The sequence below is a fragment of the Coffea arabica genome, chromosome 11e (assembly GCF_036785885.1).
Source record: "Coffea arabica cultivar ET-39 chromosome 11e, Coffea Arabica ET-39 HiFi, whole genome shotgun sequence".
Taxonomy (NCBI): domain Eukaryota; kingdom Viridiplantae; phylum Streptophyta; class Magnoliopsida; order Gentianales; family Rubiaceae; genus Coffea; species Coffea arabica.
Genome location: NC_092331.1, coordinates 46,590,481 through 46,662,569, shown reverse-complemented (window position 1 = coordinate 46,662,569; position 72,089 = coordinate 46,590,481). Strand labels below are relative to the sequence as shown.

Below are 72,089 nucleotides of genomic sequence, written 5' to 3'. Positions count from 1 at the left end.
GAGAAGAGAACTTGTTCCTTCTCTTGTCGTGTGGTGTGCGGTTTTTCTTCAAAGAGTCTACGGAGACTCAAAGTTTCATTCTAAATTATTAGTGAGTTATTTATGCCTTTGAATTCAGTTGAATTACGTGAAAATTTTCTTATGAGGCGTGGCTAATTTTCTCATCTAGTCAAGAATCAACGTGAAAACGCAGTCCCAAATATATGTGAGATCTAATTAATTTTACGTGTTCCTTAATTTGTTAATATTTGCATGTTTTCTATTTTAATTTTCATGAGATTATTTTGTTAATTGGATATCAAGGGTCCGATGTGCAATTTGACTTATCAATCTCCTATCAAATTAATCAATTAAATCCGTAATTGTTGAATTGGTTAATATTAGTGGCAACTAGTATTTTCACATACTAGGGAAACGTGCAATCTGATTTAAATAACCCTCGTAGCGTGTTATTAATTTGAGTTAGGCTTTTCTAGTTTTTAAGGCAATTAGGAAATTAATTCCTACGGTCGTACCTAGGAGTATTTCCTGGTTAGGGGTAATCAACGGTCGTACCTTGGTTATCAATAAATTAAGGAAAAGCTGGTCGTCAGAGTTTATCGGGGACTATAACTAACCTGTTAATAAAATTAAGTGAACTTTCTTTGCATCAATGATCGGATGAATGGACTGTGTCTGCGTAATTGTATTCTTGACTAGAATTTATTTATTATTTATTTAATTGCTATTTACATTCGTATTAATTAATTGTTTATTTTTGGTTAAATTGTTTAATTATTTCTATTTTATTTCTAATAAAAATCCCCCGTGTCCCGAACTTGAAAAGAATCAAATTTTTCTCAATCTCTGTGGATTCGACCCTGCTCACTACTATAGACAGAAAATTTATTTTTCTTCAGCAGATATTTATTATTGCACAGACTCGACACCTGTCATTAACCAATGTTTTGATAGCCTTTACGGATCTGATGAATCGTGTATTCAAACTGCAACTAAACCGTTTTGTGGTGGTGTTTATTGATGACACTTTAGTGTACTTTCCAAATGAAAAAATTCATGCTGTCCACCTTAAAGAAGTCCTAGAGATACTAAGAAGAGAGAAATTGTACACTAAATTTAGTAAATGTGAATTTTGGTTGAAGAGTGTGGCCTTCTTAGGACATGTGATATCAGCTCAAGAGGTGTCCGTTGATCCAAAGAAGGTGGAAGCAATTGTAGACTGGCCAAGGCCCACTAATGTAACCGAAGTGAGGAGTTTCTTAAGGTTGGCCGGCTATTATCAAAATTTGTAGAAGGATTCTCTACCATTGCTATGCCTCTTACTAGGTTGACTCAAAAAAGAGCAAAATTTGAATGGACAGATAAATGTGAAACGAGTTTCTAGAGGTTAAAGGAGAAACTAGTGTCAGTTCCAGTACTTACCCTACCCTCTGGAATGGAAGGATTTGTGATTTATAGTGATGCCTCTAAAAATGATTTAGAATGCGTTTTGATGCAAAATGGGAGAGTAATTGCTTATACTTCCCGCCAACTAAAACCGTACGCACAGAATTATCCCACGCATGATTTGGAATTGACGGCAATAGTATTTGCGTTGAAAATATAGAAACATTACTTATATGGTGTGCAATGTGAGATTTTCACCGATCACAAGAGTCTCAAATATCTCTTTACTCAAAGGGAATTAAACATGATGCAGAGAAAGTGATTAGAATTAATTAAAGATTATGATTTGACAATCAATTACCATCCGAGTAAGGTAAATAAGGTAGCAGACGCCCTCAGTAGGAAGTCAAGGGTATTAAGAGAACCCACGGTAAAGGATCAAATGGAGAATTTTGAAGTGGAAATGGTGGACTCTACGATTCAAATGCTAGCTGTCTTAGTGGTCACGCCTATTTTAATAGATAGGATTAAAGAAGCACGACATTTTGATGACGGGTTTGCAAAGATTAAAGAAAAACTTAGAGTGGAACCCTTCGATAGGAAATTGAAAAACGATGGGAGTTTATGGAAAGATGGTAGATTATGTGTGCCAAGGAATGAAGGATTGAAACAGAAATTGCTAAAGGAGACACACAATTCGAGATTCTCAATTCACCCTGGTGGGACTAAAATGTATCAAGACTCGAAAAGGTTATTGGTGGAATGGGATGAAACGATAAATAGCGAAATATGTAGCGAGGTATCTGGTATGCCAACAAGTAAAGGCCGAGTATCAAAGACCTGCCGACTTATTGCAACTCTTGAAAATTCCCCAATGGAAGTGGGAACATGTGGCAATGGATTTTGTGGTGGGATTGCCTCGAACGATTAGGAATAACGATGCCATTTGGGTTATAGTCGATCGACTAACCAAATTTGTCCACTTTCTACCAATGTCGAGTGGGGTAACAATGGAGAGGTTGGTAGAGATGTATGTGGAGGAAATCGTATGTCTTCATAGTGTTCCAATAAGTATAGTGTCTAATCGAGACTCTAGATTCATGTCTAGATTTTTGTCGACCTATCAAGAAGTTATAGGGACTGACCTGAGATTAAGTACCGCCTTCCACCCTCAAACGGATGGACAATCGGAAAGGACCATACAAACACTGAAAAACATGCTTAGAGCTTGTGCTCTAGACTTCTCGAATAATTGGGCTAGGTTGGTGAAACTAATGGAGTTCTCGTACAATAATAGCTATCATAGCAGTATAGGTATGTCACCGTTTGAAACGTTGTATGGATGAAAGTGTAGATCCCCCTTATAGTGGGATGAAATAAATGAGAAGCTGATCACTGGCTCTGATTTGGTAGAAAGAACTTTGAAAAAAATTAACATTATTCGAGAAAAATTAAAAGTAGTTTAGGACCGAAACAAGAGTTGGGCGGATTCCAAGAGGAGACCTTTAGCGTTTCAACCGGCAGAAAAGGTATATTTGAAAGTATCCCCTACCAAGGGAGTGATGAGATTTGGAAGAAGTGGCAAGTTAAGTCCGAGGTATGTAGGGCCTTACGAAATACTGGATAGAGTTAGACCTCTAGCGTATCGACTGGCTCTCCTGCCTACTTTGTCAATGATACATAATGTTTTTCATGTCTCCCAACTGAAAAAGTATGTATCGGATCCGAGCTATATTTTGGAGGATCAACCCATCAAAGTGAGGGAGAACTTATCAGTGAAGGAAGTTCCTTTAAGAATCGTGGACCGGAATGACCAAGTTTTAAGAAGAAGGACCATACCCTATGTCAAGGTGCAATGGACGAATCATACACTGCGAGAGGCAACGTGGGAGTTGGAGAAGGACATGCGGAATAGATACCTCTATCTTTTTTATCAAGATATGTAAGTTTCAAGGACGAAACTTTTTGTGAGGGGGGTAGAATGTAAAAACCCATGTCCTTGCCCATTTTTTTAGTTTATTTTGCTCAATTAATTAAAAAGGCAAAATTACTCTAGGTGAAAAAAAATAATAATATAAATTTATTAGTAGGATAGGGTAGAGGAGTAATTAGGGTTAGTAAGGAGATAAGGTAGGATAAGAGTTCATAATAAACTAAGATTCTTATCTAAACCACCTACTAGTGGGAAGTGCTAGGGTTTAGGATTTTTATCAAAACAATAGAGAGAAAAATAACACTATTCCAACCTTTCCCTTGTCTGCCTCCCTTATAGCAAGAATCGATTAAGAATAGAGGAGAAGGAGAAGACGTCGTCGTCGAACAAGCAGACAATTAAGCGCCTAGACCTGTACGACACCAGTTTAGAAGGTCTAAGGTAGTTCCACTTGAGCAACCAGACAAAGGTAGGTGATACTTACCCTTCTGAGATTTCAAAAGTTTAAAGTAAAATTTTTGTCATCAATTATATTTTTACGTGTTAATCTAAATTGTTTTTTATTAAATGATTTACTTGACTGTTTAAGCAAGTTCTATTTTGACTATACAGAAAAATGGACCATGTGACTTATTTGAAACTTTTTAATATGTTATTATATACCAAATGAACTGTATCTTTTATGAAATCCAGAACTATGCATGTGACATGTGAAATGAATTTATGTCAAGAAAAACTCAAAACAGTCATGGAATAGACGGTAGGGGCTATAGTCCTGTCTAATGGTCATGGTAGTCTGGTATAGAGTCCGGCCGATTGATAAGGTCATGGTAGTCTGATATAAAGTCCGGCCGATTGAACATGTATGTAATGAGACCAATCGGTAGTCATGAAACCTATTGGTCGCCCACCTAGAAGGGGTTTAATCTCTAGGCTGAATACTCAATAACCGGTCATTATATGTACTTGTTATGAGCTGATATGAAATGATTTATGAACTGATATGAAGAGACTTATGAATTAATATGAAATGATTATGACTTTATGATTTTTCATATATAGTTATCAATAAGATGCTTTTAAATTACTTGTCACTCGTTACTACTGATTGTTTTATAAACAACATTACTTTCATGATTATGGATGTGAACAGTGTGCAAATGAATTGATTTATATCTATATATGTACCTATAACGTTATGAATGCATGGTCCAACAGAAGAGTAGATATTACTTACTGAGCGACTTGTCGCTCAACCCACTTTTTACCATCTTTGCAGATTCTAAAAAGTATGAGTTGATTTACGTAGAAGACCCTGAGGACGACTTTTATTAGTTTCGAAGTGAATAGAAGTTAGCAAACTAGCTACTTCTAGTTGTTAGTTTTATTTACTTTTGTTTCCGCTGTTTCAACCAGAGAATAAATGTACGAACTTATTGGATATTCGTAGACTATCCTTCATACGAGATTTGTACCGCACTTTATCTAGTTGTATTATTTAATACTTTTAAAGTTTAGTATATTCTGATATTGCCAAGTATTCTTGAGCGAGACTTGAGGATACGGGAATGTCACGTGACTAGCACGTGCGGGCTCAGGGCGTGACAAGGGGAGTAAATAATTTCAAGATTTTTACGTCCATTGTCGAATAGCATCACATATAACTCTCAAACCAAGTAAAGCAACAAAAAAAAATTCATAAAACCTTAGCTAAGTGGTTAAGAAAGAAGTGTAGTACGTGATGTTCAGGATAGACAATCAGTTTTTAATCTTCCCAATGCTTTAACGTCTTGAGAAAATACTTCAATCGCAAAAGCCACTCAATTGAATGTCCTCTAAAGATTAAACTAAAGTTAATCTCAAGTTTATTCGAGGCATTGCAAGGAAGAAAAGGTTTATCGCAGTTGTTGAATTCAAGCAACTCTAACTTTGGAGCATCAAGTTGAGTAGCTGACATGTGACTGCAATCTCTCAAGATCAATTTCTTAAGAGTTTGGTTTGAGATCTTGAAACCCGCATAACTTTTGCAGCCGTGTATATCCAATGTTTCAAGAAAGAGAAGCTGAGATATCGGTGTCTCTAACATATCAATGTCAGCGGCACCATTCACATATATTTTCAACTACTCCAGTGCTGTACCACAGGCTGTCCAGTCAATGGTCATTGGCCAAAGTTGTTTGACTTCTTTCAATGTCGCAAATGAGAAAGTACGAAGCTTAGCTGCATTAATTTGAATCATATCAACCATATCGCAGAACAAACACTCAAAATGCTTCAATTCAGGTAAGTTTGGGACAGAGAGAAGTTTGTCCATCCAATTGCAGCATGATATCTTCACATACTCAACCAGTGGGCATCCAAGGAGAAACCTTTCCAATAGAGACTTATCATCAAAGCAGGAATGACATAATGAAAGGCTCTGTAGCTGGGGAAGTTTGATGTCCAAACCAGTCGCAAATCTACAACCACTCAAGCCCAAAATTTTTAGCCACCTAGCTTCAATAGCAAATTGAGGTATAGCATAATGGAGCCTTTGACGACTTGATGAAGTGTTAATGCGATGACCAACTTTTGTATCACTGGTTAAGCAGTCAATGCTCTGGCACAGCCCTCATCATTGCATAATCAATCCATATATTCAATCTTTGAGCCAGTGAGCCCATCTTAGGAAAGTCAATGTACAATTGGAATCTCTGTATATTTAAGTTTTCTATAAAACGTCGTCTGATGAATTTTCCTGCCATTGACAGGAAATCGTCTTTTCTGCTGCTGCCGCCAGTACACTCAAACGTTGGACCAGGAACCTCTCTACCACATTCTTGAACCCATCCTACTCCTTTTTCTTCTTGTTCTTTGTCTTGGTCCCACATGGTGCAGATAAAATGGTAGACAACAAATGAATAAAGGGTCCAAATACGATACCAGGATTTGGACAGGATGGCGGTACAAGCAACATCTCGGGTGGGTAAAAACGAATAGATGTGATAAATGATTGAATCAGACAGCCGAGAGAAGTGATTAAGGTTCGCATCCTTCCGACTTGTCTTAGGTTGCACCTTGTTCCTTGTCAATGACCAACAAAATGAAATTAATGAGAGTTAATTAGACGTCCGTGTCTAAGGGTAATGAACCGGTACTGATTAAAGAACTCAGTGAATTCGTAAAGACTACCTTGTTCCATGATGGACAAATATCAAAAGAAACCTTAGTAACACTTCCTGCATTAGTAAGAATAACGTTAAATAAGATCTTCAAAATTCAAGTTTACATATCCTTTTTTTCTTCAAAAAAAAAAAAGCAAAGTTGAAATCAAAGCGAGAAAAATGTTCTAAAAAATAAAATTATCCACATCTATTCGGAATAGTAGTGTAGAATGGCGCAATCACGACTTGGAAAATCATGTAAACGCCGAAAATCTATCTATACTATATATTATATATAAAGGGAGAGCATTGAATTTGCTGTAAACTTTTTTGGTCACTTTTTAGATTTTTAACTTTTCACAATCATTAAATTATAACTTTACCATCTAATTACATATTATTCATATTACCAACCAATGTAATCACACTAATTTTCACCCATAACCATTTACAAATATTGTAACCACCAAATTAATTAAAATTCCATTCAAAAAACTTTTAAAAGATCAAAGTCTTTTTTTTGTTTATGAAAATTTTATATTAAATTCCTTCATATAAAAAATGATTGTTACTAAATTATACACATCAGTTGCGCCCTTATCACTAGTCATTTTTCAAGAATGTAAACTGATTTTTTACAATTATTTATGATCATTCAAAAATTAGAAAAACTACGTCATTAGATGTCAATCTATACCACTATTCATTTGTTGGTTTTGTCAATTGTTCATTTCCCCTTCCCATCTAATCAAAATTCATCTATTTGGGAGCTTAGGTCCTTTAGGATAGAGAACAAATTCAAGTTCCTTTCGTTATTTTGCCTGTGAAAAGAAAAGAAGTTACTCGTTTTTCCCTTTATTTTGCACCATATTCCAATAGTTCCGCAAGGGCAAAGTTGGGAAATCCGCAAATTTAAACTAACGATCTTTTTTCCCGCATTTTTCAAAGGCTCGACAAAATAAACAAATAAAATATTTATTCTCCGACAAAGGATCTTTAGAAATCCCTCTATTTCTCCTCTTCAATTCTTCTGTGGTGAAACTCCCAAAACAACACCAAGATTTATACTAGTACAGGTACAATTTACAGATTACAGCATGAAACAGGAGGGAAGAATAATGAACAAGTAAAACTTGGCTTAAAAAATGTGTTTGAAGAAATGAAACAGGAGTCTTAATTTAGCAAAACCAAGATTCTCTGCCACAATGATCAACATAACAAACATCAACATAACAGATGAAGATAAATAGATCCTATAAGAAATCATGTGCAGAAACAATCACAAACAGATGAAGATAAATAGATCCTATGAAAAAATCATGCGCAGAAATGTATTTCAAACAGTGGGAATTGGATTTCAATCGAAATCCAATACATGCACAACTTATCTGAATTAGGATTTTGTCATATAAGTCTGTAACCCCTAAACAATCAAGATAAAATCCTAAAAATCAATTCTAATCTTACCAAATGGGAATGGCATGCAGGCAACCTAAGCACAATCGAGGTGGAATCTCAAAAAATCAAGAAATTCAACTACAACATTTAAATAAAACTGAGACATTCGCACCAATTCAATGCCAGACTGGATATTTCTTTTTTGTGATTAATCTCTTTCCTTAAGAAAAATTCCCATGTAGAAGAGGATGAATACCTGCAGACTTATGACCAGCGGCGGCGTGGGGTGGGCTCAGGGAGATGTGAATTGTTTGGGAATGGGAGAAAGAGTAAATGGTGCATGAGTGGATCCCTTAATATACTTGAAAGTCAAGACCAAATTTAATTAGTCATGCTATTTATATAAATTTTTTAGGGAGAGGTTTCTGACTATTTCACTTAGTTCCCTTGAAGTTTTTATAATTACACTTACCTCCATTGATTTGACACTTCGGTAACCAAACCTTAAAATAAGGTCAAAAATTTAATAAATATCCTAAAATGCCTTTATCTTATAAAGTTCAATTCATTCTTCTAAACAATTGTGAAGTAATTTGACACAATTATATAAAAAATAAGAGTCACAAGTTTGTCATGCCAATATTTGTTATTTAATAATTAACTATAACAATAAATCTTTTGCTATGATAAATTATTTTTTATAGTGCTTTATTGAGAATATAGATTCTTTTTAAGATAGAGAAGAAAGTATTACCTTGTGTTTTTTAAATTTATGGACTTTTTTTAATAAAAGTTTATGGACTAGTTTAGTGATGGAACTACCATAGTTTGGTAGTGATTTTGAGCCATTTGTTTTTAATTATTGTTGATTTATTCTTCATTTTGATATAAAAAAAAGAGCTATAAAAGAATTGGATAATATTAAAAGTCATAAAAAATACTAGTTTAACGTTTGACCTGAATAGATATTAGTGACAATATCAATAGTTCTTTTATACTTCTAATGAAATATAAGAGAAATGAATAAGAAGGAAAAAGAAAAAACTATAAAAATCCATCCTTTGTATAGACATGGAAACAAGAGAGTTTTATTAAAATATTAAGGTTAGTATTGTCATTTTAAATGGGTAAGGGAGGTAGGTGTAATTTTTGAAACCTTAAGGGAGCCACATGAAATTATCAAAAAACTCAGGGGAGGTTTCTGAAATTATCCCATTTTTTTATTTTTTGGCCCTAACCTGATACAAGTTAAGAGTGGAAGAAATTGATGAAAAATATTTCTAATTCATGATTTCTAATTCAGAGATCCCGCAAAAATGCCAGCACAGGCTCACAAATGTGTTACATTGTGAAAATTTTGAATTCCTATATTGAGACCTTAACGGCTACTTCCCGACAAAAATTTTTTTTTTTTAAAGAATGAGTCATATTAGTTTATCCAGTAGGCAATGATAACTAAAAATTCTTTATCCGTTTAATGAATTTTTTTTCTTTTGGCATTTGGCCTTGTCACTTTCATGTAAATTGCTTGTTGAATGTAAGCAATGATTAAAACTCTTAATTATGCTTGAATTCTAAATTCTAGTCCTGGCTTTTCATTTTTTTCTCTTGTTGAATGTAAGCAATGATTAAAACTCTTAATTATGTTTGAATTCTAAATTCTAATCCTGGTTTTACATTTTTTTCTCTTGAAAAGAAAAAAAAATGCATAAGATTTTTTTTCTTTTTTGGCATAAGCTATCATTTGTTAACTTATAAATGAGAGAGTTACAATGTTACATGATGAATATTGCTTTTGGGGCCTTTCTGGATTTGAGGTTTTCGGTGACAATCTTTGACCTCCAACAACAATCTGATTTTGTTGAGCAACATCTATTCTTTTTCACCATATTACACTTGCCCACCATTTTTCCCATTTTTTATTTTAAAACGGAGATGGATTGTTGGCATAAATCTTTTTTGGGTGTTTTCCCCATGCACATACGTTGTACATGAAAAAATGCTTGTGGTCAGTTTAGGTGGAGCTGAAAATTTGGTAAGTGGAATTTTAGGGGCCATTTGGATTGTTATTTTCTGGAGTTTTGTAAAAAAAAAAATTGTATTATAGTGATTTGATATACGTAAAATAAAAAGATAATTGAAAAATGTAATTCATGAAAAACTAAAATTTTTTTGGACAAAAATGTCTTTTACAGGCTGTTCCCTTTCCCTTGGAGTTCTGAACCTGCCTTCAAATCTAATGGTGGCCTCTTTTTGGCTCATACTTTGTCTTTCATTTTCTTTTATCAAAATTGCTGAACAGCTTAGAGTTTGAGAGAAATTTGATTCTGATTGGAAGAAAATTACTTGGGTTTTGAAGAAAAGGACAATGGAAGGTAACAAGAAATCTTCAAGCTTGTATATGCTGCATCCCAGGTTTATTTCGACAAAAAGCAGGTTGAGTTACATTCGACTGCCGTTCCTAGGTTTATGCAATTGAGCCGAATCATCCTTTTCTCTGCATTATTTCGCACTAAACAGAAATTGTAATAGCATAATAGTCAGCAGGCACTCACAAGTTCATGAGTATGCTTTCTGGTTAGACTTTGAAAGTTTAAAGTTATATTTCGAAACATTAACTGCTGCTATCAAATTGATTTTTCTTACTCTTTTCAAGTTTTAAAAAAAAAAGTTTTATTCTTTTGGTTAATAACTAAAAATTCTTGACCAGTTCAATGAATTTTTATGTTTTCGCCTTTTCAATTTGATGTAAATTGCATGTTGAATTGAAGGAATGCTCAGCGGATTTAATAGTGTTTGAATCCCTAATTCTTGTTCTTGTTTCAGTTTTTCTCAAAGTTCATAATTATATCCATTGTTTTTGTGTGATGGTATATATGTGTGGAGACGAGAGTGTTTTTTTTTTGCAACTTTTGTTGTTGCTGAAACTCTAATTTCAATTTAATATGATTTGTCTATTAATGCTCCTCCTAAGTGCATAACATGAACACATAATGTCAAAAAAGATGCAACAACACACTAATTATATAATTGCGAGTGCCTTAATGTGGTGGCACTGGATTTAGAATTGAATTTTTGTTGGACTTTACTTAGTTTTTAGCGGAATTAATTAGCGTTGTTGTTAGTTTAATTTTCAGGCAAACACGTTGAAATCCTATTAATTAGAGTTGGATTTAACTTTCTTGAGAGGTTATTTTCATGATTAATTTATGAAATTGAAGAGAACTCTGAGTCTCAAAATGACAGTGATGCGTGGATTTAGATTCAAAGAACAATCTGACTTCAAAATTAGGGCAGCAATGCGTGGATTTAGATTCAAAGAACAATCTGACTTCATCATGCTATGACTAAGAATTACTAACATATAGATATGTTATATTGATTGATTTTACTTCTATATGTATCTGTGTCATGTTTGTTTAATATATTTTCTACTATTAGTGTAGGTTTGTTTGAATGAAATGACCTTTCTTATAAAAAAAAAAGAATTACTAGCGCCATATGTTCCTTAGTTTCCCACACTAAGGCAGAGAAATTATAAGGGAAGCCGAAGAGGAGGATATCATTATCAGAGAAGTCATTCCCATTTTACTATAAACAGGAATGGTTACCACCAATCTTATAAGCGCTTCAAAGCACCTAAAGATAGTCCTTCTTTAATCATCATCACTCATCAAGTTATCAGTAGTACAACTTTATAGATTAATCTTTTACAAAAAGAAAAAAAGAAAAGTTTAATCATCAGTGTATTGCAGAACACACATTTAATAGTACAACACACATCAATGCTGTAAATCATGCAATACTACTCAAGCCTACAATGTAACGCTATGTTTGTAGAGTGTGCTTGTATGAAGTATTCCGTGGCAGGATCACTTGGATGCTTTGCATCTTTAGACAAAATCACCTAAAACCAACTAATTTGCGGAGCAAAGTTGAGTCTTTTCTAAGATCCTTCCATCTTCTGTGACAATATCTGAGATGCACGTAAGACAATAATCAACAAACATGATGCAAGTGTTTGCCAATATTCGGAATGATTTCACAATAATTAATCACAATTTTATTAGTTGTCTCCACTCTTTTAAAAAGGTGAAGATAATATATGAATTTTGACTTTACAATTGTTTAATAAAACAAAGCAACTTTTTACCATACTTTGATAGTCTGTGGATCTTTCAATTATTTTCTTTGAAGTGCTAAACCAATTTTGGCGTATATTCATATTTGTTCGCAAAATGCTCGTGTTATGAACTATAAGGTGCACAGCCAAGATGTTAACATATTGGAAGATTGGATTTACAAATGTTCAATACATTTTATTTTAGATGTTGCTAGTTATGAAATATTTCCAAGCTACTTGTACAAGAAATTAACGACTTAGAAACTTAGAGGTGTTATCTAATTCATATCCAAACTTTGATTGTAACGCTTTCTTATCTCCTTGAGGTTTTGAGTGTTAATATTAAAGTCTATTTGCAGACTTATATGTCGTTTTCATTCTTAGCATAATTAAGACATCTAGAGTGTGAGATTTTAATTATGTTTTCTCTATACTTGTGATCTCATAGGTGGATGAGTTTAGAACAAGCAAAGTGGTTGATGAAGCAAGACTATGAATTAGCTTTCATAAAATAAACAGAAAAGAATTCACCATTTCATGTATTTACTGGGAAAGGGTTTTTTTATGGTACTAAAAAGTATGTCCAACAATTCATGAAGCAAGTCATGGAGTCAAATATATAGTGTATTCAATTTCCAACTATTTAAAGTTTGTCCAAGTACTTTATTCTTGATCATTTTTATTTTAGAATCCTCCCCAATCTATCCCTCATTATTAAGCTTACATTCTCAATAAAATCACATAACCTGGGCAGCAGTCTAGGCAAGCTTATGCACTGCCTAAGCCAAAAAACTAGTATATATAAAATGTAAACTTGTTAAATCTAAATTAGTCCAATATCAACCCGAACTCGATATTAACAAATAGATTGAGATCGAGCCCTTACATATGTGAGCTTTGTGCAGTTTAGGCTAAAGCCAACATGCAAATTTTTTTTTATTTTGGACCGGGTTCAAACTCACCAAATCTCTAGTTCACAAGTCTTAATTTATATGTCTACCTTTTTATAAACCAAAATTGATTAGGAAAATATGGTTATATAATTAATTAGTAGGAGTAAACTAGTCCAAACTCGTGTTTTGCTTTAGCCCCGTTTGGAGTTGCGGTGTTTTTGATAAAAAAAAAAAACACTTTTAGGTGGTAAAAGTACTTTTGAGATGTTTGATAAATATCGTTTCATAAAATTAGGAATAGAGCTTTTGCTATTGAAAGTACTTTTAGTGAAAGCTCAAACTTGGTGCTTTTAGAATAGCTTTTGTATTTTAAAATATAAAAGATTAAATTTAATAATTTTATCCTATATTATGAGCTAAATAGAGGGACAAATACATTTAAAATTTTCAAATTATATATTATCCAATACAATAAGTACTCATTGAACTGTGTATCTAAATAATATATTTAAAAACACTTAAGCACTTAATAAGTACTTTTATTAAAAGCTTTTTTGGTGAAGCACTTTTTAGTAAACTACCGTAACCCTAAACGATCCTTTCTCTAGTTTTGCTTTTTAAATAGGGGCAAATTAGTCCAATAGCTATCTTATTAATAAGGACAAATTAATCAAAAATTTAGTTATGTTATTTGGAGGGACAAATTGAAACTTTTGATTCCTACAGGTCTGGCTTTGGTGTTTGGTATGTTATTAGAGGTGTTTCCTATGTTTTCAACAACGCGTGTCATGTGCCAATACTTTTCCTATTGTTGCCTACTATTTACGCTTTTTTTAAGCAAAATTTTTCACTAATTGTTAATCACCATTGCCATATTAATTACCATGATTTGGCTTACTTAGTAAATCATATTGTCCCATTTTAGATTTTTTTTTTTTGTCGAACGTGAATAATCTACTCCACTCCTTTACTGTGAGAGGAGGGAGGAGTCCAAATGAACTTCTATGAGGTTGAAGGTGAGCATCAGACCCAAAAGATGCACCACTGCACTCTTTGAACTTTTTAATGAAAAGAAGCATCATGTTTCCCTCAATCAGCGGGCAGGATTACTCCACTTTAGATGCTCTTAATACTTTGTTGAATGAGCTCCATTGATGCCATATTCTGCTTTTGACTGGACTAAACTTATTATTTCAGCCCAACCGATGATTGTTTCTCTCTTCATGTTTTACCATGACTAGCTACTTGAACTTGAAATTGGGATTAGTTTTTTGTAAAATGTATAATGCCTAAAACTTTTAATAGTGTGTTAAAATCGTCTTCTTTTTGCTTAGGAAACTTATAATGCATTTTTTCACATTATGTTCACTTCTACCTTAGAAAGATGCATATTACCCTTTTATATTGACAATGCATGCACTAGCAAATATTGATGTATGTCACATATGTAAAAATTGAAGATTAAATTCAAATTGAGATTACATAACACGTGTTTATACTCACTAATATGTATACAAGATAAAAATCCTATATTTTTTACAAAGTAAGATTTATTTCTTTTAGTATGATTTCTCTAAATATAATTTTTTTCAAAATTTACCATTGAGCAAAGTGATGCACAAATACTACTCAAAGAAGACATTGAAGGGATTTCAATCCCACATTTTTCACATGGATGGACATGATTAGTGTGATACCCTAAATCCGGATCCCTAGACCAATTTTATAATGTGGCACACCATATCTATGAAATCCTACTCTCACAAATACTATGCATTTTAATTATAACTTATAAAATTCACTAAAATTTAAAACTTACAGTTACTCCATTGATAACCGCGCCAATATTAAAACCAATAAAAATTCACATCATCTATAGTAATCGGTATGATTATAACATGAGAATTTCAAACTCTTAAATTAAGTATGAGCACTTCATTTAATACGCATGCTAAACACTTTACTTTATAATTCCTTGAGTTGATTGTCAGTTTATTTATCTCTCTCTAATCTGCTAAACTTAATCGTTCTTCACTTCTTGATCTGCAAGAAGAGTAAAGATAATGTAGGTTGAATGACGTATGCATTCTTCTATGGATCATGTAATTATATACATACTACATATTTACAAATTTAGTCACGCAATTCCATATGCATATATCAACATGAAAACCTTTAGCATTGTTTCATATATTACATATACATATTTTATTGAAAAGTTGGTGGCATACATATAAGTGACCTCCATTCAATATGGCACTTAATTCCTAGGTTCTAGAGGTGGCCTCCATCGAATACGACATAGAAACAAGTAACATGATATGATCATATTTGTAGAAAATTCTTGTAAATCATATAACATGCGGTTCACGTCATTTCCTTTCGCAAGGCATAACTCATAAACAAGTACACATAATATCCGACTTTTGAGTACTAAATCTAGAAATCAAACGCCTTCCAGGAGGGCAATCAAAAGGTTTCTAGATTACCGTTTGACCACATAATATAACATGAGTCCATCGGTCTAGCACAACAGTTACCATGACTATCATAACATATCACAACTATAGTTCCTACCGTTTATTTCATGACGGTTTACAATTTTTCTCAATATAAATTCATTTCACATATTACATGCATATTTCTTTCATTTCATACTTGATAATATAGAAAAGAATTTCAAATAAGCCTACATGATCCATTTTACATATAACAAGTAAGTCTTTCATTTGAAAAAATATGTATATAGCATTTTAAAAATATAGAAGGACAAGCACCACCTACTTCAACTACTCACTGGAAGTGATTCTTAACATGGCCTCAAACTTGCTTCAAACCTATAATCAATAATATATATATATATATATATATGTTTGGACATTTTCTAAAATGTACTTGAATAGTTTATGAAGATAAATTTTCCTATTTTGGAAAGTTTCTTAATTTAGAAAGTTTCCTTTTCAAAATGTTTTCCAATTTGAAAAGCTTCCCATTTTTGAAAGTATTCTAATTTAGAAAGTTTTTAATTTTTAGGAGGTTCCCTGATTTGAAAATTTTTCCTTTTAGAAAATGTCTAAATTCATATATTCATAAAGAAACTTCCTATTTTAGTGTAAACGGGCCTACATTAGTTCAAAATGTATTTGAGTTTAGACTTGACGGACACTTAAAAGAGTCTTCGAGTTCATTTATTCACAACTGGGTCTTTATAACAACACTGGACTTTTAAAATAAATTCTTTAAGGTGTCTAATTAATATTGGGTCATTGCTACAAATTTGGGCTTTTAAAATAATCCAATTTATGAAAACGAAATTTCACTATATTATTATATTTCGCGGGTTTAATTTCAAAACACTTTGAACTCAATTTAACCAATAGGATTAGTTAATTCAAAACCAGTCCAATATCAAATCTTTTGGGCTGTAAAGGAATTTTCTAAATACTTTAATTCTTAGAAATTCAGGAGTTAGTTTGCCTTAATAACATATTTTGAAACCAAATCTGAAAATCAAGCGTGTCTTTTAGGGGGGAATTAATTACCATCAAACTGTCAAATCGTCACTAGTATTCAAGAAACCGTCTGCATTGACCTCTTTTGCACCATTTCTCTTACTCTAATAATATTGGTTCATCTTGCTTTTCTTATCAAAACTGACAAAACTTGTACCTCATATTTCAGACATCTTTTAGGGCTCCTAAGAATGAAAATCTTTGATTAGCGAAAGAGGAAACTAAGGAATATTTGAAGAAGAGTTCACAGCCTTACGCATTCATTGTTGGAAGAGTCGAATTCTTGTATTCTCTCCCTTTGCTCAATCTTTTGATGTCAACTTTTATTCAATTGAAATTCTTATTCTCTGTTTTTATGGTTTTCTTCTTGAAACGTAGAAATTCAACTGCTATTAGACTCCTGATAGTTGGAGTTAGTTCACATGAAGCCCCCCTTCTTCCTAAAATAACTCTACCACTCAAATTAACTTCCATCTTTTACTTTATCTCCTATAATATCAACTTGTTCACGTCCATCCCCACTTTCTTTCCCATGATATCTATTAAATTTGCACGTTAAGTCACTCATTTAGTTAGTTTTCAACTTCCACTATCCCTTAGTGATTGAGATAGGATAGGACCTTAACATCAACGATTAAAAAAATAAATTAACCAAGTAAACTACTAGTAAAATAATTAATAACTAGTGGTTAAGGTACATCCAGTGTGAGTACTACTAATGAAAAGATATTAAAAATAATTAGTATAATTTTTGGTTGGAAAATAGTAATTTAAAATAATTAAACTATTCTAGTATTTTCAAACAGTGGTAGTTTTTTTTTTTTGTTAGAAGAGTGGTAATTAATTCAATAGATATGGAGTCGTTGTAAGGAGGTAAGTAGTCAAAATAATGTAATTCTCTTTAGAAGTAAGGGTAGATTGGACAACACGGTAATAATATTAATTAATTAAATGGCTTTAAGTAAGAGAGGCCGAAAATTCGGCCTTTTACAATTAGTTAATATATTTCTTGCTTTCACCAAAAAAAAAAAAAATTCTTACATTTGAGCAAATCATTCAAGGTCCGGTCAGACCAGCAAAGCTGAAATCCGGTCAGACCATCAATCCAAAAAACCGGTCCTTCATTCCTCGCTCCTCTTTCATAAACTCCAGCATCTCATCCAAACCCATTCCCCACTCCTTTACAATTTCACTCCACAAAACCTCTAAAATCTTTCCCCCCAAAACACAGAGAAAAAAACAATAAAATTTTTCATCAATGGGTTCAACTTTGACCATGGCATCATCACCATCACCATCTTCCTTCCTCCACAGTAATCTAACCTCAAAGTTATATCACCCCATTTTCAATTTCAAACATCCTTCTTTTAGGCCTCTGAACAGTAGAAACTTCACCATTATCAAAGCTACTTCAGATGTAATTCGAGTTCAAATATAGTTCTAATTCCTCCAATCCAAATCCTTTAATTTCCAGTCTGAAAACGACCACTGCAGCCATAGTTTTTGCCGCCGCAGTTTTTGGAAAGTTCCACCAGTTGCCGGCCAGGGCCTGCCCTCCAGCACCACCACCAACTCAAGCAAATTCATCATTGACCGTAGTTTGGAATCGCATCCTGACATTGTTGATGTCTTCCAAGGCTCTCTCATGCTGATGCTCAAGAACGGTGAGTATGCGGACGTGTTGAAGACGTTGAGGAATCCCATCCTGACATTGTTTATGAATTAATTTCTGTAATTAAATACGAGTTTCCAATCCGAATCAAGAGGATCAACATATAGTTAGCTGCAAACTACGTTATGACCTTAGAAGCCGTGACCGGCAAGGACTCGTATCCAGATGAAGAAGAGAATACCTGCAAGGACTGATGCGTTGACCAGAAGAAGCCGTGGGTGGCCCAAGAGAGGAGGTGTGAATTGTCTGTCTGATCAGATGGGAGAAATTAGAGAAGGAGAGAATATGTAGTGAGAGTGAAAGCTTTAGAAATATACTTGAAAGTTTACAAATTACATTCTGGGTTTGATTGATTGATCACGACAACTATTTATTTCTTTGGCAAAAATCTGAGAGGAGTGCAGAGCAGCAGAAATTGAAGAAAAATTGTGCTAACTTTTTCTTTGTATTCAGGGTGTAAAAGGTTGATGGCTTTGGACTTTTCTTTCACTATGCAGTAATGCACACCCAGCTTTCTTAAAAGTCCTATCTATAAACTTTAACAGTTACTTACTGCAAATATTTTTTGAGTCCTGATTTCTAGTTTTCTTCTTTTGTTTCCCCGTTCTTTTTTTTGGTCACCTATTCTTTTTCCTTATAAATTAGAAATGGTTTGTGAAAAAAGAAAATTTCTTGGTCCACTAATTTTTTTTTTTTACAATTTCACGTAAATTGCTTCTTAAGAAGGAGCCATGCCCAAAGAACTAAAAAGGTAATTTGTGTGGATGTTTTGTGTGATTGTGAGTGCTTTTATCTGGTGGTGTTCGATGGTTACTCTAGTCAGATTATGCTAGATTATGCTGAGAGTCAAATTAGTTTCATGAAGGTAAAGAGAAAAGTAAACTCTTAAAAAGACAGTTTATCCATTGAAACTATCTGTATCCAATCTAATCTTTAGAACTATAGTTTCTTCTCTTTTCAAGTGATAGCATCATTTGGCTCTTAGTATTTTGTTATTTCCATGGTACCCTCACCTCTCATGCATATCCAACTTCAAATGTTTTAATTGGGATGATAATTACTAAAATGAAACTTTTCCTCTTCTAAAGTTCACTGTACTATATTACAAGACAAAAATGAAAAAGGAGAAAGGGAAAAGGTCATTGCAATTAGACATCTTAAAACACTTAAAGATAGATTGTAAAAAATCCTATGATACCTTTTGAATACCATTCCTTCAGTTTGTATCTCTCCTTAAATATAATAGTTTAAATATTAAATATGTAATTATATTTAATTTAATGGTCCATAACACTTCTATTGCTTGTGAGTGTGATACCTGAAAGGGGCCATAGAATCTCCATAAAATTGCAACTTATGTATATTTATTGACTATTAATTTGATTTTCTTTTTATCTTGTTAGTTGTTACTAGCTAGGAGTTAGGACCCACAATAAAGAATAGAAAGAATGACAAAAGCATTGAAGAAAGCATTATCCCACATCGGGACAGACAGGAGACGGCAAGCCTTGTAATGCATATTTAAATATCCATGGAAACTACTTGGAAACATACTTACCTGGACGGGGTCAATGGGTGATCAAGAAGCCCCATAGCCTAAGTTGGTGACCTCCATTGCACTTGGGAGGGGTGCCCGCCTAAGGTCAGCCCAAGTTGGTTGAGCCTACGTCATAATTTGTAGTAGAGGGGGCCTGCGTCCGCGCGGCCCCTGCCCAATTCTTAATTCTAAAATATTTTCTTGTAACTTTGTGGGCTTTGAGGCTCTTAATTGCCTGGTACAGCCTATGGCTCCAAATCATGAGAGTTAATTACTTCCTCTTCAAAATATCCTTCCATTAAATGGAGTATGAGCCCCCCGGGTACTGGTTGGCTGGCTGTGGAATCACCTCAATGTATCCGGATACCCACTGAAGGAAAAAGAAAAAATGGAGTATGACTAAATACATTAAAAGAGCATGATTAGTGATTAATTAGCTTTACAGTAAATAAATTACATTAAATGGAGTATAACTATTTAGCTTTATAGTAAATAAATTAGGTTATATTCAACAATAACCTACATTAAATAAGGGTATCTTAGAGAAATTATAAATTAACTACATATATATTCATCAATTGAAAAATGGACTACAATTTAAGATGGATAAAGAAGGAAAACAAGTTTATCAAAGAAGGAAAACAAGTCTAGGGCATTTTAGAGAAATTACAAATTAACTACATCAACATTTTTCAATTGAAGATTGGATTATAATTTGAGATGAATGTAAAAAGAAAAGAAATCTACAAAATGGGATGGAGGGAGTATAGATATCAATTTCTTGTTGGAAGAAATTATGTGAGTTTAGATGTCGGAGAGCACACATGGAAGGCAGCTTTAACAAGAAAAAACCAATAATATCATTATTCTATTTTGTCAATTATTTAACCAAGTAACAATCTATATGCCATAACTTATTCAATATGATTTCATCAAGGCAATGATATATTAAATAACAAAAATCAAAATATCCTGGTAATCTAAGGACCTTTTGCTTCTTTGCATAGTAGAGTTAAAGTTTAGGAATAATCAATCCCCTTTTGATGCTTACTAGAGATCCCAAGGGAAATACCAGGGAATGCATGTGGTCTGGAGGTCTACCTTTTTAACACTCAGATCACGTCACGATGAGACAACATATGGTAAAGGTTTGAAATCCATAGGTCCTTAATACAAACTACAAGAAACCCAAGTCCCATTTAAAATTGAATAGCTACAAATGTAGAAATAATCACGCCCGTGACATCCATCCCTAATAAAGGTCTCGGTGGCTCTGGTGGATTCTCAAATCTTTCATATAAGTTATGAAGGAATTGGCGGATGGAATCACGACTAAGATCAAGAAGGAACTGTTCATAAATGAAGAGGGTATGCATCGTAGTCCATCATTTGGTCCAGTTCCAGCCTTCACATTCAATTTGTAGGCAATCAGGCACTCATCATTAATCAATACAACTCCAAACTAAAATAGGATCAAAAGGCATTCGCAACTCGGAATTAACTTAATTCATACTTACCTCTAAATATGTCAATCGATCGACGAATCTTACCCAGATCCAATATATTTTGGATAGGATCTGGGTTTAATTTCTCAAACTTAGATTTCACTCGGAGTCAAATTCTATCTGTAGGTAAGAAAGTTTTGGATTTGGATTCGGTCTAATATTCTGTGATCCAAATCCAAATCAGACCTTATCTAGAGGCACATACATATATATATATATATGGGTTAAAAACAAAAAAAAATCCTGTGGTATACCTAATACACAGAAAAGTCCCATGTGGTTTCAAAACATACAAAACGGTACCTCATGTTTTGAATTAAATTATAAACTAACAAAATTCGTTAAATTTAACAGAATCCGGTAAATTTAACGGACAACTTAATAGAATCCAGTAAATTTAACGGAATCCGGTAAGTTTAACGACCGAGACTGTCATTTTCATTAAATTTAACGAATTTTGTTAGTTTACAATTTAATTCAAAACATAAGGTGTCGTTTTGTATGTTTTAAAACCACCAAAGGTTTTTCTGTGTATTAGATATATCACAGGGGACTTTTTTGTTTTCAACCCTATATATATATATATATATATTTATAAAATAATCTAATATCCTATGACTATTGGATCGAATATAGTAATACTTCATGACTATTAGATTAAATAATATGCTCTTAATCTAAGAAAAAACCATCTAATCTCACCTATCTATTGCTCGCCTCCGTTTCCTCTGTCTCCCTCTCTATTTCATTTCAATTTCTTGAATGTTAATTTTATTACTTGAAAACAAAATTAGATGACACTTATGTTATTTTTGAACTCTATATATTTTAAAATATTTTTACTTTAATTCTTCACTGTAAGTATAGAAAAATACCTACGAATACCCATTAGATACCTAAACTCACGAGGATCTAGGTTCAGATTTATTTTTCAAACCCATAAGGGTTTCAAAATCTAGGTTTGGGTGTAACTAAATTTAATGGGTTTGGATTTAGATCAAAAGATCCAATTCAAATCCTACTCATTAACATGCCTACCCACCTCCTTGTGTTTGTGCTGACATAATGGCTTAATATCTTGAACTTTTTTTGACTAATTTTCTGACATTTAATTACGTAAAAGTGGCCAATATTTTGTGAACCAAGACCCGATTTAGCCAGGCTCGTCTACTCCAGCAAGTTGAATATCCACTGAAAATCAATAGCATTTGACAGCAAAAGGGAAATCAACTGGAAAGCAAGTCGATGGAAAGGGATACAAGTTCACAATAGCCAGGTTGTGCATTAATTATAACCACCATTACTCTACATGCAAGTTGCCACCCAGATAAAATGACGAGAATGGTTCCAAAATGATCAAGAATCCATATAACATCTCATCACAACACAAGAAAATGACTCCTAAACTGAAAACTATATGGTTATGGTTGTTCCAGAACTTTCACCTATTGGTGGTAGCTATGGATTGCAGTCTTGTTTTGAATAATCTAAATAGAGATCAAAATATATAGTGTAATCCTTGAGAAACAGATATTGTGATGTAGGCCAAAGACAGTGTCTGTTACATTCTTGTTCGGTCTATTAAGCTATAGTGATTATCAAATCAACAATTACTTTTTGTGCCGATGGAACATGCATGAAAAGGTTGCAGAAAAGAATCAATAACTTGGTAAGTCGCAATCGCTTATACAAGGGAGATAAAATCCACATATTTCTTCCCTTCAGTAATCGTTAGAAATTTGTTCCAAGGATTGATGAGATCGAGGTTACCTATTACGTACGTTTGAAAGTTCTAAACTTACACTTTATTATTATTTTTTTTTTTGGAAGAACTTTGATGGTTTAATCTTTATTACATCAACAGTACATGTAGTAGGTTAATTAATGTATACATGAGATTCACTAGTGTACAATTTATCAGTATATCAAAAATTAGTACAATTATCATTTGCAAAAAATTAGTTATCACAAATCTTTCATAATTTTAAACCTTTCTTTTAAATACTGTGCATTGTCGTGTTGACATTCCCTTGCTAATTTGACAAAAATAAGGACTGGATCTAAGCTCTTTAACGTTTTGAATATCACTCTTAATCTACTCTAATATAAATGTACAATTTATATAAATAATAGAATCCAAGTTATTTAAGATTCTAGTTTTATTAGAATTAAATCCTAATTGAATTTTCATTTTAATAAACAGCTATATATAGCCTTCGCATGTATCCGGGCTGAAACCAACTAGTTTCTTGGCCAAATCATAACTGATGCACGTCTCTTGCTGCTGTATATTACCAATGATGGAAATTGAGTCTGAAGGAGCGAAAGCGCAGCATAACTTACCCTTGGAATCAACTGGGATTAGGCAATTTTTCGACTTCGATGACCACATTTTCCCACCAGAAAAATGAAACGACACGGTTGGAACCTCCACTTCATCAGGGCTAGAGGACAAATCATGACATGTATCAAATAGAGAATAACCACTCGTGGGATGTAGGTTCTTAATTAGCATGCTTAGCAAATGTGTCACGCAGGGACTCATACGCCCGAGTCACTACTATTCCCGAGTCAACCATAACTCCCCCGGTTCCGTCACTTCCAACCTGAAAAACCAAGGGTTGAATCGGTAATTTTTCTCTCCCAACACCAATTCCAACAAGATCTACAAAAAAGTATATATCGAATTTCGAGTTATGAATCATTGAAATAATAATTGAGCCACTAGGTGGAGTTGAATTGAACTCAAGAGTTGAAGATGAATGGGAGTTCATGTCCACTAGACAATACAAAAACAACGTCGCTTTAATTTGTGAACGAAATGATGGCGATTGAATTCCTAACCCAATTAAGCCAACTGAGCCAGAAAATAATCCCTCATTATCATGCCTGCATCCGACAGCAACATTGCTAATCGAACCGGACCTCCCAAACATCACCGTTTCCGTGCCAAAGTCCCGTATGTAAATGACCCATCCCCATAAAACACATAATAATGACACGTGTCATCACCGTAACCGTTGATTTTAAGGGAATTACACTGCCGGGAAGAGAACGATAGGGTAGTAAAAGTGGATGATCCGGGCAGGTTAAAAATCGGGTCGGACTGTTGGTAACAAAAGTCACAAGGTTGGCACGGGAGCCAGCAAACGTCGCTTCCAGTATCTATGGACATGAAGAATTCTTTAACGGGTCAGCCCAACCGGACCCGGGCTAAGTACTCAAAGGTTCCCTAGCTTTCCCCTGAGGTTACTGGGGATTACAGGTCTCAGGTTGGATGAGCCTTTGATGAACAGTTTGAGAAATAGAGAGTTGAAGCTTGTAGTTGATGGAGTTGACTCGAGTTGAGTCAGAGGCGAGTCGGGATATTGTGAGTGCAGAATAGTTTTGGTGGTGGGGTTTCACCACAGAAATGCGTGGATGAAGAGAAAATGAGAACACGGATGAATTGGCAGTAGTGGCGGTGTTGGCAGCAATGGTGGGGGACGGAGGAGTTGTTATTTAGAAGAGTTGAAGAGTTTGATGAATGGAGGCAGCCACGTTAAGGACTTGAAACTGTTGGTTTTTTTTGTTGTTTTTGAGGAAAAGAATAAACAAGAAACGAGTGGCGGATGGAGAAGAAGAGGAAGGAGGAGGAGGCATTGAAAGTGGAGGATGTTTTCGTTGGAGCCATGGGGGAAGTTTTCTTGTTTTCTTGGGACAGAATGCACAGGAGGGAAGCAATGAGAAATGGACTTGCTTTATAGGCAACTAGACATGCATGTATGATAATTCATAATATGCAAGTAAAGCACAAGAATAATAAGGCACTGGCCTCTGGAACAAACATTATTGCATGGCTCCGCTCCTTAAATTTCCATCCTGATAGTGATCGTAGTAAAATTCTTGTATGATATGTCAAAATATCCTTAGACAGACATAAGCAGCAAATGCAAAACGATTTACATGTCGCAGACATCCAACCTAAAAGTAACCTGATTAGGGGCAATTAGGTATCATGGAATTGGAGCCAATGAACAAAGTTGGTGAGGTACAAAGCAAAATTTAGAGTGGTGCCTCATCTAAGGTCCATGCCACAACTTGTGTATTATTAGGCACCAACTTAGAGTTGATTGTAAAAGTCCGTAGCACAATAACTGTTAGGATGGACAAAATATATGACAATTACATGCACTTATGGAGCAAACCATGCCTTACTGTTGCTAATCCCCAAATGTTAAACTATTTCTTTTCAACCATCAATACCAACACATACAACTTTGAAATGAAGAATTGTAAGTGCTTATATTTAGAAGTGGCAAAATGGATATATGAATCATAATTGGTTTCATATAAATGGATCATGGATTAAATGGTCCAATCCGTTTGAATCCATATAATAAATGGTTGTATATGGATTGGATCCAAATGGATGGTGGATATCCAATTTTCCATTTAAAATTCATTTAACTAACACAACTAATTTCTTTAACTAACACGCAGCTTAAAATGACACTCCTAAGTTAATTAATAGGATGAGTTTTGATAACTAAGAAGAATAAAAACAGAAAAAATGGAAAAAGAAAATAAATAAAGCATGTAAAAATTTGGAATACGCGGATTGAGAAGAAACCTTTGACCGCATGAGATGGAAGAGCTGAATAGCGTCTTTGGACTTGGAGTATTTACTCAGCATCATAAAAAACAGTAGTACTACCAAAACATGCTGGGTTTGCTCGTTGCCTTCCTAAATGGATTTAGATGGATTGCATGGATTATCCACTTAAAACCATCAAACCAATTGGTTTTATTTGGATGTCCATTAATGTCCATCTAATTTTTTTTAGTAATCCAAAACCATTTAAGTGAGATGGATATGGATGGAAATTGGTCCCTCGACTTATGTCTAAATATACAAGTCAAATATGAAACATCAAAAGAAAGATATGAAAAGTGATGTACCAACCCAAAAAACTTAAATACACAAGTTAAAGATGAAACATCAAAACAAGATGAAAAATGAAGTTCAAATCCCAGAAATTCTAAGCCAAAGTTTTGAGTGCCAGTCGTCAACGATTGATCAAAAATTACTAATGAGCAACTTTTGATCAAACTTTTATTTCAGGCTATTATTCTTACGTCAATTGCTATCACCATGGAGAAATGGTATTTGGACTATAGGATAAACCTCTGTTGGGACGCATCATACTTCCACATGAATGTTATTTTAGAAGCCTTACTGCTAGGACTTGAGTGTTTCACATTAAAGATTTCTGCGCCTAGATCCAGTGGATAGTCAACTGCTTCAGAGGTATCCAGCTCGCAACTAATTAGCCTCTGGTCTTTGCCCAGACTATTGCTAAGTTCCCTGGCCTTTTCTAGTACAAACTGACATATATAGGTAAGAAAATGATCAGCAAAGGAAGGTTAGTACATTGGTCGAGTTAATCTGTGTAAATATGCTATGCAATCAAACAATATTTTTAATGTGCACAAAAGTTATTTAATTTGCATGCTACAAATCATACGTCCACATGATTGCAGTTTGAATACATCGATAAAGAGGGTATCACTAAATTTATATATTAATAGGTAAGAACAGCTTACCTTACTCAGTCTGTCATGAATAGCCATGTCTTGCACAAGAATAATTCCATTAGGAGGTATAGTTTGAAAAGAAAAATTAAAGGGGAGATTATAGATTCAAAAGAATATTTAATGAACTAGATGATGGACCGAAGACCAAACCTTGACCGGTAGCTCATCCGTAATCTTCGTCTGCAAAAGAATTGAAACTCAGAAACGCATGCACAGAGAATAGAGAAAAGGGTAGGGTGTAAAAACCCACGTCCTTGCTCATTTTTTTAGTTTATTTTGCTCAATTAATTAAAAAGACAAAATTTCTATGGGTGAAAAAATAATAATAATAATAATATAAATTTATTAGTAGGATAGGGTAGAGGAGTAATTAGGGTTAGTAAGGAGATGAGGCAGGATAAGAATTCATAATAAACTAAAACTCTTATCTAAACCACCTGCTAGTGGGAAGTGCTAGGGTTTTATCAAAACAATAGAAAGAAAAAAAACACCATTCCTACCTTTCCCTTGTCTACCTCCCTTGGAGCAAGAATCGACTAAGAATAGAGGAGAAGGAGAAAACGTCGTCATCGAACAAGCGGACAACTAAGCGCCTAGACCTGTACGACACAAGTTTAGAAGGCCTAAGGTAGTTCCACTCGAGCAGCCAAACAAAGGTAGGTGGTACTTAACCTTCTGAGATTTCAAAAGTTTAAAGTGAAATTTTTGTCATCAATATATTTTTACGTGTTAATCTGAATTGTTTTTTATTAAATGATTTACTTGACTGTTTAAACAAGTTCTATTTTGACTATACAAAAAAATGGACCATGTGACTTATTTGAAACTTTTTGATATGTTATAAAATACCAAATGAGTTGTATCTTTTATGAAATCAAGAACTATGCATGTGATGTGTGAAATGAATTTATGTCAAAGAAAACTCAAAACAGTTATGGAATAGACGGTAGATACTATAGTCCTGTCTAATGGTCATGGTAGTCTAGTATAGAGTCCGGCCAATTGACAAGGTCATGATAGTCTAGTATAAAATCCGGCTGATTGACCATGTATGTAATGAGACCAATTGGTAGTCATGAAACCTATTGGTTGCCTACCTAGACGAGGTTTAATGTCTAGGCTGAGTACTCAGTAGCCGGTCATTACATGTACTTGTTATGAACTAATATGAAATAATTTATGAACTGATATGAAGAGACTTATAAATTGATATGAAATGATTATGACTTTATGATTTTTCACATATAGTCATCAATAAGATACTTTTAAATTGCTTGTCACTCGTTACTACTGATTGTTTTATAAACAACATTACTTTCATGATTATGGATGTGAATGGTGTGCAAATTATTTGATTTATATCTACATATATACCTATAAAGTTATGAATGCATGGTTTAACAGATGGGTAGATATTACCTACTGAGCGACTTGTCGTTCAATCCACTTTTTTACTATCTTGCAGATTTTGAAGAGTATGAGTTGATTTACGAGAAGACCCTGAGGACGACTTTTATTAGTTTTCTAAGTGAACAGAAGTTAGCAAGTTAGCTACTTCTAGTTGTTAGTTTTATTTACTTTTGTTTTCACTGTTTAAACCAGAGAATAAATGTACGAACTTATTGGATATTCGTAGACTATCCTTCATATGAGACTTGTACCGTACTTTATCTAGTTATATTATTTAGTATTTTTAAAGTTTAGTATAGTATGATGTTGCCTTGAATTCTTGAGCGAGACTTGAGAATACGACGGATGTCACGTGACTGGCACGTGCGGGCTCAGGGCATGATATTTTTAGTGGTATCAAAACCTAGGTTCGAAATAACACCATAAGATAGAATAGTTTAAGAAACGAATGGTAGTAATTAGTAAATTAAGCTTGAAAAGATCTGTGTACCTTAGAGAGAAAGAAATTAGGACTAATAGTGTTCCATCTGGCATTGTAAGAGATGGCCGAACCGGTACACGGTGAGCATCAGGATTGCGACTGCCCAGTTCATGTGACAGGATGCGATGTTGCCCGTCTTAGGAAGAGACAGAGATTCTATAGGGATAGATACCTTGAGGAGTTAGAGAGAGCCATGGACAGAACTAGGAAGGCTCATGCGTTGGCCGATCGAGTAGCTGACCAAACGCACGAGATCTCGACGTTAATAGTGTTGAGGGAACACATGAGACAGAACATGGAAGGTTGGCGTGGGGAGACCCTCCATCTACGGGAGGAGGTCAATAAATTGAAAGTAGAAATAGAAGTACAGAAGAGACTAGCTGATATGTATATATAATGAAGGATTTAAAGAAATAATTTCCTTACTTCAGAATCGAGATGCGGAGTACCAAACTTTAGCGGTGAAATACGAAGAGAGGAGGCAGCGCGTGATGAACTGGATAGATGACCACCAACCACTTGCCCCCCAAATGCCTGGGTGGAATCACTTGTGGCCTGATAATGACGTGGAACTAGATGACGACCCCGAGGAGAATCCTGAGAACATGCCCGTAACAAATCATCAGGGGGAAAATGGAGTTAAGAACCAGAACGGTGCTGAGGGAGGTGTAGGAGACGGAGCAATTATGGATGCAGACCCACCAGCGGATGAGTAGTAGAGTTGGTCTAAAAGAGATTCTATTTAATGATTCATTTATTTTATTAGTTTTAGGGGATACTATTTCAAGAACACTAGTAGGTTGGTGAGTGATTGTTCGCAATGATTAGTTTTTCTATCCAATCGTAGATTATAATTAGACGGTTTAGACACTAAATTCGTTAGATGTTTCTAGAATAAGTTAGGATATTGACTTCGATGTGTAAGAAGTCGACTGTTCTTTTCATCTTGAGTTAATGAATAAAATCTCTATTTTAAATTTTTTTAATTTATTTATTCACCTATTTTATTTTATGAGGTAGTATGCATAAAATATACAAGTAGATAACTTTAGTTGTGTCATCTTAAAAATATATATTCATATATATATATATCATAATAATAATAATAATAATAATAATAATAAATAAGAATAGAATACTTATTTTCGTGTGGAACTTATCTGTTTGATTTAGGAAATGGCACCAAACACTAGACGTGGCGGAAATCACAATGGCAACCCTAATGGTGAGAACGACCACGGTAATCATAACCAAGAACCATATCAACGAAATAATAATCAGAATATGGGTTACCAAGAGGTTGGATCAAGTGGGCATCAACCCTACATGATGTTACCTGCAGAATTAGTGACTGCACTAATCGAGGTAGCCCAAGGATTACAAGCTTAGTCACAATTAGCACAGTTTCAGGCTATTCAAACCCAGAATCATGAATAAGAGAGAATTCAATCATATTATAAGAAAATGAAAAGGGTTCATGTACCGACTTTTGATGGAATTCCTGACCCGAATTTGGCAGAAAAGTGGTTAGATGAAATAGAAAATAATTTTGCACTTTTGCAAGTGCCGAAGGAGATAAAACACCTATTCATCAAACTTGTTTTTGGTAAGAGAAGCCAATAAGTAGTGGGCAACTCTGGAACCTACCGTCGCCCCACCAGTAAGTTGGACAAAATTTAGAGAACAGTTCCTCAAATACTTTTTCCCACCGGTTGTAAAGGTGCAGAAGATAGATCAGTTTGAAAATTTGAAACAAACTCTAGGAATGTCTGTGGTGCAGTATTCGAATAAATTCACAGCATTAAAAAAGTTTGTCCCATCAATAATGGCAGATGGGGAGTTGAAAAAGTATAAGTTTATCAGGGGGTTGTCGAGTAGAATTCAAACTAGGGTGAACATCTCTTATACCCCTACGCTTAATGATGTGTTGGACGCTAGCGTTAAAGTTGAGACTGATTGCAAAAGATTAGATGAAGAGGGTAGGTATAAAAGGCCTAGACTAAGGAATGAACTTGCAGTGGCGGGAGCACTGAAACCTGGCGGACGGTTCCGCTTAATTAAGAAAAGTCGTGGACCACCACAAAAGATAACTAGAGGAAACATCTTTCCTGTGTGCAAAACTTGTAGAAAGATGCATCGGGGAGAATGCCGGTTTAAGACAACTTTTCCCACGTGTAAAACTTTTGGGAAGATACACCGAGGAGAATGTCGAGTTGGAACAGGAGCATATTTTGAATGTGGACAGCAGGGGCATAGGGCTATGAATTGTCCAAATAGGAAGATAGAAGAAGATAAGAGTGACAATCTCACTAATAAGAAGCCAAAAGTTAAGTGCATGTCATGACCAATGTTGAGGTGGAGGTGGCAGGCGACATGGTCACAGGTACTCTTCTAAGTAATTTTGTGCATGCATACACGCTATTTGATTATGGAGCTAGTTACTCTTTTACAAAGTACTTGTGCATGTCTCTTGAATGGACGGATCACTCCTAACGAGTGGCTACTCCAGGAAATAGAATCCTAGTGGCTCATACGAGGTAACCAAACTGTAGTGTGAAATCGGAGGATAGGAGATTAGAAGTGGATCTAGTACAAATAAATATGAGTGATTTTGATGTTATCTTAGGAATGGATTGGCTAGTTAGATATTTTTTACAAATTGATTGTAGGAAGAAGAGGGTGTTATTGATGAAATCGAACAAGAAAGATTTCTCTTATCAAGGAAATGTTGGTGATAGGAAAATTCGTATGAAATTCGTAAGTTATCAAGAAAAGATTTCAGTGGTGAAGGACTTTTCTGAAGTGTTCCCGGAAGACCTTCCTGGTCTACCTTCGAGTAGAAAAATAGAGTTTGAAATAAATGTTATACCTGAACCGACTCCTATATCTAAGGCCCCATATAAAATGATGCCTGCAAAATTAAAGAAACTTAAGGAGCAATTACAGGAACTACTAGATAAGAAGTTCATTAGACCTAGTGTTTCCCCTTGAGGTACACCGGTACTCTTTGTAAAGAAGAAGTATGGTAGTCTGAAATTGTGTATCGATTATAGGGAGTTGAATCGAATCACAATAAAGAACAAATACCCCCTTCCAATAATAGATGATCTTTTTGACCAATAGAAGGGAGCTAAAGTATTTTTTAAGATAGATTTGAGATCTGGATACCATCAATTAAAGATTAAAGCCGAAGGCATCCCAAAACTTGCATTTCGCAAGAGATACGGGCACTATGAGTTATTGGTGATGCCCTTTGGATTAACCAATATTCCGGCAGCCTTTACGGATCTGATGAATCATGTATTCAAACTGCAACTAGACCGTTTTATGGTGGTGTTTATTGATGAAATTTTAGTATACTTCCCAAATGAAGAAACTCATGCTGCCCACTTTAAGGAACTCCTAGAGATACTAAGAAGAGAGAAATTGTACGCTAAATTTAGTAAATGTGAATTTTGGTTGAAGAGTGTGACCATCTTAAGACATGTGATATCAGCTCAAGGGGTGTCCGTTGATCCAAAGAAGGTGGAAGCAATTGTAGAATGGCCACGGTCTACTAATGTAACCGAAGTGAGGAGTTTCTTAGGGTTGGCCGGCTATTATCGAAAATTTGTAGAAAGATTCTCCACCATTACTATACCTCTTACAAGATTGACTCAAAAGAGAGCAACATTTGAATAGACAGATAAATGTGAAATGAGTTTCCAGAGGTTAAAGGAGAAACTATTGTCAGCCCCAGTACTTACCCTACCCTCTGGAATGGAAGGATTTGCGATTTATAGTGATGCCTCAAAAAATGGTTTAGAATGTGTTTTGATGCAAAATCGGAGAGTAATTACTTATACTTCCCGCCAACTAAAATCGTACGCGCAGAATTATCCCACGTATGATTTGGAATTGACGGCAATAGTGTTTGTGTTGAAACTATGGAGGCATTACTTATATAGCGTGCAATGTGAAATTTTTACCGATCACAAGAGTCTCAAGTATCTATTTACTCAAAGAGAATTGAACATGAAGCAGAGAAAGTGGTTAGAACTAATTAAATATTATGATTTGACAATCAGTTACCATCCGGATAGCAGACGCCCTCAGTAGGAACTCAAGGGTATTAAGAGAACTCACAGTAAAGGATCAAATGGAGAATTTTGAAGTGAAAATGGTGGACTCTATGGTTCAAATGCTAGCTATCTTAGTGGTTGTATCGACTTTAATAGATAGGATTAAAGAAGCACGACATTCTGATGACGGGTTTGCAAAGATTAAGGAAAAACTTAGAGTGCGGCGAGGAAAGGTTAGGCTGGGTGGTACGGGGGGAGGGAGTGTAAACAACAGGTCTCGGGTTCGAGTCCTCCCGCTTACACTAAAAAAAATGAAAAACTTGGAGTGGAACCCTTCGATAGGGGTGAAAGATGATGGGAGTTTGTGAAAAAATAGTAGATTATGTGTACCAAGGAATGAAGGATTGAAGCAGGAATTGTTAAAGGAGGCATACAATTCGAGATTTTCAATTCACCCTGATGGGACTAAAATGTACCAAGACTTGAACAGGAATTATTGGTGGAATGAGATGAAATGAGAAATAGCGGAATATGTAGCGGTATCTGGTATGCCAACAAGTAAAGGCCGAGCATCAAAGACCTGTCGGCTTATTGCAACCCTTGAAAATTCTCCAATGGAAGTGGGAACATGTGGCAATGGATTTTGTGGTAGGATTTCCTCGATCAATTAGGAATAACGATGCCATTTGGGTTATAGTCGATCGGCAAACCAAATCTGTCCACTTTCTACCAATGTCGAATGGGGTAACAATGGAGAGGTTGGTAGAGATGTATATGGAGGAAACAGTATGTCTTCATGGTGTTCCAGTAAGTATAGTGTCTGATCGAGACCCTAGATTCACATTTATATTTTGGTCGACCTATCAAGAAGTTATGGGGACTGAACTGAGTTTAAGTACCGCCTTCCACCCTCGAACGGATAGACAATCGGAAAGGACCATACAGACACAAGAAGACATGCTCAAAACTTGTGCTCTAGACTTCTCGAATAGTTGGGATAGGTTGGTGAAACTAATGAAATTCTTGTACAATAATAGCTATCATAGTGATATAAGTATGGCACCGTTTGAAGCGTTGTATGGATGAAAGTGTAGATCCCCCTTATATTGGGATGAAGTTGATGAGAAACTGATCACTAGTTTCGATTTGGTAGAAAGAACTTTGAAAAAAATTAAGATTATTCGAGGAAGATTAAGAGTTGGGCGGATTCCAAGAGGAGACCTCTAGCGTTTCAATAGGGAGAAAAGGTATATTTGAAAGTATCCCCTACCAAGGAAGTGATGAGATTTGGAAGAAATAGCAAGTTATGTTCGAGATATGTAGGGCCTTACGAAATATTAGATAGAGTTTGACCTCTAGCATATCGATTGGCTATCCCGCCTGCTTTGTCAAGGATACATAATATTTATCATGTCTCCCATCTGAGGAAGTATATATTGGACCCGAGCTATATTTTGAAGGATCAACCCATCGAGGTGAGAGAAAACTTATCAGTTGAGGAAGTTCCTTTGAAAATCGTAGACCGGAAGGACCAAGTTCAAAGAAGAAGGACCATACTCTACGTCAAGGTGCAATGGACGAACCATACACCGCGAAAGGCAACGTGGGAGTTGGAGGAGAACATGCGGAATATAACCCCTATCCTTTTTATCAAGGTACGTAGGTTTCGAGAACGAAACTTTTTGTAAGAGGGTAGAATGTAAAAACCCACGTCCTTACCCATTTTTTTAGTTTATTTTGCTCAATTAATTAAAATGGCAAAATTACTATGGGTGAAAAAAATATATATAAATTTATTAGTAGGATAGGGTAGAGGAGTAATTAGGGTTAGTAAGAAGATAAAGTAGGATAAAAATTCATAATAAACTAAGACTTTTATCTAAACCACCTACTAGTGGGAAGTGCTAGAGTTTAGGATTGTTATCAAAACAATAGAGAGAAAAATAACACTGTTCTACCTTTCCCTTGTCTGCCTCCCTTACAGTAAGAACCGACTAAGAATAGAGGAGAAGGAGAAGACGTCGTCGTCAAACAAGCAAACAACTAAGCGCCTAGACCTGTACAACACAAGTTTAGAAGGCATAAGATAGTTCCACTCGAACAACCAGACAAAGGTAGGTGGTACTTACCCTTCTGAGATTTCAAAAGTTTAAAGTGAAATTTTTGTCATCGATTATATTTTTACGTATTAATTTGAATTGTTTTTGATTAAATGATTTACTTGACTGTTTAAACAAGTTCTATTTTGACTATACAAAAAAAATAGACCATGTGACTTCTTTGAAACTTCTTAATATGTTATTATATACCAAATGAGCTGTATCTTTTATGAAATCAAGAACTATGCGCATGACGTGTGAAATAAATTTATGTCAAAAAAAAACTCAAAACAGTCATGGAATAGACGGTAGGGGCTATAGTCCTGTCTAATAGTCATGGTAGCCTGGTATAGAGTCCGGCCAATTGACAAGGTCATAGTAGTCTGGTATAAAATCCGGTCGATTGACCATGAATGTAATGAGACTAATCGGTAGTCATGAAACCTATTGATCGCCCACCTAGAAGGGGTTTAATTTCTAGGTTGAGTACTCAGTAGCCGGTCATTACATGTATTTGTTATGAGCTGATATGAAATGATTTATAAATTGATATGAAGAGACTTATGAATTGATATGAAATGATTATGACTTTATGATTTTTCACATAAAGTTATCAATAAGATACTTATAAATTACTTGTCACTCGTTACTATTGATTGTTTTGTAAACAACATTACTTTCATGATTATGGATGTGAACGGTGTGCAAATGATTTGATTTATATCTATATATATACCTATAAAGTTATAAATGCATGGTCCAACAGTGGGGTAGATATTACCTACTGAGCGACTTGTCAGTCAATCCACTTTTTACCATCTTTATCGATTTTAAAGAGTATGAGTTGATTTACGTAGAAGACCCTAAGGACGATTTTTTTTAGTTTCTAAGTGAACAGAAGTTAGCAAGCTAGCTACTTCAAGTTTTAGTTTTATTTACTTTTATTTCCGCTGTTTAAACCAGAGAATAAATGTATGAACTTATTGGATATTCGTAAACTATCCTTCATATGAGATTTGTACCGCACTTTATCTTGTTGTATTATTTAATACTTTTAAATTTTAGTATAGTATGGTATCACCTTGTATTCTTGAACGAGATTTGAGGATACAGGGATGTCACGTGACTGGCACGTGCGGGTTCGGGGCATGATATTTTTAGTGGTATCAAAACTTAGGTTCGAAATAATGCCATAAGATAGAACAGTTTAAGAAACGAATGGTAGTAATTAGTAAATTAAGCTTGAAAAGATCTGTGTACCTTAGAGAGGAAGAAATTAGGACTAATAGTGTTCCATCTAGCATTGTAGGAGATGGTCGAACTGGTACACGGTTGGCATCAGGATTGCGACTACCTAGTTCATGTGACAGGATGTGATGTGGCCCGTCTTAGAAAAAGACAAAGATTCTATAGGGACAGGTACTTTGAGGAGTTAAGGAGAGCCATGGACAGAGCTAGGAAGACTCAAGCGTTGGCTGATCGAGTAGCTAACCAAACGCACGAGATCTCGACGTTAATAGTGTTGAGAGAACACATGAGACAGAACATAGAAGGTTGGCGTGGGGAGGCCCTCCGTCTACGGGAGGATGTCAAAAAGTTGAAAGCAGAAATGGAAGTACAAAAGGGACTAGTTGATATGTATAATGAAAGATTTAAAGAAATAACTTCCGTGCTTCAGAATCGAGATACGGAGTACCCAACTTTAGCACTGAAATATGGAGAGAGGAAGCAGCACGTGATGAACTGAATAGATGACCACCAATCCCTTACACCCCAAATGCCTGGGTAGAATCACCTGTGGCCTGATAGTGATGTGAAACTAGATGACAACCTCGAGGAGGATCCTGAGAACATGCCCGTAACAAATCATCAGGGGGAAAATAGAGTTGAGAACCAGGACAGTACTGAGAGGCGTGTAGGAGACGGAGCAGTTGTGGATGCGGACCCACCAGCAGATGAGTAGTACAGTTGGTCTAAGAGATATTTTATTTAATGATTCGTTTATTTGATTAGTCTTAGGGGACACTATTTGAAGAACATAAGTAGGTTGGTGAGTGATTGTTCGCATTGATTAGTTTTTCTATCCAATCGTAGATTATAATTAGACGGTTTAGACACTAGATTCGTTAGATATTTTTAGAATAAATTAGGATATTGACATCAATGTAGAAGCAGACGACCATTCTTTTCATCTTGATTTAGTGAATAAAATCTCTATTTTAAATTTTTTAAATTTATTTATTCACCTATTTTGTTTTATGATGTAGTATGCATAAAATATACAAGTAGATAACTTTAGTTGTGTCGTCTTAAAAATATATATTCATATATATATATATATAATAAAAAAGAATAAAATACATACTTTAGTGTGAAACTTATCTGTTTGATTTAGGAAATAGCACCAAACACTAGATGTGGCGGAAACCACAATGGCAACCCTAATGGTGAGAACGACCACGGTAATCATAACCAAGGACCATATCAACCAAATAATAATCAGAATATGGGTTACCAAGGGGCTGGATCAAGTGGGCATCAACCTTACCTGATGTTACCCGCAGAATTAGTGACTGCACTAATCGGAGTAGCCCAATCATTACAAGCCCAAACACAATTAGCACAGATTCAGGCTGTTCAAACCCAGAACCATGGAAAAGGGGAAACTCAATCATATTATGAGAAAATGAAAAGGGTCCATGTCCCTACCTTTGATGGAACTCCCAACCCAGATTTGGCAGAAAAGTGGTTAGATGAAATAGAAAATAATTTTACACTTTTGCAAGTGTCGGAGGAGATGAAACACCTAATCATCAAACCCTTTTTAATAGGAGAAGCCAATAAGTGGTGGGCAACTCTGGAACCTACCGTCGCCCCACAAGTAAGTTGGACAAAATTTAGAGAACAGTTCCTCAAATACTTTTTCCCACCGGCTGTACGGATGCAGAAGATAGATCAATTTTCAATTTGAAACAAACTCCGAGAATTTCTGTGGTACAGTATTCGAATAAATTCATGACATTAGAAAAGTTTGTCCCATCAATAATGGCAGATGGGGAGTTGAAAAAGTATAAGTTTATAAGGAGGTTGTCGAGTAGAATTCAAACTAGGGTGAACACCTTTTATACCCCTACGCTTAATGATGTGTTGGACGTCAGCGTTAAAGTTGAGGCTGATTGCAAAAGATTAGATGAAGAGGGTAGGAATAAAAGGCCTAGACTAGGGAATGAATTTGCAGTGGCGGGAGCACTGAAACTTGGCGGACAGTTACGCTTAATTAAGAAAGGTCGCGGGTCACCACAAAAGATAACTAGTGGAAACACCTTTCCTGTGTGCAAAACTTGTGGAAAGATGCATCGGGGAGAATGCCGGTTTAAAACAACTTTCCCCACGTGTAAAACTTGTGGGAAGATATACCGAGGTGAATGCCGAGTTGGAACAAGAGCTTGTTTTGAATGTGGACAGCGGAGGCATAGAGCTATGAATAGTCCAAATAGAAAGGTAGAAGGAGATAAGAGTGGCAATCTCACTGATAAGAAGCCAAAAGTTAATACGAGAGTGCATGCCATGACCGATGTTGGGGCGGAGATGGCAGGCGACGTGGTTATAGGTACTCTTCTAATTAATTCTGTGTCTGCATACGTGCTATTTGATTGTGGAGTTAGTCACACTTTTACAAAGTACTTGTGCATGTCTCCTAAATGGACGGACCACCCCTACCAAGTGGTTGTTCCAAGAAATAGAATCCTAGTGTCTCATACTGGATATCCAAACTGTAGTGTGAAATTGGACGATAGGAGATTAAAAGTAGATCTAGGACAAATAAATATGAGTGATTTTGATGTTATCCTACGAATGGATTGGCTAGCTAGACATTTTGCACAAATTGATTGTAGAAAGAAGAGGGTGTTATTCATGAAATCAAACGAGAAGGATTTCTCTTATCAAGGAATTGTTGGTGACAAGAAAATTCGTAAGTTACCTCTTCTATCTGCCATGCAGATGTATAGGGCAATAAGAAAAGGGTGTGAGGCATATTTGACTTATGTTATAGACACGGGAAAAGAGGAGATGTCTTCAGAATGACCTGAGGCGACTCCTATACTAAGGATCGCTATAGAATGACGCCTGCAGAATTAAAGAAACTTAAGGAGTAATTACAGGTATTACTAGATAAGAAGTTCATTAGACCTAGTGTTTCCCCTTGGGATGCACCAGTATTCTTTGTAAAAAAAAGGATGGTAACCTGAAGTTGTGTATCGATTATAGGGAGTTGAATCGAACCATAATAAAGAACAAATACCCCCTTCCAAGGATAGATTATCTTTTTGACCAATTGAAGGGAGTTAAAGTATTCTCTAAAATAGATTTGAGATCTGGATACCATCAATTAAAGATTAAAACCGAAGACATCCAAAAAAGTGCATTTCGTACGAGATACGAGCACTTTGAGTTTTTGGTGATGCCCTTTGGATTAACCAATGCTCCGACAGCCTTTACAGATATGATGAATCGTTATTCAAACTGTAATTAGACCATTTTATGGTGGTGTTAATTGATGACATTTTAGTGTGCTTCCCAAATGAAGAAACTCATGCTGCCCATCTTAAGGAAGTTCTAGAGATACTAAGAAAAAAAAAATTGTACGCTAAGTCTAGTAAATGTAAATTTTGGTTGAAGAGTGTGGCCTTCTTAGGACATGTGATATCAGTTCAAGGGGTGTCCGCTGATCTAAAGAATGTGAAAGCAATTGTAGACTGGCCACGGCCCACTAATGTAACCGATGTGAGGAGTTTCTTAGGATTGGCCGGCTATTATCGAAAATTTGTAGAAGGATTCTCTATCATTGCTATGCCTCTTAGTAGGTTGACTCAAAAGAGAGCAAAATTTGAATGGACAGATAAATGTGAAGCGAGTTTCCAGAAGTTACAGAAGAAACTAGTGTCAGCTCCAATATTTACCCTACCCTCTGGAACGGAAAGATTTGTGATTTATAGTGATGCCTTTAAAAATGGTTTAGAATGCGTTTTGATGCAAAATAGGAGAGTAATTATTTATACTTCTCGCCAACTAAAACTGTACGCGCAGAATTATCCCACACATGATTTGGAATTGACGGCAATAGTGTTTGCGTTGAAAATATGGAGGTATTACTTATATGGCGTGCAATGTGAGATTTTCACCGATCACAAGAATCTCAAGTATCAATTTACTCAAAAAAAAATTTAACATGAGGCAGAGAAAGAGATTAGAATTAATTAAGGATTATGATTTGACAATCAGTTACCATCCGGGTAAGGCAAATAAGGTACTAGACGCCCTTAATAAGAAGTCAAGAGTATTAAGAGAACCCACGGTAAAGGATCAAATGAAGAATTTTGAAGTGAAAATGGTGGATTCTACGATTCAAATGTTAGCTGCCTTAGTGGTCACATCTACTTTAATAGATAGGATTAAAGAAGCACGACATTCTGATTATGGGTTTGCAAGAATTAAAGAAAAACTTAGAGTGGAACCTTTCGATAGAGAATTGAAAGACGATGGGAGTTTATAGAAAGATGGTAGATTATGTGTGCCAAGAAATGAAGAATTGACGCAGGAATTCCTAAATGAGGCACACAATTCGAGATTCTCAATTCACCCTGGTGGGACTAAAATATACCAAGATTTGAAGAGGAATTATTGGTGGAATGGGATGAAACGAGAAATAGCAAAATATGTAGCGAAATATCTGGTATGCCAACAAGTAAATGCCGAGCATCAAAGACCTACAGGCTTATTACAACCCCTGGAAATTTTCCAATGGAAGTGGGAATATGTGGCAATGGATTTTGTGGTAGGATTGTCTCGAACGATTAGGAATAACGATGGCATTTGGTTATGGTCGATCGGCTAACCAAATCTGTCCACTTTCTACCAATGTCAAATGGGGTAACAATGGAGAGGTTGGTAGAGATGTATATGGAGGAAATCGTATGTTTTCATGGTGTTCTAGTAAGTATAGTGTTTAATCGAGACCCTAGATTCACGTCTAGATTTTTGTCGACCTATCAAGAAGTTATGGGGACTGACCTGAGATTAAGTACCACCTACCAACCTCAAACGGATGGACAATCGGAAAGGACCATACAAACACTGGAAGACATGCTCAGAGCTTGTGCTCTAGACTTCTCGAATAGTTGGGATAGGTTGGTGAAACTAATGGAGTTCTCGTATAATAATAGATATCATAGTGATATAGGTATGGTATCGTTTGAAGCGTTGTATGGATGAAAGTGTAGATCCCCCTTATATTGGGATGAAGTAAGTGAGAAGCTGATCACTGGCTCCGATTTGGTAGAAAGAACTTTGGAGAAAATTAAGATTATTCGAGGAAGATTAAAAGTAGTTTAGGACCGAAACAAGAGTTGGGTGGATTCCAAGAGGAGACCTTTAGCATTTCAACCGGGAAAAAAGATATATTTGAAAGTATCCCCTACCAAGGGAGTGATGAGATTTGGAAGAAGTGGCAAGTAAATCCGAGGTATGTAGGGCCTTACGAAATACTAGATAGAGTTTGACCTCTAGCGTATCGATTGGCTCTCCCACCTGTTTTGTCAATGATACATAATGTTTTTCATGTCTCCCAACTGATGAAGTATGTATCGGATCCGAGCTATATTTTAGAGGATCAACCCATCGAGGTGAGGGAGAACTTATCAGTGGAGGAAGTTCCTTTAAGAATCGTGGATCGGAAGGACCAAGTTTTAAGGAGAAGGACTATACCCTACGTCAAGGTGCAATGGACGAATCATACACCGTAAGAGGCAACGTGGGAGTTGGAGAAGGACATGCGAAATTGATACCCCTATCTTTTTTATCAAGGTACGTAAGTTTCAAGGACGAAACTTTTGGTGAGGGGGGTAGAATGCAAAAACCCACGTCCCAGGTCCTTACCCATTTTTTTAGTTTATTTTGCTCAATTAATTAAAAAGGCCAAATTACTATGGGTGAAAAAAAATAATAATATAAATTTATTAGTAGGATAGGGTAGAGGGGTAATTAGGATTAGTAAGGAGATAAGGTAGGATAAGAGTTCAAAATAAACTAAAACTCTTATCTAAACCACCTTCTAGTGGGAAGTGCTAGGGTTTAGGATTTTTATCAAAACAATAGAGAGAAAAATAATATTATTCCTACCTTTCTTTTGTCTGCCTCCCTTAGAGCAAGAATCGACTAAGAATAGAGGAGAAGGAGAAGACGTTGTCATCGAACAAGCAGACAACTAAGTGCCTAGACCTGTACGACACAAGTTTAAAAGGCTAAGGTAGTTCTACTCGAGCAGCCAGACAAAGGTAGGTGGTACTTACCTTTCTGAGATTTCAAAAGTTTAAAGTAAAATTTTTGTCATCGATTATATTTTTACGTGTTAATCTGAATTGTTTTTGATTAAATGATTTACTTGACTGTTTGAGCAAGTTCTATTTTGACTATACAAAAAAATGGACCATGTGACTTATTTGAAATTTCTTGATATGTTATTATATACCAAATGAGCGGTATCTTTTATGAAATCAAGAACTGTGCGTGTGACGTGTGAAATGAATTTATATTAAAAAAAAACTCAAAACAGTCATAGAATAGACGGTAGGGGCTATAGTCCTGTCTAATAGTCATGGTAGTCTGGTATAGAATTCGGCCGATTGACAAGGTCATGGTAGTCTGGTATAAAGTCCGGCCGATTAACCATGTATGTAATGAGACCAATCGGTAGTCATGAAACCTATTGGTCGCCCACCTAAAAGGGTTTAATCTCTAGGTTGAATACTCAGTAGCCGGTCAATACATGTATTTGTATGAGTTGATATGAAATGATTTATGAACTGATATGAAAAGACTTATGAATTGATATGAAATGATGACTTTATGATTTTTCATATGTAGTTATCAATAAGATGCTTTTAAATTGCTTGTCACTCGTTACTACTATTTGTTTTATAAACAACATTACTTTCATGATTATGGATGTGAACGGTGTGCAAATGATTTGATTTATATATGTGTGTGTGTGTGTGTGTGTGTATGTACTTATAAAGTTATGAATGCATGGTCCAACAGAGGAGTAGATATTACCTACTGAGCGACTTGTCGCTCAACCCACTTTTTGCCATCTTTGTAGATTCTAAAGAGTATGAGTTGATTTACGTAGAAGACCTTGAGGACGACTTTTATGAGTTTCTAAGTGAACAGAAGTTACCAACCTAGCTACTTCTAGTTGTTAGTTTTATTTACTTTTGTTTTCGCTGTTTCAACTAGAGAATAAATGTACGAACTTATTAGATATTCGAAGACTATCTTTCATATGAGATTTGTACCGCACTTTATTTAGTTGTATTATTTAATACTTTTAAAGTTTAGTATAGTATAATATTGCCTTGTATTCTTGAGCGAGACTTGAAGATACGGGGATATCACGTGACTGGCACGTGCGGGCTCGGGGCGTGACAAGGGGAGTAAATAATTTCAAGATTTTTACGTCTATTGTCGAATAACATCACATATAACTCTCTAACCAGGTAAAGCAACAAAAAAAAAATTCATAAAACCTTAGCTAAGTGGTTAAGAAAGAAGTGTAGTACTTGATGTTCAGGATAGACGATCAGTTTCAAATCTTCCCAATGCTTTAACGTCCTGAGAAAATACTTCAATCGCAAAAGCCACTCAATTGAATGTCCTCTAAAGAACAAACTAAAGTTAATCTGAAGTTTATTTGAGGCATTGCAAGGAAGAAAAGGTTTATCGCAGTTGTTGAATTCAAACAACTCTAACTTTGGAGCATCAAGTTGAGTAGCTGACATGTGACTACAATCTCTAAAGATCAATCTCTTAAAAGTTTGGTTTGCGATCTTGAAACCTGTATAACTTTTGCAGCCGCGTATATCCAATGTTTCAAGAAAGCGAAGCTGAGATATCGGTGTCTCTAACATATCAATGTCAGCGGCACCATTCGCATATATTTTCAACTCCTTTAGTGCTGTAGCACAGGCTGTCCAGTCAATGGTCATTGGCCAAAGTTCTTTGACTTCCTTCAATGTCGCAAACGAGAAAGTACGAAGCTTAACTGCATTGATTTGAATAATATCAACCATATCACAGAACAAACACTCAAAATGCTTCAATTCAGGTAAGTTCGAGACAGAGAGAAGTTTGTCCATCCAATTGCAGCATGATATTTTCACATACTCAACCAGTGGGCATCCAAGGAGAAACATTTCCAATAGAGACTTATCATCAAAGCAGCTGGGGAAGTTTGATGTTCAAACAAGTCGCATATCTACAGCCACTCAACCCCAAAATTTTTAGTCACCTAGTTTCAACAGCAAATTGAGGTATAGCATAATGGAGCCTTTGACGACTTGATAAAGCTTTAATGCGATGACCAACATGTGTATCACTGGTTAAGCAGTCAATGCGAAGAACAAGCTCCGGCACAGCCCTCATCATTGCATAATCAATCCATATATCCAATCTTCGAGCCAGTGAGCCCATCTTAGGGAAGTCAATGTACAATTGGAATCTCTGTATATTTAAGTTTTCTATAAAGCGCTGTCTGATGAATTTTCCTGCCATCGACAGGAAATCGTCCTTTCTATTGCCGCTGCCAGTACATTCAAACATTGGACCAGGAACCTCTCTACCACATTCTTGAACCCGTCCTACTCCTTTTTCTTCTTGTTCTTCTTCCTGGCCCCACATAGTGCAGATAAAATGGTAGACAACAAATGAATAAAGGGTCCAGATACGATACCAAGACTTGGACAAGATGGAGGTACAGGCAACATCTCAGGTGGGCAAAAACGAATAGATGTGATAAAAGATAGAATCCGACAGTCAGGAGAAATGATTGAGGTTCGCATCCTTCCGACTTGTCTTAGGTTGCACCTCGTTCCCTGTCAATGACCAACAAAATGAAATTAATGAGAGTCCATTAGTAGTCCGTGTCTAAGGGTACTGATTGAAGAACTTAGTGAATTCGTAAAGACTACCTGGTTCCATGATGGACAAATATCAAAAGAAACCTTAGTAACACTTCCTGCATTAGTAAGAATAACGTTAGAATAAGATCTTCAAAATTCAAGTTTAGATATACTTTTTTTTTCTTCAAAAAAAAAAAGCAAAGTTGAAATCAAATCAAGAAAAGTGTTCTAAAAAATAAAATTATTCACATCTAGTCGGAATAGTAGTGTAGAATGGCACAATTACGACTTGGATAATCGTGTAAACGCCGAAACTATCTATCTATACTATATATTATGTATAAAGGAAGAGCATTGAATTTGCTGTAAACTTTTTTTATCACTTTTTAGATTTTTAACTTTTCACAATCATTAAATTATAACTTTACCATCTAATTACGTATTACCCATATTACCAACCAATGCAATCGCACTAACTTTCACCCATAACAATTTACAAATATTGTAACCACCAAATTAATTAAAATTCCATTCAAAAAATTTTTAAACGATTGAAGTTTATTTTTTTTGTTTATGAAAATTCTATACTAAATTCTTTCATATAAAAAATGATTGTTCCTAAATTACACACATTGGGTGTGCCCTTATCACTAGTCATTTTTCAAGAATGTAAACTGATTTTTTACAATTATTTATGATCATTCAAAAATTAGAAAAACTACGTCATTAGATGTCAATCTATACCACTATTCATTTGTTGGTTTTGTTAATTGTGCATTTCCCCTTCCCATCTAATCAAAATTCATCTAGTTGGGAGCTTAGGTCCTTTAGGATAGAGAACAAATTCAAGTTCCTTTCGTTATTTTGGCCGTGAAAAGAAAAGAAGTTACTGGTTTTTCTCTTTATTTTGTGCCATATTCTAATAGTTCCGCAAGGGCAAAGTTGGGAAATCAGCAAGTTTAAACTAACGATCTTTTTTCCCGCATTTTTCAAAGGCTCGACAAAAATAAACAAATAAATTATTTATTCTCTAACAAAGGATCTTTAGAAATCCCTCCATTTCTCCTCTTCAATTCTTTTGCGGTGAAACTCCCAAAACAACACCGAGAATTATACTAGTACAGGTACAGTTACAGATTACAACATGATGACAGGGGAAAAAATGGAGGGAAAAAAATGAACAAGTAAACTTGGCTTAAAAAATGTGTTTGAAGAAATGAAACAGGAGTCTTAATTTAGCAAAACCATGATTCTCTGCCACGATGATCAACATAACAAACATCAACATAACAGATGAAGATAAATAGATCCTATAAGAAATCATGTGCAGAAACAATCACAAACAGATGAAGATAAATAGATCCTATGAAAAAATCATGCGCAGAAATGTATTTCAAACAGTGGGAATTGGATTTCAATCGAAATCCAATACATGCACAACTTATGTGAATTAGGATTTTGTCATATAAGTCTGTAACCCCTAAACAATCAAGATAAAATCCTAAAAATCAATTCTAATCTTACCAAATGGGAATGGCATGCAGGCAACCTAAGTACAATCGAGGATGAATACCTGCAATCCAATGCCAGACTGGATATTTCTTTTTTGTGATTAATCTCTTTCCTTAAGAAAAATTCCCATGTAGAAGAGGATGAATACCTGCAGACTTATGACGAGCGGCGGCAGGGGGTGGGCTCAGGGAGATGTGAATTGTTTGGGAATGGGAGAAAGAGTAAATGGTGCATGAGTGGATCCTTAATATACTTGAAAGTCAAGACCAAATTTAATTAGTCATGCTATTTATATAAATTTTTTAGGGATAATTTCAGAAACCTCCCCAGAGGTTTCTGACTATTTCACTTAGTTCCCTTGAAGTTTTTATAATTACACTTACCTCCATTGATTTGACACTTCGCTAACCAAACCTTAAAATAAGGTAAAAAATTTAATAAATATCCTAAAATGCCTTTATCTTATAAAGTTCAATTCATTCTTCTAAACAATTGTAAAGTAATTTGACACAATTATATAAAAAATAGGAGTCACAAGTTTGTCAAGTCAACATTTGTTATTTAATAATTAACTATAATAATAAATCTTTTGCTATGATAAATTATTTTTTATAGTGCTTTATTGGGAATATAGATTCTTTTTAAGATAGAGAAGAAAGTATTACCTTGTGTTTTTAAAATTTATGGACTTTTTTTAATAAAAGTTTATGGACTAGTTTAGTGATGGAACTACCATAGTTTAGTAGTGATTTTGAGCCATTTGTTTTTAATTATTGTTGATTTATTCTTGATTTTGATATAAAAAAAGAGCTATAAAAGAGTTGGATGCTATTAAAAGTCATAAAAAATACTAGTTTAACGTTTGACCTGAATAGATTTTAGCGACAATATTAATAGTTCTTCTATACTTCTAATGAAATATAAGAGAAATGAATAAGAAAGAAAAGGAAAAAATTATAAAATCCATCCTTTGTATAGACATGGAAACAATAGAGTTTTATTAAAATATTAAGGTTAGTATTGTCATTTTAAATGGGTACGGGAGGCAGGTGTAATTTTTGAAACCTTAAGGGAGCCACATGAAATTATCAAAAAACTCAGGGGAGGTTTCTGAAATTATCCCATTTTTTATTTTTTGGCCCTAACCTGATACAAGTTAAGAGTGGAAGAAATTGATGAAAAATATTTCTAATTCATGATTTGTAATGAGAGATCCCGCAAAAATGCCAGCACAGGCTCGCAAATGTGTTACATTGTGAAAATTTTGAATTCCTATATTGAGACTTTAACGGCTACTTCCCGACAAATTTTTTTTTTTTTTAAAGAATGAGTCATATTAGATCACTTGATAACTAAAAATTCTTTATCCGTTTAGTGAATTTTTTTTCTTTTGGTATTTGGCCTTGTCACTTTCATGTAAATTGCTTGTTGAATGTAAGCAATGATTAAAACTCTTAATTATGTTTGAATTCTAAATTCTAATCCTGGCTTTTCATTTTATTCTCTTTAAAAGAAAAAAAATGCATAAGATTTTTTTTTTCTTTTTTGGCATAAGCTATCATTTGTTAACTTATAAATGAGAGAGTACCAATGTTACATGATGAATATTGCTTTTGGGGCCTTTCTGGATTTGAGGTTTTCGGTGACAATCTTTGACCTCCAACAACAATCTGATTTTGTTGAGAAACATCTATTCTTTTTCACCATATTACACTTGCCCACCATTTTTCCCATTTTTTATTTTAAAACGGAGATGGATTGTTGGCACAAATCTTTTTTGGGTGTTTTCCCCATGCACATACGTTGTACATGAAAAAAATGCTTGTGGTCAGTTTAGGTGCACCTGAAAATTTGGTGAGTGGACTTTTAGAGGCTGTTTGGATTGTTATTTTCTGGAGTTTTGTAAAAAAAAAAATTTGTATTATAGTGATTTGATATACGTAAAATAAAAAGATAATTGAAAAATGTAATCCACGAAAAACTAAAATATTTTTGGACAAAAATGCCTTTTACAGGCTATTCCCTTTCCCTTGGAGTTCTGAACCTGCCTTCAAATCTAATGGTGGCCTCTTTTTGGCTCATACTTTGTCTTTCATTTTCTTTTATCAAAATTGCTGAACAGCTTAGAGTTCGAGAGAAATTTGATTCTGATTGGAAGAAAATTACTTGGGTTTTGAAGAAAAGGACAATGGAAGGTAACAAGAAATCTTCAAGCTTGTATATGCTGCATCCCAGGTTTATTTCGACAAAAAGCAGGTTGGGTTACATTCGACTGCTGTTCCTAGGTTTATGCAATTGAGCCGAATCATCCTTTTCTCTGCATTATTTCGCATTAAACAGAAATTGTAATAGCATAATAGTCAGCAGGCACTCACAAGTTCATGAGTATATGCTTTCTGGTTAGACTTTGAAAGTTTAAATTTATATTTCGAAACGTTAACTGCTGCTATCAAATTGATTTTTCTTACTCTTTTCAAGTTTAAAAAAAAAAAGTTTTACTCTTTTGGTTAATAACTAAAAATTCTTGACCAGTTCAATGAATTTTTATGTTTTCGCCTTTTCAATTTGATGTAAATTGCATGTTGAATTGAAGGAATGCTCAGAGGATTTAATAGTGTTTGAATCCCTAATTCTTGTTCTGGTTTCAGTTTTTCTGAAAGTTCATAATTATATCCATTGTTTTTGTGTGACGGTATATACGTGTGGAGACGAGTGTTTATTTTTTGCTGCTTTTGTTGTTGCTGAAACTCTAATTTCAATTTAATATGATTTGTCTATTAATGCTCCTCCTAAGTGCATAACATGAACACATAATGTCCAAAAAGATGCAACAGCACACTAATTATATAATTGCAAGTGCCTTAATGTGGTGGCATTGGATTTAGAATTGAATTTTTGTTGGACTTTACTTAGTTTTTAGCGGAATTAATTAGCGTTGTTTAGTTTTTAGCAGAATTAATTAGCGTTGTTGTTAGTTTAATTTTCAGGCAAACACGTTGAAATCCTATTAATTAGAGTTGGATTTAACTTTCTTGAGAGGTTATTTTCATGATTAATTTATGAAATTGAAGAGAACTCCGAGTCTCAAAATGACTGCGAAGCGATTGAAATCATTCATAAGGGCAGCAATGCGTGGATTTAGATTCCAAGAATGATCTGATTTCATCATGCTATGACTAAGAATTACTAACATATAGATCTGTTATATTTATTGATTTCAACTCTATATGTATCCGTGTCATATTTGTTTAATGTATTTTCTGTCATTAGTGCAAATTTATTTGAATGAAATGACCTTTTTTATCCAAAAAAAAAAAAGAATTACTGGCGCCATATGTTCCATAGTTTCCCACACTAAGGCAGAGAGATTATAAGGGAAGCTAAAGAGGAGGATATCATTATCAGAGAAGTCATTCCCGTTTTACCATAAACAGGAATGGTTACCACCAATCTTATAAGCGCTTCAAAGCACCTAAAGATAGTCCCTCTTTAACATCATCAGTCATCAAGTTATCAGTAGTACAACTTTATAGATTAATCTTTTACAAAAAGAAAAGTTTAATCATCAGTGTATTGCAGAACACACATTAAATAGTACAACACACACACCAATGCGGTAAAATCATGCAATACTACTCAAGCCTACAATATACTTTTAATTCAATATAATTGTGGCGATCTCGAAACGAGCAGTTGAGTGTGCTTGTATGAAGTATTCTGTGGCAGGATCACTTGGATGCTTTGCATCTTTAGACAAAATCACCTCAAAACCAATTAATTTGTGGAGCAAAGTTGAGTCCTTTCTAAGATCCTTCATCTTCTGTGACAATATCTGAGATGCACGTAAGACAATAATCAGCAAACATGAAATACTGGTTCAAATATATTACCAAACTGATGCACAAGCAATTGGCAAATTTGCATATAAGCGACACCAAAGGGTAATGCAAGCTGACGTACCTCAATCATTTTGGTGCTACAGTAGATGGCAAATAACGATTTAGGGAACACTGATGGAAATAATTCATCCAAAAGATCTTTGTAGCTCTTCGATGATATGCATATACATGTCGGACGCATTAAATGGCAGAGAGAAGAAAAGCGGATCTCAACTCAGTTCTGCAGAAGCATTAAGAGTTAAACATGTCAAGAATAAATAAGAGAAACAATGCAGAAAAAATGCATAAATTATAGCTAAAAATAGGGTATCTCTGCTCACTTTTGTCCGGATTATTGCTAAAAATTATTTTTCCCCCTCTTACGCTGCTTCAACTTCATCGTATGCCTTAATATTTTGAGGTTTTTCATGTTCATAGTTCTTGAATATTTCCTATTGAAATATCGTCTGATAGTTCTCGAATTTTTCAAAAATTTCTTTTTTCCCTCTTGTTTGTGTGCAAATTTGGTTTTGTGACGATATTTTGTTAGAATTTCTACAAAATATCTAGCGTTGAGCGAAATTAAGGTTGAAGAAATTTTCATGTATCTAGCGTTGAGCGAAACCAACTTAATTGCTGTGGTTTATGCACCAAAGGCTGGGACAAGGAAAATGAAAGCCACGAAAGAGGCTTGCTTTAGGCATTTGGAAGCCCAAAACAGGGCAAATAGGTAAAGATTGCTATCTATTCTTTTCGCCTCTAGGTAGATTTATATCCCTTTTCTATTGGTAACTGGAGGCATTTACACTACTCAATCAATTTGTTTATAAATTTGATCGATGCTTGGGGAAATAGGAAAAAGAGCATGATGTGATATTGAAGTGGATTTTGTTGATACATGTGCCTTCTGAACGTTCATCCAAATATCACCAAGTGATAATGTAAAGTCGGTAAGCCATTGGCGTTTGTGAATGACATTGCTGATTTTTGCATCTGAATGCAGTTGTTTGCTAATATCTGACATTGCTAAGTTTTGCATCTAGATATTCGGAATGATTTCTGTAGTTGGACTTTTTGGACAATGATGACGGAATTATAGTTACTTTCTGTACCTGAAGAAAGTCCATAATTAATCACAATTTTATTAGTTGTCTCCACTCTTTTAAAAAATTAAATATAATGTATGAATTTTGACTTTACAATTGATTAATAAAACAAAGCTATTTTTTACCATATTTTGATAGTCTGTGGATCTTTCAATTATTTTCTTTGAAGTGCTAAACCAATTTTAGTGTTTATTCATATTTGTTCGCAAAATGCTTGTGTGATGAACTATAAGGTGCATGGTCAAGATGTTAACATATTAGAAGATTGGATTTACAAATGTTCAAAACATTTTATTTTAGATGTTGCTAGTTATGAAATATTTCCAAGCTACTTGTACAAGAAATTAACGACTTAGAAACTTAGAGGTGTTATCTAATTCATATCCAAACTTTGATTGTAACGCTTTCTTATCTCCTTGAGGTTTTGAGTGTTAATATTAAAGTCTATTTGCAGACATCTAGAGTGTGAGATTTTAGTTATGTTTTCTCTGTACTTGTGATCTCATAGGTGGATGAATTTAGAACAAGGAAAGTGGTTGATGAAGCAAGACTATGAATTAGCTTTCATAAAATAAACAGAAAAGAATTCACCATTTCATGTATTTACTGGGAAAAGGTTTTTTTATGGTACTAAAAAGTATGTCCAACAATTCATGGACTCAAATATATAGTGTATTCAATTTCCAACTATTTAAAGTGTGTCCAAGTACTTTATTCTTGATCATTTCTATTTTAGAATCCTCCCCAATCTATCCCTCATTATTAAGCTTACATTCTCAATAAATTCACATAACCTGGGCAGCAATCTAGGCAAGCTTATGCGCTGCCTGAGCCAAAAAACTAGTATATATAAAATGTAAACTTGTTAAATCTAAATTAGTCCAATATAAACCTGAACTCGATATTAACAAATAGATTGAGATCGAGCCCTTACATATGTGAGCTTTGTGCAGTTTAGGCTAAAGCCAACATGTAAATTTTTTTATTTTGGACCGGGTTCAAACTCACCAAATCTTTGGTTCACAAGTCTTAATTTATATGTCTACCTTTTTATAAACCAAAATTGATTAGGAAAATATGGTTATATAATTAATTAGTAGGAGTAAACTAGTCCAAACTCGTGTTTTGCATTAGCTCCGTTTGGAGTTGCGATGTTTTTTATTAAAAAAAAACACTTTTAGGTGGTAACAGTACTTTTGGGGTGTTCGATATATATCATTTCATAAAATTAGGAATAGAGCTTTTGGTATTAAAAGTACTTTTAGTGAAAGCTTAAATTTGGTGTTTTTAGAATAGCTTTTGTATTTTAAAAAATTAAAGATTAAATTTAATAATTTTATCCTATATTATGAGTAAATAAAGGGACAAATACATTTAAAATTTTTAAATTTCATATTATCCAATACAATAAGTACTCATTGAACTGTGTATCCAAACAATATATTTAAAAGCACTTAAGCACTTAATAAATACTTTTATTAAAAAAAAAATTTGGTGAAGCACTTTTTAGTAAACTACCGTAACCCTAAACGACCCTTTCTCTAGTTTTGCTTTTTAAATAGGGGCAAATTAGTCCAATAGCTATCTTATTAATAAGGACAAATTAATCAAAAATTTAGTTATGTTATTTGGAGGGACAAATTGAAACTTTTGATTCCTACAGGTCTGGCATGGCTTTGGTGTTTGGTATGTTATTAGAGGTGTTTCCTATGTTTTCAACAACGCATGTCATGTGCCAATACTTTTCCTATTGTTGCCTACTATTTAGGCTTTTTTTTAAGCAAAATTTGTCATTTATTGTTAATCACCATTGCCATATTAATTACCATGATTTGGCTTACCTAGTAAACAATATTGTCCCATTTTAGAATTTTTTTTTTTTTCTAACATGAATAATCTACTCCACTTCTTTACTATGAGAGGAGGGAGGAGCCCAACTGAACTTCTATGAGGTTGAAGGTGAGCATCCAGACCCAAAAGATGCACCACTTCACTCTTTGAACTCTTTAACGAAAAGAAGCATCATGTTTTCCCTCAATCGGCAGGCGGGATTATTCCACTTTAGATGCTCTTAATACTTTGTTGAATGAGCTCCATTGATGCCATATTTTGTTTTTTTACTGGACTAAACTTACTATTTCAGCCCAACCGATGATTCTCTTCATGTTTTACCATTACTAGCTACTTGAACTTGAAATTGGGGTTAGTTTTTTGTAAAATGTATAATGCCTAAAACTTTTAATAGAGTGTTAAAATCGTCTTCTTTTTGCTTAGGAAACTTATAATGCATTTTTTCACATTATGTTCACTTCTATCTTAGAAAGATGCATATTACCCTTTTATATTGACAATGTATGCATTAACAAACATTGATGTATGTCACATATGTAAAAATTGAAGATTAAATTCAAATTGAGATTACATGACATGTGTCTATAGTCACTAATATGTATACAAGACTTTTACAAAGTAAGATGCCAATTACTTTTTATTTCTTTTAGTATGATTTCCCTAAATATAAATTTTTTCAAAATTTACCATTGAGCAAAGTGATGCACAAATACTACTCAAAGAAGACATTGAAGGGATTTCAATCCCACGTTTTTCACATGGATGGACATGATTAGTGTGATGCCCTAAATCCGGATCCTAGACCAATTTTATAATGTGGCACACCCTATCTATGAAATCCTACTCTCACAAATACTATGCATTTTAATTATGACTTATAAAATTCACTAAAATTTAAAACTTACATTTACTCCATTGATAACATCGCCAATATTAAAACGAATAAAAAATTCAAATCATCTGTATGATAAATGATTATAACACGAGAATTTTGAACTCTTAAATTAAGTTAAGCAATTCATTTAATACGCTTGCTAAACACTTTACTTTATAATTCCTTGAGTTCATTGTCAGTTTATTTATCTCTCTCTAATCTGCTAAATGTAAGGTGAAAAATTTTGTAGAAGTTTTTGTAGGGTAAAAAACTTTTTTTTTCCTTTTCTTTTTTTTTCTTTCTTTTTTTCTTTCTTTTTCTTTTTCTTTTTCTCTTTCTTTTTCTTTTTCTTTCTTTCCTTTTTCTTTTCTTTCCTCTCTTCTTCTTCTTCTTCTTCTTCTTCCCCCTATCCCTTCCCCGTTACCTCCGCCACCCCCAGCAGCAACTCCACCAATGCCACCTCCCGCCACCCCTCTCCTCCATTTCCCCTTCTCCTCCCCTCTGCCCCGCCACCCCCCTCTGCACCTTCGCCCTCTGCCCCGCCTTCCCCCTCTGCCCCGTCACCCCTTCCCCCCACCCCTGCAAAAGCTTCCCCGCCACCCCTCCCTCTCCCTCTCCCTCTACCGCCACCTGAGTTTTGCACATGAGTTTTGCAGCAATAGAAATGATTTTTTTTTTCCAATGTTCCATCTCCCTCTCCTCTCCTTATCTTGCCGGCAGAATAAGCAGCAACAGCTGAGTGTAATTTTTTTTGCAATTTTCCTTCTCCCCAAGCTGCGGGAGGGGGAAGATGGCGGGGAAAGGCAGAGGGAAAGAGGGGAGGGGGGAGGGAGAAAGAAAAGAAAAAGAAAAAAAAGATTTTGGAAACCAACATATCAGTCAAAGGGGGAAGGGAGGGAGAGAAAAAAAAAAAAAAAAAAAAAAAGAGGAAGGCTGGCAAAAGTTGGCCGGAATAGTTACCGCGTGCCGGAAGCGGTGATGGAGGTGGTGGCCGGTTGGGTGGGGGAGGAAAAAGAAGAAAAGTTGAAGGGAAAGTTTTTTGTGTATTATTTTGAAGTGTGTAAGTAAAAAACTTTGATAAGTTTTTTGGGATTCCTGTAGCAAAAGTTGTTAAAAAACTAGTAACTAAAAAACTTGGCCAAAAACTTCACTTCCAAACAAGCCCAAAAACTTCTACAAAATTTTTTCAAAAATTTCTACAGTGCACTACAGTAAATACAGTAAAGTTTTAGACAAACTCCCAAAAAACTCAGGTTCCAAACAGGCCCTTAATCGTTCTTCACTTCTTGATCTGCAAGAAAAGTAATGATAATGTAGATTGAATGATGTACGCCCAATAAATAGTACTTATTCTTTTGTGGATCATGTAATTATATACATACTACATATTTACAAATTTAGTCACGCAATTCCACATGCATATATCAACTTGAAAACCTTTAGCATTGTTTCATATATACATATACATATTTCATTGAAAAGTTGGCGGCATACATATAAATGACCTCCATTCGATATGGCACTTGATCCCTAGGTTCTAGAGGTGGCCTCCGTCGAACATGACATAGAAACAATTAACATGATATGATCATATTTGTAGAAAATTCTTGTAAATCATATAACATGTCATTCACGTCATTTCTTTCCATAAGACATAACTCATAAACAAGTACACATAATATCCGACTTTTGAGTACTAAATCTAGAAATTAAACGCCTTCCAGGAGGGTGATCAAAAGGTTTCTAGATTACCGTTTGATCACATAATATAGCATGAGTCAATCGATCTAACACAACAGTTAACATGACTATCATAACATATCACAACTATAGTCCCTACTGTTTATTTCATGACTGTTTGCAGTTTTTCTCAATGTAAATTCATTTCACATATCACATGCATATTGCATTCATGTCATATTTGATAATATAGAAAAGAATTTCAAATAAGCGTATATGATCCATTTTACATATAACAAAGTAAGTCTTTCATTTGAAAAAATAAGCATATAGCATTTTAAAAATATAGAAGGACAACACCACCTACTTCAACTACTCATCGGAAGTGATTCTTAACATGGCCTCAAATTTGCTTCAAACCTATAATCAATAATATATATATATATATATATATATATACACATATATAAATGTACTTGAATAGTTTATGCAGATAAATTTCCAATTTTGGAAAGCTTCTTAATTTAGAAAGTTTCCTTTTTAAAATGTTTTCCAATATGAAAAGTTTCCCATTTTTTAAAGTATTCTAATTTAGAAAGTTTTTAATTTTTAGGAGGTTCCCTGATTTGAAAACTTTTCCTTTTTAGAAAATGTCTAAATTCATATGTTCATAAAGAAACTTCCTATTTTAGTGTAAACGGGCCTACATTAGTTAAAAATGTATTTGAGTTTAGACTTGACCTTAGAAGTAAGCCCATTCATGAAAGGGTCTTATTCATATTTATATTTCGATTTATAATTTATATGGACACTTAAAAGAGTCTTTGAGTTCATTTATTCACAACTTGGTCTTTATAACAACATTGGACTTTTAAAATAAATTCTTTAAGGTGTCTAATTAATATTGGGTCATTGCTGCAAATTTGGGGTTTTAAAATAATCCAATTTATGAAAATGAATTGGTCTAATTAATTTGGGCATTGCACTACATTATTATATTTCGTGGGCTTAATTTGAAAACACTTTGAACTCAATTTAACTAGTAGGATTAGTTAATTCAAAACTAGTCCAATATCAAATCTTTTGGGCTGTAACTTAGATTTGAACCATTTATTGCGCAATGTTATACCGTTTCTGGCCAAGAGTACATAATAAAATCCACCACTGAAAGCCATTAAAATTACCAAAAAATTCTATTGCCAAGTTAACGTCTTTTACCGAAATATAGCCACAAAGATCTGCAAATTAAACATAATTTCCTGTTGTTATTTAGAGAAGCTTATTGGAGATATTTTCCCCTTTTATCTTTTAGCTTTCCTTCCCTCTGTTTCCTATTAGATTTTAAAGCCTCTATTTCCCTTTATTCTCTAACCAAATCTGAGGTTTCTAAAGCCTCTGTTTCCCTTTATTCTCTAACCCAATCCCAAGTTTCTAAAACCAAATATGAGGTTTCTAAAGCCTCTGTTTCCCTTTATTCTCTAACCAAATCCCAAGTTATCAAAACTGACAAAACTTGTACCTCATATTTCAGACATCTTTTAGGGCTCCTAAGAATGAAAATCTTTGATTAGTGAAAGAGGAAACTAAGGAATATTTGAAGAAGAGTTCACAGCCTTATGGAAGAGTCGAATTCTTGTATTCTCTCCCTTTGCTCAATCTTTTGATGTCAACCTTTATTCAATTGAAACTCTTATTCTCTGTTTTTATGGCTTTCTTCTTGAAACGTAGAAATTCAGCTCCTGATAGTTGGAGTTAGTTCACATGAAGCCGCTTCTTCCTAAAATAACTCTACCACTCAAATTAACTTCCATCTTTTACTTTATCTCCCATAATATCCACTAGTTCACGTCCATCCTCACTTTCTTTCCCATGATATCTATTAAATTTGCACGTTAAGTCACTCATTTAGTTAGTTTTCAACTTCCACTATCCCTTAGTGATTGACATAGGATAGGACCTTAACATCAACCATTAAAAAAATAAATTAAGTAAGTAAACTACAAGTAAAATAATTAATAACTAGTGGTTAAGTTACATCCAATGTGTGTACTACTAATGAAAAGATATTAAAAATAATTAGTACTATTTTTGGTTGGAAAATAGTAACTTAAAATAATTAAACTGTTGTGATAGTTTTAAATAGTGGTAGTTCTTTTTTTGTTAGAAGAGTGGTAATTAATTCAACAGATATGGAGTGGTTGTAAGAAGGTGAGTAATCAAAATAATGTAATTCTCTTTAAAAGTAAGGCAGATTGGACAACACGTTAATAATATTAGTTAATTAAATGGCTTTAAGTAAGAGAGGCCGAAAATTCGGCCTTTTACAATTAGTTAATATATTTCATGCTTTCACCAAATAAAAAAAAAATTCTTACATTTGAGCAAATCATTCAAGGTCCGGTCAGACCAGCAAAGCTGAAATCCGGTCAGACCATCAGTCCAAAAAACCGGTCCTTCATTCCTCGCTCCTCTTTCATAAACTCCAGCTTCTCATCCAAACCCATTCCCCACTCCTTTCCAATTTCACTCTGCAAAACCTCTAAAATCTTTCCCCCAAAAACACAGAGAAAAAAACAACAAAATTTTTCATCAATGGACTCAACTTTGGCCATGGCATCATCACCATCACCATCTTCCCTCCTCCACAGTAATCCAACCTCAAAGTTGTATCGCCCCATTTTCAATTTCAAACATCCTTCTTTTAGACCTCTGAACAGTAGAAACTTCACCATTATCAAAGCTTCTTCAGATTGTAATTCGAGTTCAAATTCTAGTTCTAATTCCTCCAATCCAAATCCTTTAATTTCCAGTCTGAAAACGACCACTGCAGCCATAGTTTTTGCCGCCGCAGTTTTTGGAAAGTTCCACCAGTTGCCGGCCGGGGCCGGGGCCGGGGCCTGCCCTCTAGCACCACCACCAACTCAAGCAAATTCACCATTGACCCCTATTTTGGAATCCGATCCTCACATTGTTGAGGTCTTCCGAAGCTCTCTCATGCTGATGCTCAACAACGGTGAGTATGAGGAGGTGTTGAAGACGTTGAGGAAGTTAAGCTCAGCACAGCCGGAGAATACAGAGTGGAAGTTTTTTATGGCTAGGCTGTTGAAAAAAATGGGGAAACCTCAAGAATCAAGAGGTGTTTTTGAAGAGATTTTAGCGAGAAACCCATTGTCGTTTGAGGCATTGTTTGAAAATGCTTTGTTGATGGACAGGTGTGGAGAAGGGGCCTCCGTTATGAATAGATTAGAAAAGGCATTGAAGATAGCTGAGGAGAAGAAGAAGGTGAAGGAGGCTAGAGATGTGAGGTTTATAATGGCACAAGTACAGTTCTTGCGGAAGAATGTGGAGGAAGCATTAAAGAGCTGCGAGGAACTTGAGAAGGAGGACCCTAAAGATTTTAGGCCTTATTTTTGTAGAGGGATGATTTATAGGTTTTTTCTGCATAAAAACAAAGAAGCTAGTGAACAATTTGCCAAGTATTGCAAGCTTTCACCTAAGAAATTCGAGATTGAAGGCTACTTGGGGTCTCCATATTGAAGGATGAAGCTTTTTGGAACAGATAAGGACGAGAATTGAGTTTTTGGTTTCTGATTCAGAGTTTTTATAATTTGGTTGCATTTTCTGTTCTCTGCCAACTTGGAGGCCAGAAAGTGATCAATAGGGTATGCCGGAGGTTTTTTTTTTATTTGAAGATGACGGTGAAATGCAGCAAATTTGGCTGCTTTACCGCAAGCTAGGGATGCTTTTGATGAGATGAATAATGGATACATTCTTTGTAGTTTAAATGAAATTAGCAACATAAGACTCAGTGCTTTACTTTGATTTGCTGTCCATCCTATTGTGCTTAAAAATGAAGATTAGATCAACTCAACTGACATAATTGACCTGGATGACTTGCTTCCTGCTTTGTCTCATCTATTGATTTGTCATGTTTCGTTAAAATTGATACGCTAGGGTCTAATTGGTTCGGACCCGTGGTCTCAGTTTAGTAATTGAAAGTTCGTACATTTAGTGGATAAGTTACAGTCTGAAGCATTCATAGCAAGCACTACATTCTATGCAAGAGTTTACATTTTGCTTTTTAATCTCTGTTACTTGTACTGAAAAGTGATCCTGCTAAAGGTTCTAAGAAGCATTAGAACTAATTTGCTCACTGATTTCATCGTTTAAGTGACTTTACAATTTGCCTCATCTATTGACTGAAAAGCAATTTGGTAAATTTTCCACAAATATCTTTTTTTCTAGAATTAGTTTAGAAGGTTCTTTGTTTCTTTCTCTTCTTGCTTCGTTTTCTTGAAGTCTGTATTTATGAAGGTCCTGCTCAACGAGTGTTTAATTGCCCCTGATCTTGTTATTAGGTAAAAATTGGGTATCTACCTCGAAAATTTGTGCTTAAAATGTATTAAGTGCAGATTCTAAATGGCATAACGTCTTATTCCATCTACGCTTTACAGAATTTCAAAATGCGAATACCAGTCATGCGGAAAGAATAAACTAGCCTCACCTTCTCCAATCAACTCCTGCATGCACCATCCGTACCCCTGATTCCCACCCGTAAATGAAAGGAAAAAACGTCATCAAATGAAACTTTCCAAAAGGCAAAAGAAGGGTTCAGTAACAATTGAAGTCGACGATGATGCTAGACAAATCAATCAATTACGTAGTCTGCTAAAGCAAAACTATAAAGAACAAAAAAGAACAGGAAAAGGACACATGTAGTATCAGGACTGGTTTATGGAAATTACTGTTATTCCGTTTCTTCTTTTGAAGTAAGGAACTCAAACTTCAGTTCATAAATTCCAAGCAAGCACATTTTATTTTTCTTTTCGCTCTCACTTGTTTTAATTGTTTTTCTTGCCTTTCCATGACAAGATCACTAGTTATTGGTCATGGATTTCGGGTATTGCAGTCATAGGTACACACTGGTGATGCACTCCATTCTGGTACCATCGATATAGATCAGAAATTATGATGAACTCATGGAAATATCAAGGATTTATTCAAGGGATAATTTCAGAAACCTCAAAGACCTTTGAGGTTTCTAACAGTCTCAATCACCTCCCCTGAAGTTCCGAAATTCTCATCTACCTCTCTTGTCGGATTATTGGGCCTCAAATATGACATCATGGATGATGAATTGACAAAAATATCCCTGCTGTTGAAGTAATATATTCTGATAATGGGATGGCTTAATTAGTGAAATGAGTAATACATAGGATTAACTAACTTAACTGGAATTTGGATGCAAAATGAATTCCTAATTTCGGTTAAAAGAAAAGGCGCCAAAAAAGGGCACTCATTTGGTTGTTGATGTGACAATGAGAGCTGACTGATCGTTTGTTTTGGTGAGGAATAGACCTTCATCAGCGATACTAAGAATGAGAAGAGCATTTGAGAGCTCCTAGAGAAGCGGGAGAGTTGAAGAAATTGAGTTCAAGAAATTGAGGTGAAGTATTGCTGGAAAGGGTGAAGTATTGCTGTTCTGAGAGCATCCGAAGCAAAGCAAGGTTAGATACTACGTAGCATATGGCTGAAGATGTTACTGACCGTGTGTCATTGAGCATGTCTTCTTATTTTTGGGCATTTGCTCTGCGTGTCTGCTTGTGTTAAAGTTGATTTTATGACAATGTTTTCATTATTTCTGGTTATAATAGTTATAAACTAGAATGTGTATTCATGCATATTTGATGGTGCTGTTTATATGAATCATACAAAGTGGTTTGCATGAGGTCGGAAGAGTTAGTCTGAGCTAGTATTATATGTTTGTATTCATTGAAGTTCACAAATGGTGATCTGACATTGTAGGATGGTGACTGGCGATGTTCATGACATTGTACTCCATTGTGGAGGGACAAAAGTACGAATTCCTAATATAGATCCTCAAAATTACTCCTTCATTAAGCTGCTGAATGATGTTGCCTAGAAGGCATTACATGAAATGCCTGGAAATGTTAATCTTCTTATACATAAGAGATTTGCAATACCTGGAACAGAAGGTTACATTGATATGAATGATGATGAAGTTGTCCATGATATGTTCTGCATGTATGAAGGTCAACTAGTCATAAACATAAAGGTGTTCAACATGGACATTATCCCTGTTGAACAACCTGCCATGTTGTTGAATAGAAAGATTGATGGTGACCATGAGCACATAGAAATTCAGAACAAACATTTTGCATGCTCAGATGAGCAGAATGTTCATGTTATTGATAGTGAGGATGAGGGGTATGGTTGTGAATCTAGCCCTAATGAATCATGGAAGCAAGGATTTGATGATGACAATGAAGATGATATAGGTGATGAGCTTATGGCACCGTCCGATAGTGATAGCAGTGATGAAGATTTTCCAGAGTTTGATGATAATGATGTAGCTGAAATTGTACCTGATTCTGAATTTGTGCAAGAAATTGACTCTTTAAGAGAAGTGTTAAGATCAAAGATATGGACTTACAATCCAAGGGACGACATAGATTTCAAGAAGGGACAACTATTCACTAATGTTGATGCCTTTAGAGCAGCACTGAAGGATTATGTTATCCAAAAAGGATTTCCTATCAAAAGGCTGAAGAATCAGAAAACCAGGTGTACTGCAATCTGTGATGTTGATGGATGTAGTTGGAGGATTCATGCGTCCCCTGTAGCTGATTCAGTAACATTTATGATTAAATCATACACACTTGAAGACACATGTGTGATGGATAACAAAAATCGTGAGGCCACCTCTGATTGGATGGCCAAGAAACTTGTTGCTGTGATGAGAACCTATCCTTACCTATCAAGAAAGGGCATTGAAGCTGAGATGCTAAAATATGATGTGCATTCTAGCAAACAACAAGTGTATACAGTCAAACAAGAGGCAAGAGAAGAGATTGAACGCACACATTCTGAATTATATAGTAAACTGCCAAAGTATGCTGTGCTTCTAAGGCAACATAATCTTGGTAGTGTATGTAAGATTCATTATGATAGACCAAATCTACTAGTTGAACCAAGGTTCCTGAGACTTTTTATTAGCTTTAAAGGACAGAAAGATGGATTTTTAGCTGGTTGTAGATCCTTTATTAGATTTGATGGATGTCATTTGAAAGGTAGTTTTGATGGAGTATTGCTGATTGTTGTAGCATTGGATGCTAATAACAGCATATTTCCAATTGCATTTGCTATTGCTGAGGTCGAAAACAAAGAGACTTGGAGTTGGTTCTTTCATTTCTTTGAAGAATTCTTTCGACCACTCCATAGCAATATTCCTTTAACTTGCATGAGTGATAGACAAAAGGTATTATTAAACACTGAACTTGTTAAAATTTGGACAACCTGCTGTGTAGAAATGGTATCCTCTGCTGATTGGTTTTGCTTTTCATGTAGGGGCTGAACCTTGCATATGAACAGCTACTACCATCTGTGATTGAAGATACTATTGCACACATATTTGCAGTAACTTCAAATCTCAGTTTCCTGGAATGTTACTGACCAGCTTCTTTTGGCAAGCTGCTAAGAGTTATGATGCAATTGGATTTAATGAAGCAATGCAGAGTATCAAGGACATGAATATAGAAGCATGGAGGTACTTATCCAAGATTCCAATTTCTGCTTGGGCTAGGCATGCATTCTCAATAGAGATGAAATGTGACCATGTCACAAACAACTTCATGGATCCTTTAAGGCATGCATTGGATACTTAAGGGGCCAACCAATACTGACACTTGTTGAAGGTTTGAGAAAAAAATTTATGAAAAAATTGCACAAAAGGTACCAAAAGGCTTGCACATGGACGTCTGCTATCCTAAAAAACATTACAGAAAAGCTAAAGGAAATTGCAATACATTCTAGGAGATGTTCATTGCAGATGGCAAGTGACGATTTGTTTGAAGTTAGTAATGGTGACAGAGCATTTATAGCGAATTTGAACTAGAAGACATGTGACTGTGGAGCTATCCAATTGTCAGGACTCCCATGCAAGCATGCTGCACTTGGAATTATATACAGAGGACAAAAATTGGAGACATATTGTGATCCTTGCTTCTCAACAGAAATGTATCTCAAGACATACAGTGGAATGATCCATCCAATTCCTCACGAGAAGAGATGGCCTCCATTACTTGATGTCACACCAAAAACTGTCCTTCCACCACCATTGAGAAGAGCTCCAGGTCGTCCAAGAGTTAATAGAAGAAGAGGGCCTGATGAGCCAGGCCAATCTCAAGCAAAAAGGTCAACCACTATGAGATGTGGAAACGGCAAAGCTTTTGGCCATAATACTAGAACATGTCAAAGAGCACCTGTGAGACAAAAGAGTACAAGCAGCAATGGCACGAACAAGGTTCAATCTAGTGATTTAATTGACAGCAATGATTTTGCTAAGCAAGCTTGTAATTTGTTATCAATTTTCATGTCAGGTTACTCAAAACAGAGGAAAGCCAGGAAAGGGAATTGCAAATACAGGGCTTGCAGGATTTGTTCTATGGGTTAGATTCACATAGAGACTTTTCCTATGATGACAGGGCACAATTTGCTAATGCATGGGTGATTTCTGCAGGATCATGCTGATGGCAATGTGCCTATTGTGGTTTCTAGTCAAGGCAGCAACCCAAGTCCATCAACTCAATCTACTGCAATGAATGCTGAGTTAAATTTGCAAACAACAACCAATGCTACTAAGAGAAAGGTATTTGTTCCTTAATCCCTTTTACATCATATTTCCACTAATTTGGCTAATATACATGCCTGTATATTAATACATGCTTAGACCAAAATTTCAGAGATGACGGCCTTCAAACAAATCTGCACCATCTGCTGCATATAACCCCAATAGGAAAACTTCAACAGCAGCATCTCAACCAATTGCAGTTCAGCCTACTGCTGCACTACATCCCAGTGGAAGTGTTGAAGTACAAATAGTTGTCAACATCAATGCTTCAACTTCTCATGATACTCACAATGTCAGTAGCAGCTTCACCTTTTAGTAGTCTCTGATTAGGAGTCTTTTGTTATTTGGATGACAGAGATACATAATATCTGATCATGTGGTATTAACATTGGAGAAATGTGATATCTGATCTTTTGGTGATCTCATTTTGGTATCTGAACTTTTGATATATGATCTTTTGGAGAAATGTATTTTTTTTGTATCAACCTGGATGCCTGAGTGGTGCCATTTGGCTGTTGTATATATAAATTTCAGCCCACTCAAAGCTTTTGTATTGCTGCAACTAAGTAGTATGAAATGGTTGTTGAACAGAAACTAAAGTTTCATTTGCAGTATTACTTCTAGACTGTGTTTTTGTGTAATCAATGCTTGTGGTATTCAATAAGCAAAACTAGAATCTAATACATTGAAGAATCTAGTTCTTTACTATTATAAACTACATCTCATTTAATCTCTTTTACAATCAACATAAAAACATAAATAGCTAAAAATACAAGGTTCATTATAAGCAACCATTTCACTATGGAGTTCGACTGGTCTACGTTGCCAATCTGCACTTGATCTTCTCTTTGCATGATTGAATGTCTTTCTGCTCTTTGGCTGCTCACTTCACCATCTTCAGACCCTTCGAACCACTGAAAGAATATCAACATAAAAACATAAATAGCTATGAATAAGAGGTTCATTATAAGCAGTCATTTCACTATGGAGTTCGACTGCTCTACTTTGGTAAACTGCACTTGATCCTCCTTTTGCATGCTTGAACGTTGATCTGTTCTTTGGCTGCTCACTTCACCATCTTCAGGCCCTTTGAACCACCGAAAGAATTTGCAATTTGAGCAGCAAAAATAAAGCTTGGTTGGATTCCTCTTGCTCTCAGAAATTTTAATGGTTGCTTTCCGATGACAATGGCAATATCTGTTTCTTATTGAAAATGAAGTTGGAGAATTCCATGATGAATCTTCCAGGCTTGAAGAAGCCATGTGCATCTGTTTGTAGCTAGTTCAGCTTATACTTGTATGAGCACTTTTGCTTTACCTCAGCCACAACCCAACAATAGCCAAATGCTTTATGTTGCAACTCCAGTTTGCAATTATAGAGAGCTCCAAGGCAAGACTACTGTTTCTTTTTACCGTTACAAACAACTGCACAAAGAGCCGTTGGCATGAAGCAGAAGACAATTTCTTGTAGTCATCCTTGCCTTTTTCCATCAATTTTATATACACCCCCTAAAATTTCAAAGGAACTAGAAGCCTTTATACTATTCAACATAAACATCCTCACTAATGACAATCTTGAGGGCAGAGGTGGAATTTCTTTATTTTCTCTCTCCTGATACATATTTTATATTCATTGTCCACCTCAATTGGGTTGAATCTGATACTATATATCTACTTAGTTTTAGGGGAGGTAGATGAGAATTTCGGAACTTCAGGGGAGGTGATTGAGACTGTCAGAAACCTCAGGGGAGGTTTCTGAAATTATCCCTTTATTCAATTGGAAACTCTTTAATGGATTCTTTTTTATGATCATGTTATAGTTAAAATCAATTGGAAAAAATTGTGTGAATTCATGTTGATACTTCATAACCTACGCCCAGATTGAACAGTATTTGTTTTACCAGTTCGTGAATATATGCTCTCGCCTGTGACGGGCAGCCATGGCCAGCTGCAATATCTGCTGCTGCAGTAAGGCAATCACTGACAGGTAGATTGTAATCGAGTCAGAGAGCTCGTGGGTTAGAGAGGCTGTTGGAACGAGTCTTGGATTTTCTTTGTTTCTTTTGAGATGCTGAGTCCAGAAGGGAGTGGGTTTGGGAATTGGGGTGGTTGAAGATCTGAAACAACTTGGTTAGAATTCTCATTTTCAAGGTAGTAACTTAGGCTGTCCTGGCAGTGTGGTTGTGATCATACTTGCTAGTGCTTTCACATCAAATGCTCTAGTTTATCGATTAAACATGTTCAGAAGGCTGGAATGAACGGTGTGTGGGATTTTACCATGACTGAAAATCTTAAAAACATTTCTTGTGCCCTGCAGTTGGATCTCTTAAATACCTAGTGGCATGGACTTGTCCAAGTTTGCCTGCCTCTCTCCACTTTTAGTTCAACATAAGACCTCCTGTTTGGATGATAAATCATCTGCCTAGCAAAACGTGAAGAAAATTTGGCAATTCTCACTTTTGTGTAATGCGGCATGAACAAAACAGCAGCTTTTTCAAATGTTACGTATGGAAAAGACCAAATATAAAATTTTCTACTTTTGATCATATTTCTCATGTTGTTTATGCGTATTATGGTTTCCTTCTTATTTAGCCATCAGGTTGTGTTTTGTTAGCAGATGATGTAAACTTAGGCCAGCTGGAAGAGACATATGTCCTAGGGTCCCCAGAGATCTTATTTTTAGCTGTGGGGATGTGTCTCATTTGATTTGGAATTATTTTGGAGCTTTGGTTGGGATTGCTGCTTTAGAATCTTGTTTACATGTCCGACTCATCACTTGGTGGTTGACTCAAAGCAATAACAAGTTTGTTAAATTTGTTGTGCATATTCTGTAAATTAATCTTCATTACTCGGAATCTTTGGAAGGCTTGTAATGCCTTCATTTTTTCTGCACAATTGGTTAATAGTGACACATTGTGCAGATAGACTTTTCAGGATGTTAAGGATGCATTTTCTCTTCAGGTTGGGTGAATCAATATGCAGAGAGAGTCATGGCAGACTTTCTTGGATTCCATTTTGACAGCAACTAGATCTTGTTCTTTTCAAGTGGTTCAATGGAAGCCGTTCATGCAGGGTGTGGTTAAACTAAATATTGACAGTAGTTCCAAGGAAATACAGGGATAAGTGGAGGTGGTGGCATTTTAAGAGATGACCGAGGGAGCTTAATTGTGGCTTTTTCATGTCATTTTGGAATCGCTACTAGTCTTCAGGCAGAGGCACGTGCCATGGTTTTCGGTATTCACCTTTGCTTGAAAAGGGGCTATTCTCTTATTCGTGTTGAGTCTGAGTCCTTGATGAGGGCCTTTATCTGTACCCATGTTTCATTCAGCCGGCGTTTGATGAGATATCTAGTCTTCGTTCCCACATTCATCAGTTTCACTCTCTGCTTCCGAGAGGCAAATCATCCTGCAGATGCACTTGCCAATAAAGGGTCCAACCATTATGTTATTAGAGTTTATAGCTCATATGTTGAGTTTCTCCACTTAGTCATGGGGGAAGTCAGAGAAGATGTTAGAAGCAAGGCAACCTAAGAGGCGGTTGAATTAGGTTGTGCAGCAAATAAGACAACACTATAAAATTTAAACTTTTGGCTGGGCACTTGAGAGGTTATTCCTGCAAGTAAAGTTAGTACAACTGGAATTTGATAGATATTGGAAAGATTATGAATTGTAAGTTCGAAAACTAAACAAACTCACTATGAAGAGCTTTTTCAATCAGAACTATATTTGGATGGGAGTGTTTTTCAAAAATAGTAAAAATTTTTAAAAAATACTCTAAAAGGTAATCTAAAAATTAGTTTAATTTTTTTTTAAATTTTAAAAAATATCTTAAAATATATTCTAGAAACTCTTTCACTCTTAAATATCCCAAAATATTTTCTAACAATATCCCAAAATATAATCTAAAAACTCTGCTACAGCAAAATTTTTCAAAAATACCCCAAAAAACAACTAATCCAAACGGATATTTTCCACAGAAGTTCTTTTCCGCGAAAATATTCACCTTTTTCAATATTTTCTGATATTTGGTTGAAATTTTTAACTACATTCTTATCATCAAAATTCAACTCCTTCCGCCACCCACTTTTCTCTTCCACCACTGAAAACCAATCTTCCTAGTTCCTACCACTAAACATAGCACAACCACTCAAAATGGAAGAATTCAAGTCAGGTAGAAGGACAATTCTTTGACTCATAACTACTGGTGCCATAGAAGACATTACCAAGCTAGACATATCAAGACCATGAAATGGCTGGTGATTAAGGTTAATCAATGAAAGTGGAAGAGGAGGCATGAATATCTTCTCAGGTTGAAGAAATAGGCTCTGTTCTTTTTCATATGATTAGTGCTCTTATTGACTCGTATATGAAATATGATGGTTTAAAGATCATAGACCAGCGATCAAACCACAACCTCAAAGGCATTAAAATCAAGGCAAATTTGAGCTAAATATACATAATTTTGATTAAGAAAACACTGCAAAGAAAATTAAAATGACTGAAGAAAGACAATGAAAATTGATAATAATCCAAATTGTTAACAAATTCGCAGTGTCGCCGTCACCAGCAAATTCATCAGCATCAAAGGCAAACTCATCGAAGTCGAAGAGTGGAGTGAGCAAGGTGAGGCCTTTTTTTAATTTTAAACATACTACAAGCTTTGAAAGTTTGACAAATACATTTAGTAAGCAGGATGGATGTATTTACGAAAAACAATTTCAGTAAGTTTGGAAGGAAAATTGTTTTTCACGGGATGAGCGAAAATCTTTTACACAGTAAAATATGTTCATTAACTATTGTGCAAACAGACACAAAAAATTAGAAAAATATTTTTCTGGAAAAGATTTTCACCCGAAACAAACGGACCCTTAGTGCAATTACTAATCACTTGCTCATGGCTGTTATTACAGGCTTAATCTCAATAACTATTTATACAAAGCAAAAAGTAGCTTTACAGCTTTCAAACTACTTCTGAAATTAATGATGGACTAACTAGTCGCTACCGTGTTTGGATGATCATGGTACGGCCTAATTTGCGTCCTTTCTGCCCCAAGGTATCCAGGGTAGAATCATCTTGATAGGGCTTTAGGACGGTTGAAGTAGTTTTTCTTGTTTCCGATCGTTTGTCCTCATAGCTGAAATATGATGGTTTTGCAACTCATATCTTTGAGATGGTATTCGAGCGTTCCATCTTCCCTCCGCCAATTAGTGCATTGATGGTCCGTTATGGATACACTTTGAATAGTTAAAGATTTTGTTGAAGTGTCCGATTGTGCATCCCAGTAGTTCAAAAATGCACCTTTTGCGAAACTTCTCATGAACAGATAAGACGTACGAGGAGTTCTATCATCTTTCCTCCGTATCTTCGAATAGCGCTTTGACCCGAAACTACCTATTCTTAATCTTCAAGCACTTCAGGCACAGTAAACTAAACAATCTCCTTCTGTAATTTATTTGAACTAGTGTGAATACCCGTGCTACGCACGGTGCCTACATTATTAAAAAAAATTATAATCTATGGAAGAATTTAAAAATATTATAATCACGGGCACATGAAAGTATATTTAAAAAAATGAAACTTTGTAACAATAGTTCAATATATGAAAAAAACATCTCCATTATTTATAAATGATCATTTCGATGAAGGTTGGATCCTGAAAAAAAAAATAGAAATCTATATCATAAATTGAACGACATAAGGGTCCAATTAAATATAATTGAATATTTAATTTGATAAGTAAATGAAATACTTACAGACATTTTGCCTTTGATTTGATAATCTTCTACGAAGGTGTGAACATTCTTCACACCAGTCAACTCTGAGTACGAACGTCAGTATTGGGGGTTTAATTAATTCTGTTGTTTTTTGTGGAGTTCACACTATAAATGAGAATGCGCGATTTTTGCATGAATTAATGTGTTGGTCGAACAATGCACCTCCATTTTTCTGACAATTAAAAGCATACATAGTTCAAAATTATCTTTTGTTTTAGACAGTTTGTAAATAATATTGTGTAAAAAAATATACATATAAATAATGTATACCTTTGTTTTTAAATCTCTAAGATAAGAAGCATCACAACGAAACATGAATCATGCATGCCTATCTTGAAGAGCGAAGTATAGTACCGAAACTTGTAAACAATGGAAACAACAATTATATTATAATATTGAAAATATTAGTAATAATTGAAATTACAATGAAAATGTCAATATTCAAAGAATAAATAGTACCGAAACTTCTATTTTGATACATAAGATTACTGTCCATAAGATTACACCTAAAAAGTATATTAATTTTTAGGTGTCATTGTCTCATATGTTCTCGTAAGCAATGTTTTGCAAGATTCTTAGGTGCCATTGTCTCATATGTTTTTGCAAGAATTAATTTTTGAATCTATTCCCTTTTTTTTTTTTTTTTTTTTGCTCTTTCTCTCGATTGTCAACAAAAACTTACACGATTCCAACTTTTCACAGCAAAATTACAGCATAATCCAGATTTAAGCAGCCCAAGGACATGTAATGCAGTAAGACACAAAATCTGCCAAAAAAAAAAACCAAAACACAAAAAACGAACCTACCCGCTAGTAGTAATCTCTTAATGCCAACCTTCAGAACATCTTATTTCAAAGAAACGAAGAAACTCCAAAGATCACAACTCATAATTAATAGTACTACTATTTTGCGTGAGCAGAATTAATAGTACTACAGCAATATGCTACCATATTAACAGTTTGGGGAAAAACCTACATAAGTCACATCATGAGCACAACTCATGATATGATCAGTTTTTCAGCATAATATGGGACGTAGTATACTTTTGGGAATTACTCATTATCTTTGTCAAATTTAAAGGGCTATAGTGAAGCACTTTAAGCATGATCTTCCACCAAAAACTTCTGCAATAAATGCAAACTGCATTCCTTGTTCAGTATAATGTTTTAGTTAATTCACATTACCTTACTTTTATATTTTTTTCAAAAGAAAAAAAAAAGAATGTTACATTAGTCCCTCATCAGTTTCCCAAGCTATTTGTCTCTAAGTCTGGATAGTCACTCGAGGTGACTGGAGAAAATATCTTAATCTCCATTTTTGTTCTAAACTTTTAGCGCTTTGTGCGTAGAAATAATAGCATTAATGGGAAGACATTTAATTAAAAAATAACGTTTTCCCTAATCAAAGCTATGACCATGTTCTGGGACTAATCTGATTAATTACTAATACAATGAGAACTATATGTCTAAATGCCTAAACTCACATAAAAGCCATAGTACCATACTTTGTTGATTGAGTCAGCAAGGATTAGTATGGAAAGAACAATAATATTACAATATTGAGAATATTATTAATAATTGAAAATACAATGAAAATATCAATATTAAAAGAATAAATAGTACCGAAACTTCTAATTTGATTGGCGCGGCGTTTGAGTCGGTGTAGTCGAGATTTTATCCATCGTAGTTGATGTGAGATTTCTCTTTCGTCGACGCAAAGTTGTTGGAACTGTTCCAATTCTTGTGCGGGACTGTTGTGGCGTCCTTTTCGTTTTGTTAGCAGATGTTTCCTCCTTTGCAATCTTGCGAGTTTGAAATTCAGGCATTATTGACATGCCTTTAAACTGCCATGTTCCATTATGAAGTTAATTTGAGAGGTTCGAGAAGGAAGTTGATTGGAAGGGTTTTAAGAGTAATTCCCAAAAGTAGTACCAAGTATATTGTTGCTTCGTGGCAGTTGGAAAAGATCATGTGCTATCTTCAATTCCGTTGAATTATGGGCTATCTTTATTCTCGTCAATGCTCTTCAACTCACTGGAAAATGGGAATCAGTAGTGGTACTACAACCATCTGACGCACG

General features: G+C 35.0%; 2 protein-coding genes, 1 long non-coding RNA gene and 1 other non-coding gene across 4 annotated transcripts; 2 read left to right on the top strand and 2 right to left on the bottom strand.

The window, feature by feature from the left end:
• Positions 1–17,344: 17,344 nt before the first annotated feature.
• LOC140021728 (uncharacterized) lies at positions 17,345–18,538 on the bottom strand. Its single transcript, XR_011825674.1, has 2 exons — positions 18,242–18,538; positions 17,345–18,093 (listed from the first exon to the last, which is right to left on the bottom strand). It is a non-coding gene; the product is annotated as an uncharacterized lncRNA (long non-coding RNA).
• Positions 18,539–19,610: 1,072 nt separating this feature from the next.
• Positions 19,611–19,772, top strand: LOC113719786 (U1 spliceosomal RNA). The gene has a single exon (XR_003455031.1). It is a non-coding gene; the product is annotated as a U1 spliceosomal RNA (small nuclear RNA).
• A 19,062-nt stretch (positions 19,773–38,834) lies between these two features.
• LOC113718340 (uncharacterized) lies at positions 38,835–45,136 on the bottom strand. Its single transcript, XM_027243251.2, has 6 exons — positions 45,133–45,136; positions 44,756–44,802; positions 44,543–44,659; positions 44,077–44,453; positions 43,349–44,009; positions 38,835–38,858 (listed from the first exon to the last, which is right to left on the bottom strand). The coding sequence occupies exons 1-6, from the start codon at positions 45,134–45,136 to the stop codon at positions 38,835–38,837; spliced, it is 1,230 nt and encodes a 409-aa protein (XP_027099052.2).
• Positions 45,137–58,041: 12,905 nt separating this feature from the next.
• LOC113718975 (protein SLOW GREEN 1, chloroplastic-like) lies at positions 58,042–59,520 on the top strand. The gene has a single exon (XM_027243921.2). The coding sequence runs from the start codon at positions 58,180–58,182 to the stop codon at positions 59,122–59,124; it is 945 nt and encodes a 314-aa protein (XP_027099722.1). The 5' UTR covers positions 58,042–58,179; the 3' UTR covers positions 59,125–59,520.
• Positions 59,521–72,089: the final 12,569 nt, after the last annotated feature.

Bases quoted from the DNA above. Each gene is read 5' to 3' on its own strand.
- LOC113718975 (XM_027243921.2), top strand. From the start codon at position 58,180: ATGGACTCAACTTTGGCCATGGCATCATCACCATCACCATCTTCCCTC.
- LOC113718340 (XM_027243251.2), bottom strand. The intron at 44,660-44,755 runs GTAGTCTTTACG...GGTCATTGACAG, and splicing joins TTTGTCCATCATGGAACCAG to GGAACGAGGTGCAACCTAAG. The intron at 44,010-44,076 runs GTGACTAAAAAT...AAACTTCCCCAG, and splicing joins CAATTTGCTGTTGAAACTAG to CTGCTTTGATGATAAGTCTC.